This window comes from Sarcophilus harrisii, chromosome 3, assembly GCF_902635505.1.
Source record: "Sarcophilus harrisii chromosome 3, mSarHar1.11, whole genome shotgun sequence".
In the NCBI taxonomy this organism is placed as follows: Eukaryota; Metazoa; Chordata; class Mammalia; order Dasyuromorphia; family Dasyuridae; genus Sarcophilus; species Sarcophilus harrisii.
In genome coordinates, this window is record NC_045428.1 from 376,897,506 (window position 1) to 376,969,594 (window position 72,089).

A 72,089-nucleotide genomic window follows, 5' to 3' on the forward strand; every position below is an offset into this window, starting at 1 on the left:
CTCAAAACACAGTTAAAAACCTATCATTTATATCCCTTGCAGTATGCTCTTTCTGCTTACTAAATCTCAGTAAGAAATCTATAGCATTATGAAATAAAGGATTTTGAGAAAAGCATAAATGGGAATCTGAGGCATAAAGTGGGAAAAGAGCTAGAAGAAAATAAGATGAGTTTATAGCATAATTCTGCCATTGATTCTAGGTTGTTGAGCACTTAAAAAAATTTACTCTATGCCTCATTATCACTATCTGTACCATGAATAAGCTGGAATTGATATCTTTTAAGGTCCTTCCCCACTCTAAATCTATGATTTGAACATTGTCAGCATTTAATAAATGCTGTATCTATCCATTTAATCTTTTAGGAATCTATGGTTCATGCTTTGTGCTAGATGCTGGGAATACAAATAAGTATTCCCTGCTCTCAAGTAGCTTACATTCTAACAGGGGTGGTGAGAAAGACCTATGTAAGAATATGCAGAATAATTATAAAGAGATTAAACACATAAAAGTAAGGAAGTTCAAAAGGGATACAAGAAGACTTTATGCAGAAAAAATTAGTGTTTGAGCCGAAACCTGAAGAATATAATTTATATATTAGCATAAAAGTTTCTTTAAAACACCCATGCCTAAGAATAATAGGTTGAATTTTTTGATTAATTAATTAACATAAATTCATATTATAGTGGTTTTTAAAATTTGTCCAAGCTTAAGTCCATCCTAAGGAGGAAAAGTCTACAGGATAAAGGGAATGAAGACAAGCAGATAATAGCTTACTTGATATTAGTGTTCATGATATATTAGGCACAATAATTGCCATATTGCATGTGCCCTTTAAAGATATTTGTTGAGCTAAATTTTATAACTTTGTTTGAAAGGGGGAGGGAAAGGGCTGGAATAGGCAGATTTTTATTTTTATGACTTTGTTGAGCATAAATATCCTCCTTTACCCCCAGGGAAGAGAAGAGTGAAAAGATATCTTATAACATACACTTCATCTCTTCTCCAAGGTAAAGATTGGAACTTTAGAAGAAAAAAGAAGTGGGAAAAGATATAGGAAGGAAAAGCACAGCCTGCTATGCAAACAGTGTCAAAGCACAAGATTTGGTTTACTGGAGGATGGTTTGAGACAACAGAATGATGGGTTCTTGGATAAGCACAGAGCATATCTCACAAGAACTGTGGGAAGAATTTGTTTAGCTGGAGACCAGCCAATCTTCTCAAGAGAGCTTTCTGCTGAAAATTGAGGGGGAGCAAGAAAAATGCTCAGATAAAACTTTAAAACTAGATAATGTAGAGAACAAGAAGTATGGCACAGGAAAAAAAATAATAGGAGCAGAAGTGCCCAGTATTTCACAGGAGAAAATAACAAAGAAGAGAGTAAGAAACAATGTTTAGGCCCAAGATGTCTATATACCAATGTACAGGGTATAAGAAACAAAGTGAACTTGAAATGTCAATACAAGGAAGTAAATACAATCTCAAAGGTATCATTAAGACTTGATTGGATGAGACTCATGGCTGGAACATAGCAATGAAGACTATATCTTGTTTAAGAGAAATAGATCTGATGAAAGGAATAAGGCACATACCATTATAGGTCAAAAAGATATGAGCGCAAGAATTTCTAGATCTGAGAGTAGAAGTATAGTTGGGTGTTTCTGTGCACTAAGTTACACCTCATGTTGTTGCAGAAGGATCAAGGCCAACTAATCCATAAAATGTAGAATTCACAGCTGTTCTGAGGAGCAACTGAATCCATCCATATCAGACCAGGTCTCTGTTTTGAAATGGCTTGCTTAATTCTCCATAACTCACCCACCATATTTCTGTCTGTTGCCAGAAAAGCAACCTCCTATTCCCTCATCTGGCTTATTAGTATTATTCCTGCTCATCCTGATTACAGTTTGGAACAGGAAGTTTCTGCAACCCTGAGATTATGTATAAAGTTCAGCCTTCACTGCTAGAGGTATGATTAACCAGTCAACTATATTTGCCTTTGTTCTAGAATTTCCCAACCACCAGACACTACAGCTGGTCTCTAGAATAATTCAGGATCTCCAGCAAATTTACAGGTTACTGTGATCTAGGAGGATAATGTTTCTGTAGTAACCCCTGGTTACTACTGGAATGACAGAAATCATTTACAGCTAATGTCTCTAGGTTGACTTCATCACTTATAACTTTATTATTTCATGTTCTCATTCTTGTTTAGTGATTATTGGGATGCATTCTCTGATGCTGCATGATCCCATATCTTGGCAGTTGAAGTAGATAATATTTAATTCTATTGATTGTCTTCAATAGTAACTGAGAGTTCTTCATCCATTAATAAGCTATTAACACTGTTGTTTTGGACAAATACTGCAATCTTTGTCCTAATTGAGGTACTCAATTGCCCCCACTATATTCACAATCATGGGATTGATTTAGTCCCATGATCCTCATACTCAGAGACCACACTATATCCTCTTCAGGACTGAGACCCCAGACTCCATACAATGTAGAAGGATAGCACAGAAAGAATAATAGTAGCAGAAATAGCCAGTAATTCACAGGATAAAATAACAGGGAAGTGGGTTGGAATAATATATAGACTAAATATATTCTATATCTGTTATGTAATTATATTTTATAATAAATATAAATAATAATAATAATAATATAGACTAAAATGTCTATAGACCAAAGGGCAGAAAAACCAAATAAACTTGAAAGGGGAATCATGGGCAAAAACATCAAACAGAACTTCATCTGTTTCTCTCCCTTTGTACTGCTTCCTCTTTTTTTTTTTTTTTTTAAAGACACCAGTATTGTTGGGTAGAAAGAAAAATGACAGCTAAGTGGCTCAGTTGACAGAAGGTTAGGTCTAGAATCAGGAAGACTTAAGTTCAAATTTGGCCTCAAGAAGTTACTTGCTGTGTGACCCTGAGCAAATCATTTAATCTTTGCCTCAGTTTCTGTAAGTATAAAATAGGGATATACTCTTGTTATCCCTATTTTACACTTACAGAAACTGAGGCAAAGTAACAAGAGTACCTATTTCCCAAGGTTGCTATGAGGATTAAATGAGATAATATTTGTAAAATATCTCGCACAATACTTGGCACATAGTAGGCTTAATAAATGTCCTTTTCCTTCCTTTTTGTTGTTTCCTTTCTTTCCTACCTACTACAGCTTTGCCATGATTATCAGGCATTTGGCACTCACACCATCAGAGATTTTTACACTTTCTCTCATTCACAATCTCCTGGACCAAACAGGACTTTCACAGAACATACATCTAATATTCTTTCACAAGGATGATGAATAGAAAAAGGCATTCTAAGCCCATGTTGGACAGTGTGATCCATAATGCCTTTGCTGTGCTCTAGCATTTCATAAATTTTGTCTTCTAAGACTAGTAGGATCATGGTCAAATAATCTTTTAGCAAATAAAAAACAAACAACTTAATCTACTCTTAAGATCTTGCGCATCAAATACAATTAATCACCCAAGTCCTGACCTTATTTGACAAATATTTCTTCTAAATGTTGTTAGGAAAACATCAGTTTGACAGAGAAGGAATAGAAAATTCAGAGGCATCTGAGAGGCCAGTTGGAATTCAGGCTGGATCCCTAGAAAGCAGACTTGGTAATTTTTTTAGGGGAGGTAGTAGCAGGAGAGATTCCTAAGATCACAAAAAGCCAGCAGGGATTTCTGGATTTTATAGGGGATATTTTGAGAAGTTCATCACTAAATGTTCACTCCTAAAAGCCTTATTTGTAAATATTAAAGACCCCAAAGCAGAGGTCAGTGATCAATTACTAAGCAACCATTTTAGGAATTAGAGAGGAGCTTGACACTGCCCTACAAGAATACCTTAATATTTTTCTTTCCAGTGCCCATTTGTTGTGAAAACTCCTGTCTTCCGTGGCTATCTTCAACAATGAGAGGATCCAAATCAATTCCAATTGATCAGTAATGAACAGAACCAGCTACACCCAGAGAAAGAACACTGAGAAATGAGTACGGACCACAACATAACATTTCTACTCTTTCTATTATTGTTTGCTTGCATTTTTGTTTTTTCTTCTCAGGTTATTTTTATCTTCTTTCTAAATCCGATCTTCCTTGTACAACAAGATAACTATATAAATATGTATACACATATTGTGTTTAACATATACTTTAACATATTTAACATGAATGGGACTACCTACCATCTAGGGGAGGGGGTGGAGGGAAGGAGGGAAAAAGTTGAAACAGAAGTTTTTGCAAGGGTCAATGTTGAAAATGTATGAAGTAATAGAAGTAGAAACATTAGATATAGTGAATATGAAAGTTGGTAATTCTGTTTGCTGATACATATATATATATATATATATATATATATATATATTGCAGGAAAAAAAAGAACAAAGGACAAGCAACAATAAAGTTATATAAAGTGCAAAAAAAAATCCTGTCTTCTAGGTAGCAAAAGGGGCTATCATCAAAAGGTGGGCTGGCTAACCATTTATTAATAACTTTACTCAAGAAAAAACAACTGGACAAAGGTAAAACAATACCAGTTTGGGGAAAGGATTGTTAGAAGACATTCATTAACATCCAAAGAGGTTCCATCATCTTTCCAACCTTCAAGCTCCCTTCCCACAAAATCATAAAGTTTAGACCTGTTCCCATTAGAAGAAATACCCACGTAAATAATCTGCCATTAAAGGAGGGTTTCACTTGTCCTGTGGGCTACCATTAACATGTTCTGAGTTGGAGGATCCATGTTGCTATGTTTTTCCTCCCTACATAGCCATAAAGCCCATGGAACAGTGTTTCAGTTGAGTCTAATCCAGTCCCTGGGTCTTTACTCTCCAAGTACTTAGATTCTCACCAGTAAGAGATCTTGACATGAAGGTTAGTTTTTCTCCTTTTCCAAAGAGTTAAAGTATCTGGCTCAGTTTTCTTCTCTATCTCAATGCAATCCAAAATATTTAGAGACTTCAACATATCTATTAATATACCCTCAAAGGCCAATGCTCTCTGACCTCCATTTTGTCAAATTCCTATGGACATGAACATACCTTAAATCTTACCCTCTCTCAGCCACTTTTATCTGGCTGTTCCTTATGTCTGGAATGAACCAGAGTAAGCTAGCTTTCATCTCACATTCACCTTTTATGGTCCTTTGTTTTGCCTCAAAATCTGTAAAAAGTATCACCTTCTATGTAAGACCTTTCCTGCTCTCTCAAGCTCCTACTGCTTTACCTCAAAAATTACATTGTATTTATTTTGTATAAAAATATTGGTTATTGTTACTGTCATTTTTGTTGAGTCATTTCATTCTTGTTCAACTCTTCATGGCCCATTCGTGGTATTCTTGGCAAAGATACTAGAGTGGTTTACCATTGGCTTCTCCAACTCATTTTGTACTTGAAGAAACTGAGACAAATAGAATGAAGTGACTTGTCCAGAGTCACACAGCTAATAAATATCTGAGTCTTCTTGAATTCAGGTCTGACATTATATCCTTTGAGCCACCCAGCTGCCTCCACAAAAATAGTATATGACAGTGTATATACATATATATATATACATATATATATTCAGACATTCATAATGTACAAGTTGCCTATACATATATATATATATGCACACATGTATGCTGCCTCCCCTGTTAGAATATAAGTTCTTTGAGCAGAAAAATTTTTTATGTTGGTATTCCCACAAACTGGCATAGTACCTGGCACATTTTAATAAATGCTCATTGATGGGTTAATTTTCCTTTTTGGTGAAAATCTCCTAGCCTTCCATCTTTCCCACTGACTCACTCCTCCTATACCAATTCTTCACCTTCACTGAGACCTTCACTCATTTCATCCTTCTCTGTTCTCTAATCTACCGATCTGGGTCTTACTTCACTTTTCTTATTTCACAAGTTTAACTCAGTAGTTAGAGCAGCTACTCATTGCCCCCTGACCTTGAATGCCTGGAACCTAGTACCATTTATTCCTTCTAATTCTCATCCCTAGGTCACCCTCACCATCTTCCTTATTTGCTTTTATTCCTATGCTGCTAAACACTGACGGGAAGTTATGCCAAATGTGCCAACTGGGTAGACTACAAATTCATGTTATCTAATCTCATCTGGGCCTTCACAGCTACACAGCAATCCTTTTGTTCTTCCTGACTGACTCTATTATGCTTCCCCAACAGCTGTTCCAAGCCTCATCCTCTCTCTTCAAGTTCCATGTCACTCCCCATAGCCCTATCTCTCAGCAGATGACCTCACCTCCCATTAATGAGAAAATTGAAGCCATCTCTCATGAACTGCTTCCACTTCCTCACTCCACACCTCAAAATTTCATTGCATCTTCATCTCTCCTCTCTTATCTATAGTCACTAAAGACAAAGTGTTTTTTTTTTTCTCTTCAAAGCTAATGTTCTACTTGTACACTTGATCCTATCATTTCTAATCTTCTCTGAAAGTTTGTTTCATCAATCATTCATTCACTTTTCTGCTCTTAAATCATTATCTACCCCTAACATTGCCTTCTAACATGCCTGTGTCTCCACCACCTAATTTTTTTATTTGATCTTGTCTGTTCATTCTAGGAATATTTTTAAATCTTTTTTTCCTTTCACTGCCAAATTCCTAGAAAGAGTTATCTGTACTATCACTTCATTTTCTCACTGCCCATTCATTTCTCAATCCCTTGAAATTTGCTGGCTCCAACATGTTATTAAAGCTTCTTCTTCATAAGTTATCAATTTGGCATTTGCTTTTGATGGCTTTTCTACCTGGACCTTCTGGACAGTATTGACATTTCTTACCACTTCCTGAACTCCTTTTTGTCTAGCTGTTCTTTCCCACCTTGGTTTCCTAATATTCTTTTTTTCTTGGTTCTTTTCCTATTTGTATGGTCATCACTTCTTAATCTCATCTTTTAGCTCCTGCTGGGCGAGTTTAGGAAAGGAGCATGTTTTGGACATGCTGAGTTTGAGATCCTAACAGGACATTCAAGTGAGAATGCCTCATAGTTGGTGAAGTAAGACAGGAATTCTGGAGAGACATCAGATTTGGATATGTGGAGATTTGGTGATAATCTACACAGAGATGATATTTAAATCTAGATAAGGTCCCCAAATGTAGAGTGAGAACCAGTATAAGCAATTAGCTTAATGGCATTTGTCATGATGACATAGTAAGAGTAGTAGCTACAAATTATTCCTCCAAAAATATAGAGGAAATTCCACAAATGCATACAAAGTTAATGTGATAGTGGATAGAAATTTAGAGAATATTGTTCATAAGGCACACAAAACAATACATGTGGCCAATACAAATCACCTCTGGCACTGAAGAACCTTGCTTTCCCTTCTCCCAGTATCATCATGCTGTCCAATGATAGGTACAGTATTTCTATTGAATTAATTTACCTAGATTCCCTATACCTATCCCTCTTTACAACTTGACTCCACACTACCAAAGCTAATTCTTTCTTCAACTCATAATTGACTCTTTTCTCTACTACCAAGAGTCATACCATTTGGACTATACTTCCTGCTGGATGTAGTGTTTCTTATAAGGTGAGTAGTTCAGATATAAAGCTTCATGGCCAATGATGAAGGGACACACAGAGAGCTCTTTTCATTTCCTCCAAAAGAAAAATTATAAAAGGAAATAAAAATAAGTGCCCCTTTCAAGAGATAGATAGTTCCCCTATAATTAAAACGATACTGCTCTTTGCTAAACACTTCCTCTATATCACAAAAATGTCATTGGTCATTGGTCAAGGATCTTGGGACTGTTTTCTATTTTTATTGCTTTCATATCTGGAAAGCTAACTTTTAAAAAGTCATCAGGAGTATGATTGATCTTTGGCCTGTGTAACAAGCTGGCAAGCTATCTGACAAGCTAACCCTAATTCCAGTTCCATCAAGTGAAAATTCTACACAGATTGTAAAGGATAACATGGAGTAGTTATGAATTTATACTTTTCTTAACACATTATTTCTGTTGCTTGCCTCTTTTGAAATTTCATCTCCTGAGTTAGATTTGGGGAGGAGGGAGATGAGCAGATGGTCAGAGATATAGAAATCATTTTGTTATTGCACTCCTGACCAACTTCTACATTCATACACATACATATATGCATGCACATATATACTCACTCTAACATATGAGTATTTGTAAATTCTTCATTTAATTTACTAATAATTTAATTCTACACAAAATTGATATTTATTAGATATTTGTTAAAAATATCTAATATTATTTAGGCATTCTGCTAAGTGTGGGGACATAAATACAAGCAAATAAAATATTCCATATCCTCAAGAATCTACATTCTAATAGGGGAAGAGAATACATGAAGGGAAAATGAAACATTCTAGAGTAGCAGACATGTATGGACAGGTTAGAGGAAGAAAGCAAATGAATTGAATTGGGAGTTAGAAATGGTGGTAGAAAAAGTGAAAGGCAAAACTGTTTTTCTGAATTTAATTCTGGACAACAAAGAACTCTAGTAAATTTGAAGTGCTAGAGACTTAAAGAGAAAGGGATCATGTAATTTTTAAATTTATAGTATTGAAGAAACTAAATATTGGAGATAATCAGATAGACTTTAGTACAGCAAATTTCAAAAAGTTCGGAGAATTTCAAATGTAATCATACAGCCAGAAACATTAAGGAGAACCTGGCTCCAAAGGGAGGGAAGATTCTCAAAAACCATAAAGTTACAAATTATTTGGGTGAGAAGTTAAAGGAAGAGGTACATCAAGAAACTGGTGTGTTTACACATGGAATGTTGCAGTGAACCTAAAAGGGTCATGTATAAAAAAGGACTAAAAGGGTATATAGCCAATAAAAAATATAGAAGACTTGGAGAGAAAAAGACAAAAAGCTTTCTCATAATGGCTGGGAATAAGAAGGAAGACAAGGAAGGGAAAGTCTCTCAGCTTGGTACAAATGGTGTAATGTTGACAGATGACAGTGAAAAAGAAGTGTTATTCAAATTCTGTTTTGTTTCTATCTTCTATATGAGGAAGAACAATTTTCACAATAGAAAGAGTAACATAAATAGGATTAAGAGGCAATTGTTGCTCAAGATAATATGAAGAGAGAAAAGAGAATAGCAAGCTTTTTGAAATTAGTGCAGATCTCCAAATTATTGCATCTAGGAGTTTTGAAAGTTCTAGATGTTCTCACTAAACTATTTCTATCAGTCTCTTAGGAATATTGGGGAATGAGACAGGTACCTTGAAGACTGAAGCTAGATTTAAAAAAAGGGGAGGAAATGGATTTCAAAAACAATCAACTGAAAATCCGATGTTGATCCCTGACAAAATTCTAGACTAGATTATCAAACATATGAATTAAACATAGATAATCAAACATTTCATGCTTAAAACAAAAAGTTACAATCATTCATTAAGAGCAAGGCATGGCAAAATAACTTCTTTTCCTTTTGGGCAGTAAATCAGGAGAATATTGTAATCATAGAATCATAACAAAGCATTTTCATTCATTCAACAAACATTAGATAACTAGTATATACAAAGCATTATGGTACAGATTGAGTGAAATGCCAAAATAAATTATAATACAATACCTGCCCTCAAGGAGTTGGCAATCTAATGGGCTAAATCATATGTGTGCACACAAAAATAACAAGCAAAACTCTAAATCAAATGTAATTAGAGATTTTTACCAAGCCTATAATGATATTTTTGTACAAAGACTTCTTATCTATGTAGCTATGGAAATTTTCCCCTAGAAACTTAAAAATACAAAACTACCAAACTATTGAAGGGAGGTAAAGTATAGTTTTGCCTGATATTTTTAAAAAAGCTGGGATAGAATAATCTCTTGAAGTCAATTACATCTATATATGCTATGATGCTACATTAGGACAATATATTAGATATCAAATTCCAAAGCACACCACATTCTGCATAATGAAAGGTAAATCTCTTGACTAAGAGATTAAAGAAGTACTATTGTCTAGCTATGCCATGAACTCTGAAAAAAAAATCAGAGAGAAAAATTAGTGATGGTATGATGCTGGAATTTATTGTCAGGGATTTTGGTAAGGGAGAAGAAAAGAGATAAGGAATCTTGGTGTTCATGGAAAACACAAAATAGCAAAGTGATAAAAAGTATTTAAAAGGCTATACAATCTACTAGTATATAAAACAGTCCTAAAAGAAAGTCAGGGCTGCACAAAGGAAATGCATCACAACTATAAAATTACTCATTAAGGCACTAGAGACTGAGAAGAAAAAGAGGGTAAAGAGTCAAACAAGAGGTTTCCAAGAAGTTTGCATCCAGTGATTATTGATAGAATCTTAGAGCTAAGCCATGGTTCATATGGAAAGAATCTAGATTATAATATAAAAAGGAAAATAAAATGCAATTTGGTTCCTTTCAGAGGGTAATAAGAATCAAATGTGATTGCCTGGTCAGAAAAGACCTCTTCCTGGACAGGGAATAGTGTTTAAAGACTAGGCTTTCTTTGCTGTAAAGAGTGATCACCTTGGAGGCAGTAAGTCTTGGTACTGAATCTCTAACACTAATGAACTGTGTGACTATGGACCAGACACTTACAGTCTCTCTTTCAGTTTCCTTATGAGGATAATGATAGCCATGATGCTTATAGAACATGGTTCTTCTCATGAGACCTAGATTTTGCATATATATACACATACACACACATACACACACACACACACACACACACACACACACACACACACACTCTTTGCAAACCTTAAAATGTTATAAAAAATATGGGTTGTTAACTATGACAATACTAAACATTAGCATAGAATTGGGAAGGAGATTACAGAATCTTCTTGTTGTAGATCTTTAAGATTAGAATGAAAAGTCAGTTACTCTGTCTTAAATAATTAGGTATAATATCATTTTTAGATAAAATTTTTTACCTACTCTTTTTAGTAGATAAAAGAGAGAGAAAGAATTCTAAAAATAACTAGCATTTATAAAGTTTTTTAAGCTTTGCAAAGCACTTTACAAATATCTCCTTTTACCCTCACAACTTTGGGAGGTAGGTGTTGTTATCATCTCCATTTTGCAGATTAGAAAACTGAGACAAACAGAGATTAAGTGACTTGCCCAGGATCATACAGCTAGAAAATGTCTAAGATCATATTTGAATTTAGGTATTACTGATTCCAGTTCCAGTTCTCAATCCACTATGCCACTAGCTTGTCTAATTATCAAGTCAAGTTGACTGTAGGCTGATATAGGCAGAATCCATGGAACCTAGTCAAGAGAATAGTTTTTTGCTATAAATAGTATTTAAAGTTTTTTTTTCTTTTTTTAAAATTCCTTTCATCAAAGAGCATAATTCTTCTGTCTTCAAAGACTCTTTCTAGTTATGTGAACTCCCCATTTTCCTTTTCATTTTTGTATCCTCAGCATCTAATGCAGAGCCTAGCACACAATAGACATAAAATAATTGTTGAATTGAAATGAAATGAAATGAATTGAGTTTCCAAGCCTTTAGAAAAAAATCTTTTAGAAAAGAGGGGAACAATTACATTTTTCCACTATAAGGAGAAAATATATGAAGAAGGAATCAAAAATTGGAAACTATAGATTCAAAGTTAGCAGAGACCTTAGAATTCATTTAGTCCAATCCTCTCACTTCATATAGGAGGACACTGAAGCTTATAGAACTTGATATTTTTTCCTCAAAAATGTGACATCTGGGGAAAGGAGACATACATGAGAAGTGGAAAAATACAAGTAACTATGATACTTCAGGGAAATAGGGACTAGTTATCCTTTCTTAGTCCTTTCACCAGTGATATTTTATAAGACACTAATCTAAAGAAAGGGTCTGGAAATTGGACTTCAACGACTTCACCCCCATTTCTGTCCTAACAATCCATTTGATTTCCCAAGAGCTGGCTTTATGTGGAGGCTAAATAGGTAACTGCCTGTGTGGATTGATTTGAGGGAGTGTGAAAAGACACTAAAATCTTAAAAAAAAAAAAAAAATCTCCTGTTGGCTTACTCCCGCTTTAGTACTTTGATGTGAGATTGATTCCTTTGGGACTTCAAGGCTTCCAAATCTTTAAGAGTTCTCTACTAGATTGCAAATACCCTTGAGAGAAATAAAAGTCTAATTTGGGTTAAGAAACATTGATGTAGTCTAAACTGTTCTTTTCACAGATGAGGAAAGTGATATATAAATAATGTTTCTAGATTTGTCCTGCATAGCACATAATAGCAAATTTAAGTATTCAAAAGTAGTAGTATTTAAGAACAGTGAAAGTAGTTTGAGAAAAAATAAAATTCAAGGTATAGTTTCAAGAATTCTTATGTGACATAATGGCTAGAGGACTAGCTTTGGAGTCAAGAAGACCTGAGTTTGAATTTTGACTCAGATGTTTGTAAGCTGTGTGATCCTGAGCAAGTCATACAGCTTCAGTTTATTCTTGTAAAATGAGGATCATAATTTTTTGTTGCTGTTCTTCAGTCATTTCCAAATCTCCATGACTTTATTTGAGTTTTTCTTGGCAAACACACTGGGGGGTAGGTGTTGTTCATGATGAAACAGAGGTAAACAAGATTAAGTGACTTGCCCAGGGTCACAAGCTAGGAAATGTTTGAAGCCATATTTGAACTCTGGAAGATGAATCTTCCTAGGGCCAGCACTCTACCCACTGGGCCACCTAGAGCATAATAATAGGACTCATCTAACAAAATTGTTGTGAACATTGAGTGTAAAATGCTTTGTCAACTTCAAAGCACTACATAATTATTGACTATCATTACTATTTCAAAATGTGTATCACTTCACTTCATTGGCAGAATCTCAGATAATGTGATATCTTACAAATCTTTTTTTTAAATAAATGTTTTTTAGAGCTATAATGGTGCCCATAAGTTATTTTCAGTGTTTAGCATTTATAGAAATGTCACTAAATAGAAATGGATATTTAGCCAATAGAAGGCAGGGTTTGGAATTATCTGGGGCTTCTGGTAGACTGCAAACTCACTAAGAGTCATCAGTTCAGTATGACAACCAGAAGACTCATGGGAGCTAAGATTGTATTGCTTAGAGACCTAGCATGCAGGAATAAGGAAAGGGACCTACTATGCCCTTTGCCTTGATCAAACCACATCTAGAGAATTACATTCTTTTCTAGATGCCACATTTCTTAAAAAGCCATTAATAAGCTGGAGGAAGGCAACCAATATGACAAAGAATCTCAAAAATCAAGCAATATGAAGTTCATGCCATATGAAAATTTGTTGGAGAAATTGGACATATTAGTCTAGAGAAGAAAAGCCTTAGGGGAAAACATGATAGTTGTCTTCAAGTATGTGACAGGTTGTCACTCACATGGAAGAGAGAATAAACTTGTTCTGCTGAGCCCCAGAGGACAAAACTTGAAGCAATGGGTAGAAGGTGCAAAGTGGCAAATTTCTGCTGGAAATAAGGAAAAACTTCCAATTATAGCCTTCAATCAGTGCAACAAAATGTCTAGAAAGGCAAAATGTCTAGAAGTATACTGGTTTCTCCCCCTTCCTCACTGGAAATTTTCAAGCAAAGAATGAATGCATAAATGTTGTGAGGTTTTGTAGTGAGAGGGGATTTTAGTTCAGATGTGTGTTAGGCTCATTATCTTTAACATCCCTTCCCACTCTGAAATTTAGTTGTTCTCTGAATGGAAGGTGTCGATTAACATTTATATATAGCTTTAAAGTTTGCAAAATGACTTACATATTAATATAATTCTTCACATAATCCTATGGGTTCAATGTAATAAGTATAGTTAACCCATTGTATAGATGAGCAAACTGAAGCTGAGAGAAGGTAAATGATTTATGACTGGTCCAGAGTCAAGTCACTAGTAAGTTCCAAAAGCATGATTCAAATCTGTCTTTTTTACTCTGAGTGCTATGCTTTATTCTCTACTCCTTTTTCAAATATGCCTGTCTTCTCCACAAATAAATCTATACAAAGACACAATGATCCAAGAATCTACTGTTATTCTTCGCAGAATAATAACTGACAAATTTCCACAACAGCAGCCTTATTGATTTTAAGATCACTGAAGTCTGATCTCTCCCCAACTCGGTTTGCCTTCACAGCTGTAAGGAGAAGAAGAAGAAGAATGGTACCATTTGTCTTCTCATTCACAGGGTTACCACTGTCACTGGGGAGCTCCCAAAGAAAACATTCCTGAACCAAATGAACTTCAAGGTAGCCTGAAAACTCTTTCCTATCTCAGTAGGAAACATCCCTCCAGAATCTCATTAGACCATTCTAGGGCTAATGCAAACAATACTTTCCGTTACAATAATTTGTATCCAGGAAAAAAACACCGGCTCTGTGTTGCATCCGTAGCATAGCAGCCAGTGAAAAGTTTACTGTTTCAGCCAATTGCAGCCCATGGAACAGGGCCAAGTCAAAATGTTTTCTCCGCCTTTAGATGAAGTCACAATTGAAATATGGCATTCTGCTTATTAAAGGGAAGAGGGGGGGGAAGGAAATCAAAGCTAATCCTGCAGGCAAAGTTACTTGTGCAGAAGAGGAAGGGGATAGAAAGTGTTTGTGTGTATCTAAAAAACTGAGTAGATTTTGGAGTGTTCTAGCTTTCACCTCCCACTGGGTGGAGTAGGGGCTTTAAGAGCAGCTGGAATGTAGTTTCCATGATCAGAGTTTAGCCAATTGTTGCCTGCTTGTACCTCTGCCAGTCCAGAAAGGGTAGTGCTCTGAGCAGCAGCTCAGATCAACCAGAAGGCATTTACTTTGTGCCTACCTTTCAGGGTAGTGCTGACCAGCAGACCAAGGAGCTCCTGTTTGCAGGAAAGAAAGATTTCACTGTTCCTAACATGGGAGAGGATGCTGTGCAAGCTGAAAAGTTCCAGGCTAGAGATAACCCTGGCCCAGATGTGCTGCTACACCAGGAAAAGGCATCAAACGCCAGTCCAGTGCCATCGTCCACCCCAAGTCCCAGCCTGAATTGTATGACCACAGATGACTCGATCCGGGAGAGTTCCCAGGTGAATGCTGTCACAGTGCTTACCCTCCTGGACAAGCTGGTGAATATGCTAGACACGGTGCAGGAAAACCAGCACAAAATGGAGCAACGGCAGATCAACCTGGAGGGCTCTGTCAAGGGCATCCAGAATGACCTCACCAAGCTATCCAAGTACCAGACATCCACAAGCAATACAGTCAGCAAACTCTTGGAGAAATCCCGCAAAGTCAGTGCTCACACCAGAGAGGTTAAGGAGCGCATGGAGCGCCAGTGTGCCCAGGTGAAAAGACTGGAGAGCAACCATGCCCAACTCCTGAAGAGAAACCACTTTAAAGTGCTCATCTTTCAGGTTAGTGCCTCTTGTGTTCATTCACACCTATGCACAAACGTGTGTTCACACATGCACACATGCACACATGAGCGCTGTACTTGGATAAATTATTTAGAAGCTTTTCTATAGTACAACAGGTTTTCAGGTCTGGAAGTAATCTTAGGACTAATTAAATTCAACTCCTTCCCACCATTTTCTAGGTGGAAATTGAGTTTACAGGTAGAGAAATAAAGGTAGTATCTGACAGAAATAGCTAAAATCTGAGCCTACCTCTTTTAACTCCAAACTCCATGTTTCTTCCATTGCAATAACTATTTCCTCTGTAATACATTATTCTGATATGCATTCAGGTATAGATTATGTTTTTTTTACATCAGTCCTACCTATCAGAATTCTCCATCTCTGTCTCTGTCTGTCTCTGTATCTCTCTCTCTCTCTCTCTCTCTCTCTCTCTCTCTCTTTCACACACACACACACACACACACACACACACACACACACACTGTCCTTTGTTGCCCTTCAGTAACCTAATGTACAATCTGTCCACAGAAACTTGATTTTCCCAGGTCTGTACTTGTGCGCTTTACTGCCTAGCTCTGGGCCAATCCAGTCTGGCAAATACAAAGTTGGAGTCTGAAAGTAAAAACCAGAAAGTATTTGCCACATTTTGTGAGTGTATAAGTTAATCAAGAGAAATTCAGTTGTTTATTAGTATTTCCGGTTGCTGCTATGAAAAGTAAATGACACAGAAAGAGACCCTTGGATTCTTAGAGATATTCAGGGAATTTTTATCAAGAAGACAAATTCCTACAATTGTTCCAACTTCTCACTGAAAACATGACACTGATTTGAGGTTTGAGATAGAAGCCCAGATTATCAAGAACTGTGTTCCCATTAAAGTATCTGGTTTTGTTTTTTGTTTTTTTCAAAACTAACACACGAACTCAATTCCCTCTCCCTCCCCCAAACTCTTCATTTTCCTTTGAGTTTTGTTAATAGCCTGGACAATTGTACTGTTTCCTTTTTTAGTAAATGACCTTTTGACAATGAAGAGCACAACTCTTTGCAGACACTGGATGTCCAATTCATTTGGTCATATCTACCAAACAACAATTTAAAATAAAAGTCAAGTACACTCACACAACAGTCAATCTATTGACATATAGGCCCTTCAAAGCAAAGCCTTTGAGGGAAAAGTGTATGGGGGGAGGGGGGTCACAATACAAAACTCTGCACCTCCATAAATGACTCCATTATTGGAGGAAATGACTATTTGGGAAGGGAGAGTTTGGGCATATGATATTATCTGGAAGTGGGCATTTATGATCCAAGGGCTGCCCTGCCCAGTGCTGGAAGTTCTTCAGCCTCACTAAACACAGACAGCACACAGCCAACTAGAGTCAATGCCACCCGAGCCTCAGGGCTGTCTAGTTTTGACTGTGTTAATAAGGAGGGATTTCAAAACTGTCCTGGAGGGAGGCTATCACAGTCTGATTGTGAAATGCACACAGGGAGAGCCTTCATCACTGTAGAAAGACATTGAAAATTGGATTTAAACCAAGGGAGCCTTCCTCCTCTAAATGAGCGAGTTCTGCCAGTGAGGAACCCAATTCTTCTTCCCTTCATAAAAGGAAAGACTCCATCTCGGTGCTCATTGTCCTCCCCAAATTGCAGTTTAGGGTTGTAAAGCCCTGGGCAATAGAAATCTTCCTGTGCCTTAGCGGCTTTTTATCAGTCCAGAAACTTTTCAGCTTTTAATGCAAATGAAATAACTCTTCCTGTATCTGATGAATTAAAATAGATACAGTTAACTAGGCCTTTCTTAAGCCATGTGAAATCCTTTCTTTATTACCCCCCAAAGATATTAGAAATCTCAGCTCTTGTGGCATTTCTGAAATTAAATCTGGATCTCTAAACAAAGCCAAACATGCACAGACCCATTTATGTTTGAGTCATCCAAGGAAATTCCCTTTCCGTAGCATGAAGCTGAGATTACCATCCATCTATCCCATCTCTCAATTGGGAAAACACAATGCATTTACTTAGCAGAGAAAAGTCACATTTCCCTGGACTACATATACCATTCCCAGTCCATGAACACTTCTGAGGAAGCAAGATCATTTAATAGCACAGGAGAATCACAAAGATACCATGAAAAGGAAATTGCTGAGCTGCCTAAAACAGGTTTGGGGTGTTGCTCTGGTCCTGGCACAGTTTCCTGGCACTTGTCATATTAGAGTGACAGGTGTGAAATAGCAGTCTGAAGTGCTTAGAATATTTCACATTGTGAGTAGGAACTTCATTGGGGCCCATAGCCCAAGGCTAAATTTAAAGGGACCCAGTATAGGCTGGCCATTTCAAACCTGGATACTTGGTTACTTTGAAAAGAAAGGCCTCCCATTCTCTCCAAATCCCATGCCAAAGTCCAAGGCAAAGATACTTTGAAGGTGACAGAGTGATGGGATGTAGCCCCTTTACACAATCTTGACTTTCAACTAAACAAACCATTTCAGAGTCTGTGAACAAGAAAGACTCCCCCCAAAGACCCTCTGATAATCACAAATCAAACAATCTCTTTAGAAGAAAGGGACCCTTCCTTTCAGAGGCTTCAGAATTAGAGTTCTCCTTGAATAACATGCTTGTTTAAGAGCTAAGATTTTAAAAGAGCAAGTGACTTAGATCACATCAAGTTAATTGCTGAGATGAGATGAAAATCTTAAGTCCTATGACACACAAGCCCAGGTTACCTCTCAATATGTTCCCTCTTCAAACCAGGGATTCTGGGATAGGAACTGTGGCACAGAAGATTCAGTGGGTCTGAGTTTTTTACTCAGAAATCCCAGCTGCCCTTCACATTGTCAATAGTAAGGTCCTTAAGGGAAGGAGTGAACACACCCTGCCCAGGATCTCCAGACATTCATTTTAATGGGGTGTTTCTTATTTAGTTTGCACTTTTTTGTCTCCTCTTAAGACCATGCCATGCATTGTACTAATGTTATCTTCCTGGAATTAGCATCTGTCAAGATGATCTACATGTACTCATTTATTGCAAAATTCTGGAACCACCCCAGCTGATGAAGTATTCAAAATATGATATAGGGCAGTTGAATCTCTACTTGGTTCTGCCATAGAAACAACACACTCACATTGATTAATTCTAGCACTATGCCAGGTGCTAGAAATATAATGTTAAAAGTGAAAGTCTATACCTTTAGCAAGCATATATTCTACTGAGGAACAGCACCAATAAAGATAAAGACAAGATAATTAAAGATGAGAAAGAACAGGTTCTGGAGATAGGGAGAAGGGGACACTCAGGAAAGACTTTCGTGCAGCATGATTAGAGAAGATAATGAGTTCTAGTTTGAATATGTTGAGGTTCAGATGTCCAGAGGCTATCCAAATGAAGACATCTAATAGATAATCAATTAGCAGGTAATCAGTGATGCAGAACTGAAGCTTAGGAGAGAGATTATCACTTGATTTATGTATTAAGGAGTATTTTAAAGATTCACTTGATTTATGCATCAAGGCATATGTATAAAGAAGATAATCAAATCCAAAAAAACTAATGAAATCACTAAGAGGAAGAGTATGGAGAGAACAGAGAAGAAGGCTCTAGACAGAACATGGGGGTAAAGGGATATATTATAGCTACAAAAATGAAACCCCAAATGTATTTATTTTGTATTATTTTTCTTATTATTTGCTAAGGCAATTGGGTTAAGTGACTGGCCCAGGTCACACAGTTAGGAAGTGTTAAGTCAAATCTGAGGCAAGGTTTGAACTCAGGTCCTCCTGACTTCAGGGATGATGCTCTATCGACTGCACTACCTAGTTACCCCAAATGTATTTATTTTAAAAGGCTTAATCCGTCAAGTAAAATCTTGCATTTTCATTTGGTTTGTAATTTTTGTCATTTATAAAGCACTCAAATTTGATGGTATTATTTTTCCTAGTTCTACCTTCTCCCTCCCCAATTCCAAACTCCCAAATTTTCTGGTTTAAGAAAAGAACTAAATGTGCAAATGAAAGAAAAGAGTCAAAAAAGAAAAACCTATGTCTTTCAAATAAGTTCCAAATCACTAATATAACCATTAAATTGATCATTTGTGAAGTCCTACTGTAACTCTATAGACTCAGAAACTTCACTAAAAGCAAATTCCAAAATACACTCGTAAAAGGTTTTTTGTTTTTTTTTTTTAAATCATAGCTGTGTGTTTCTTAAATACCATATTTCATTCTTAAACAATGAAATCGCATTTTAAAATAGGTTAAATTAGGATAGTGTTCCTCTTTCTTGGGAATAGCCCACTATTTATCTGATTGACACATACATAGATGCATACACACTTATACATATATATGTATACACCATATATACATTCAACTTAAATAAAATACAAGTGAAGAGACAGTGTGGTGCAGTAGAAAGAACATTATATTTAGAATCAAAGGACCTGGTTTTGAATCTCGGCTCTGCCATTTATTATCTGCATGACTTAAACAAGTCACTTTACCTCTCAAGTCCTCTCTTTTTTCACTTGTAAAATAAAGTAGTTTCACTAGTATGAATTTAAATTATTACCATCTCTAAATTGATGACTAAGATTCAAATATGAAAGAGATAGCACTGTTATTTTTTCTATCTAGTTTGATAACTAGCAAATGCACACAAGATATATTTCTAGACAAGTTTATTCAAAATCTATAAAATGAAATTACTTCATTTTTAATTAGAAAAACTAAAGAAAAGCCTATAATAAACTGAATCACTAAAAGTTGTCAATTTAAGTTTATGGAAATAATTCTTTTTCTTTTTTTTTTTTTATTTTAATAGCCTTTTATTTACAAGTTATATGTATGGGTAACTTTACAGCATTGACAATTGCCAAACCTCTTGTTCCAATTTTTCCTCTCCTTCCCCCCACCCCCTCCCCCAGATGGCAGGATGATCAGTAGATGTTAAATATATGAAAATATAAATTAGATACACAATAAGTGTACATGACCAAACCATTATTTTGCTGTACAAAAAGAATCGGACTCTGAAATGTTGTACAATTAGCCTGTGAAGGAAATCAAAAATGCAGGTAGGCAAAAATATAGGAACTGGGAATTCAATGTAATGGTTCTTAGTCATCTCCCAGAGTTCTTTCGCTGGGCATAGCTGGTTCAGTTCATTACTGCTCCATTGGAACTGATTTGGTTCATCTCATTGCTGAGGATGGCCAGGTCTATCAGAATTGGTCATCATAAATAATTCTTTTTCTAAAAGAAAAGTACATTTTAAATGTTTTCAAGTACAGGAAAAAAAACTAGATAATTAACAGAAAATTCACATTTATATGTTCATGAAATTATGTCATTAAGAAAAAGAAGAGAATAATTTCTAGTTATTTGCAGTAGGAACATTGTGAAAAAAATTGAGAAACAAACAAATATCCTTTATCTTAAGTATACTGAAATATTTATTATTTTGTATTAGTATACAAGATCAAATTTTAGGCAAATCACCATAAACTTTGAAATTTTTGCCTATAGACCTTTCAAAAGTTGATTTTTAAAAAATTATGCCCTCTTCATCCAAGTGACATCCTCTAAAATTCCTACATTTATACAAGTAGTTGAAGGAGAAAAATTCAGTCATGTAAATACCTCTCTATGTCCCGCCCCTAGAAGATTGCATTTCATTGATCAACATCTGTGTAATAGGATTTAAGCCTGAGAATACTGGATACTCTTTTAATTTCTAAGCTTTACAAAACACTAGTTCTTGCTGTTATTATTTACATTTATTGAATGCCAACTCTTGCCCGCAGCTCTTTATGTGAGTAACTGATTATGGTTGATGCACCCCAGAAAGTGTTATTACATTCTCTCATATATAAGAAACTTGGATGCAATCTTTTAAAATTAATCTCAGTTCTTTGTTTTGTAGGCTATATAAGTTTAGACTATGCAAATGAAAAATGTTCTTTAATGTATCTCAAATTCTTTGATATTGGCTATTAATTCAGTTATTTTTCCAATCACGTTTAACTCTTTGTGATCTCATTTGGGGTTTTATTGGCAAAGACTCAGGAATGGTTTATAATTTCCTTCTCCAGCTCATTTTACAGATGAAGAAACTGAGACAGACAGGATGAAATGACTTGCTTAGAGTCTAGTAAGTGTCTGAGGCCAAACCTGAACTCAGGAAGATGATTCTTCCTGATTTCAGGCCTGGCACTCTATCTACTGTACCACCTAGTTGCCCTAATGTTAGTTATTGCATGAAAGATAAAATCAATTATTAGTTTACCCTAGGAGTTAATCTATTATATTTACTTAGTTGAAGTAAATATAATATTTATTATATCATAGAATCAGGATGTTGATGTGGAAAGTGACCCCAGAAATCTTCTAGGTCCACCCTATTATTCCTCCTGGCTCTGGATGGATATCATTAATTAGGTGAGGAAGTAGGGCCAGGAAAAGTGCTATGACTTGAAGAAAGTAAACTTATTAGTAATAAAAAGCATATTTGAATTGTCAAATAAAAACAAAGCAGAGTGCAGTGTTTCATTGTGATGGACTGAGGCAGCTATGTAGTGGGCCTGTGGATAAGATAGTTCAAATATGTTCTGAGATATTTACTAGTTTTGTGACCCTGGACAATTGTTTGCCTCATTTTCCTTAACTGTAAAATGCTAGTTATTACTACACTTTTCTATTTGGAATAGGTGAAACAATATAAAGAGGACTATATTTGTGTCAGAAATACTGCCTGAGTTCGAATAAAGCCCCAGACACATGCTAGATCAGTAATCATGAGCTGGTAATATATTTAATCTCTCTTTCCTCAGTTTCCTGATCTGTAAAATGGAGATAATAATAATATTGCCAAGAATTAAATGAAATAATATATATAAAAGATTTTTCCAGCCTTATTGTGCTATTATTAACTATTGTTTTTATTATTATTAAAATGATTCAATATGATTTGGATTTTACATAATCAACATGAATTATTTTTAATGTAGCAAAGTATTTAACAAATGACCTTAAAAAGTGAATGGCAAAACCAACATATCATGAAATTTCAATTCTCTAAAAGATGAAAGACAACTCAACAATAAACAATGAATGCTGTAGTAGAATGTTACTAATTTTAAATTTAGCTCTCTAAGGATGAGTAAGATCCTGACCAATAGCTTTTTCCTCTCTGCAATCCATACCTAGATTCAATTTAATTCATTTATTTATTTCAAGGCAATTGAGGTTAAGTGACTTGCCCAGGGAGTCACACAGGTAATAAGTGTCTGGTGCAGATTTCAACTCAGGTTCTCCTAACTTCAGGGTCAGGACTCTCTGCATTGTACCAGCTAGCTTCCCCTGATTCAATTTAATTTAATGAATATTTTACTTTGTGCATCTACTTTGTGCAAGGTTTTGTGATAACTAGTATTGGATACAAAGAAAAAAATAAAAACAAGCTAGAAAAAATCTATAAACATTTTAAAAGAAACCAAGCAAATAGCAGATAATAGATTCTTTGAGGATGAAATTGTGGGTCTTTTTTCATATTTACATGTCTGATATTTTGCACAAAGTAGATGCAAGGTTTTGCGACAGCTGCTATGGATCCAAAGAAAAAAATAAAAACAAGCTAAGAAAAAAAATCTATAAACATTTTAAAAGAAATCAAGCAAATAGCAGATAATAGATTCTTTCAGGATGAGATTATGGGTCTTTTTTCATATTTACATGTCTGATATTTTGCACATTTTAGGAGTTAGAATGAAGACATAACTTTTATTATTGGAGAACTCTAAATTGTAGTTCCTTCTACCAAAACAGATCACCAACTTTTCTACAGCCTATATAGTCCTAGAAAGCTGATTGCAGTATTGAGATATAAAGAGATTTGCTTATAGTCACTCAATCTAAATGTATGAAAAACAGGCATAGAATGCAAATCTTTCTTATTCTAAAGCCAGACTTTTTTCGACTACATCCGCTTTAAAAAAAAAAAAAAAACAGGGGTTAAATGATACAAGTTCATTAAATTGAATTCAATATAACAAATGAGCATCATTTTGTTACCATTTTTTGGAACAATATTTGCAGATCATTAAATACCAGTAGCAGGCTAAGCATAAAACTATGGTTCTCAAATCCCCCATGGGCAATATGACATCCATAGAAGGAATGTAGCAAATGGGAGAAAAATCTTAAATCATTCCCCAGGGACCACATGGCCCATTGCAGAAAGTAGGGCTCCTGGCTCCCAACAAACTATCTACATTTTTAGAATATCAAACTATAGATTCAGTTTTCCAATGTTAATCATAGAATGACTGTGATTACATAGATATGTATGCATATCTTTAATGATGGTTTAATCCCAATGGAATTGGGATTCAATCCAAGGAGAAGACCCAGAGTTTGAGCCAGTTCTAGATAGGTGAACACTCATTCACATGCATGGTTAAGATATTAGTTCAAGTAAATCAATGAAAAGAGCAAACAAGCTGAAGTGGAAGTTAAAATGCTACTTCTCAAGAGCACTTTCCATTCTTTCTAGCTTTCATACTTCAAGTACACCTTTCATATATGCTTGAAATGTAGTTTAATTCTCCCTTTGTTTGGAAAAAAAAAGAAAATAAGTCATAAAACAAGGATCCTCATGAAGGATGGAGGTCAGTAGCCACAGCAGCAGCAGCCTCAGCAGCAATTGAAAAACCAAAATCTCTTTGAAATTGACTGGCTGCTTCATGTACCTCTGAGATCCCTCTAAGCTGCTGCCTAGTGCTCTCTTAAGACAGTCACATACTCTGCTTATATTTGAGGAAATTTCCATAGTTAAAAAGTCTAGCGAGAGTTGATGAAGCAGAGTGGTTTAATTTATAGAGTGCTAAAATCCTAGGTTCAAATGGTTCAAATTCCACTTGCTAGCAATGGCAGTGGCATGACACTTAAATTTGCTGAGCCTCACTTTCCTGATCTGTACAATGAGGCTAATGATACCTATAGTACCTGTTTCACCAAGGTGATATGAGAGTCAAATGACATAGTGTAAAATCCTTGGCAAGGTTAAAAGCACTACTGAAATATCAGTAAAAAATGAATAATAATAGCTGACCTTACTATAGACATTTAAAATTTACAAAGCAGTATATATATATATATATATATATATATATATAAAATCTCATTGGATCTTTACAACCTCCCTTTAAGATGGTTATACAGGTATCATATCATCATTTCACAGATTAAGATGACTTATTCATGGTCACACAGCTAGGAAGTATCAGAGCCAAGATGTTCAATTATCTTCTGAATTAATCTAATTTTTTATAAACTAATGTGTGTGTATATATATATATATAATTTGTCTGTGACTGTGTGTATATGTATTTGCTTGTATACATATGTGTGTATGTATGTACGTATATATTTATAAATGTATATTTATATTATGTTTGCTAAAACCTGGGGAAATTGTGAAGCAACACAGAGAAGTAATTACACTGGAATGGCATTAATAGGTAATTAATGATGGAGAGCTCCAAAGAAGGGAGATTCTTGGGAAAATGCTCTAAAGACTGATATCCTGGGTAGCTAAACAGGAAGCCCTTTTTTTCCATTAGGCAGAAGAAAAAACAAAACAAAACAAAAGGACCAATCTAGAAGCAGCTAGGTGATGCTGTAAATAGGGAATGGTGAGCCTATAGTTAGAAAGACCTAAAACTCAGTCCATTCCTAGCTCTGTGATCCTAGACAAGTCACTTAACTTCTTTTTGCCTCAATTTCCTCAATTGTAAAATGAGGATGATAATGACACCTCCCTCCCAGGATTGTGTGAAATATTTATAAAGCTCTTATATCACAATATCTGATAAATAGTAAAACCATTTAATAAATGTTTTTTTCTATTTTACCTGCTGTTTGAATCCCAAAATATTATCTTCCACCCACCTGAGCAATCATTGCAAACTTAAAAACTATGCCTACTAGTTATTAAAACCTAGAGAAGAGCAATATGTATAATGGAGAGGAAAGAAAGCAAAAAGGCTATCCAAGATGACTCAGATCATTTGGAAAAGATATAAATATTTTCTCTGCTTTTAAATGAAATATTTTGAATTCTCTCTCTCTCTCTCTCTCTCTCTCTCTCTCTCTTTTTCCTTCCCTCCCTCCCTCCCTCTCTTCCTCTCTCTCCTCTCTCTCTGAGTAAAACAAATTTATCATCACAATAACTTCAAAAAGTGACCAAATCAACACTGATCTATATGAACAGAACACACATGGAGGCCACAGTCATAACAAAATACTTGCAGTGGCCAATGTTTGCCAAGTATACATATCTTCCTTTCAGTTGCTCAGAAACACATCCAATTCTCTCTGGATTATCTCTGTTCTCCTTCAATTTATTTTTATAGTTAGCATCAAAGAGCTGTGGCATAACTTGCCCTTTTCCCTTCCATAAAAGTTGAATTATTTTCCTCCTGCCTCTATCCCACAGTTAGTTGTATTACATGAATAATTCCAAAAGTGCCAAACCAATCAGTTTCCTTAAAGCTGAAGAAAGACAATGAAAAGGACAGAAAAATTGAAAGTTGAAAAATCTACCATAAACTCTTCTTGCATTTTATATCTAGTCTTGCAAAATGTACATTGAGAAGAGCAGAAAGCAAGACCAAGTGTTTTCCTTCTTTATAAAAGAAAAATTTGGATAGCAATCATTTTGTTGGAAGTGAAAGGAAAGAAAGTATTGACTTAATAAACTCAAGGATGCAGATACAGCTAAACTGGTTAGGGAAGATATTTATAACCCACTGCTTAGATTTCTGCTTACATCACAAAGAAATACTTACCCACAGCATCTTCCTTTATTGACATCCAGGCCCCTAACCATCATTTCCAGCTCTCTTACTAATTTATTCTTAGCCCTAAAAAAGCCAGAGCTTGCTGATTATTTACATTAATATCCTTCCAATGGGATCTCCAGTTGATGCCATAGTGTCTTCTGCCTTTGCTAGGTCACTTCTCAAAAACCACAATCCCCAGGAACTTTTATGACTCTGAAATCTTCTATCTTCCAAGACTTCCAGATCATCAGATCAGTTGGTCAAACTAACATAATAGCTTTTCTCTTCTGGTCTCTGTATCAGATATTTCAGAAGGCTAATCCATCCTCACCCCAAATAGCTAGCATTTTTACTTAGTGCTTTAAAGTTTGAAAAACATTTTACATATGTTCTTTCATTTGATCTTCCCAATAACCCTGTGATATAGTTGCTATTATTATCCCCATTTTACAAATAAGGAAATAAGGCCAAGAGACATTGCTCAAGGTCACATAGCTAGTAAAATATTTGAGGGAGGATTTGAACTCAGGTCTTTCTGACTGAGCTCCACACTCTATCCACTATACCAACTAACTGCTTTACATAAATGAAGTGTGGAATCCCATTCTCCTAATCCTAATCCTAAAAGAATCATAGATCTGATATCTCACCTTGCTATTCAAAAGTGAGATGTAATAGAAAAATCACAAGAGAATTGTCCTGTGCCTGCCTAGATATTTTAAAAGTTGTATCATGCATTTGAAGGAAAAAATTAAGTTATTTTAAAGAGAAGATTAATAGATTAATAAATGGCAGGTTTTATTTGTGATCCTAATTTATGACAAAAAGTTAAACATATTTACTAGTGAACCAGCCACTTTGTTAACTAGATATATTTTAAATTACAATAAAGTCAATTGACTTATTTTGTTAAGTTCCTCTGGAGACATAAATTAAGTTAAAATGAATTGTTTCCATGTCCATGGACCTAGAATATCGAAAGAAAAAAATAGTTTTAATAGTTTTACACTTGAAAAACACTGATATGCAATTTCTCCAAGTCATATATCAGTCAGTCAATAAACAATAAACATTACCATATGCCAGACATTGTGCTGAATGCCAAATTATATCTAATTAGTGATACTAACATATACAATTAATGACTAATCTAATTAATATATCTAATGGCAGAACCAGGTAGAACTTTGGGAACTCGGTCCAGGACTCCTTCTAGAACACTACTTTTTCCCCACATAGTAAACATATGTTCTCTACTTAAACATAAATGATGAAGCTATCATGGTCATCTCTTATTTCCAAATATTTTAAGAATAATATAAAAGGTGGGTTCAGCTTCATTAACCCAGTAGTGTGCTACAATGAAAATAACACTGGTTTGGAAGCTAGGTTCAAATTTCATTTGTTCTACTTATATTTGAAAGAGGGAATGACTGATGAAACAAAGGTTCAATTTTCTAAACATATTGATTTATTAAACAATGTACACCGATTGCCCAACAAACCAGGACCAGTCCCATTCCCAGCTTAGACCTGAACCTCTAATACAGAAAGAGCTAAACTTTTATACATTAAAATAATTAAATAAGGCCAATTAATTAAAAGGAAGACAATACAACTGTAGCTGATCTGATTTCTAATCAGATGAAAGATTAAGGGCTTTCCAAGTTGGGATGAGAGCGAGAACAGGTACAATTCCCTGAAACCATAGATGTCCCACTCCCCAAAGTGTCTATAACATGGAAACAACTGATTGATAAATATGAGGGCAGTTTTCAGATAATACACATATCAGTTATTTGAGAGCTGTGATAATGAAAAAACTCCTTGCATCAGTCTTTGGATCAGACAGGTTTCTAGTTAGCCTAACTTAGGTTCTTGGTTAAGGATTTCTAAGCAGCAGAAAGAGATAGTCCAGTTTCCCACCTCCACAGGGCTAGGTTCAAGCAGTGCCTTAAGTTTTTTTCTCAGTTCTCACAATTCAATGAAATTTTATCAAAAGACAAAAATTGGACTAGACTGACAATTGAATACAAAGGGAACTGAGATAGCTCCAGAATTAAATAACAAGATGGAGTTACTAACCATTTGCTGTTCTAATCCTCTCGATTCTGTCACACTCACTATCTTTCTAACTTCTTTGGGCCTCAGTTTCCTCTTCTATAAAAAGAGGGTGATAGTTCAGATAATTGGTTCCTCCAGCTCTGAATCCATAATCTCATCCTATGAATATGGCAGCATTTCCACTCACCAGGCAGAGGACAATAGTTCAGTGAGTTTAGAATGACCTTTTGAGGTCTATGTATATTGATGCAACAGAAAAAAAGACATGGCTTTCATCACTTGTCAAAAGATAATAACATGGTTCAGTAGTGAACACCATTTGCAAAGTGTGTATGGCATTGACTATGAAATGTTTATTATCAACTTCATTTTTTCCAGGAAGAAAATGAGATTCCTACCAGTGTGTTTGCAAAAGAGCCTGTTCCCAGCATAACTGAAGGAAAGGAAGAGTCTGTGGATGAAAACAAGTCCCTGGAAGAGACCTTGCATACAGTGAATCTGTCATCAGATGATGAAATGCCTAATGAAGAGGATGCCCTGGAAGATAGTACTGAAGAAAAGGTAGAAGAAAGTAGGGCAGAGAAAATAAAAAGATCAAGCCTCAAGAAAGTGGATAGTCTCAAGAAAGCCTTTTCTCGCCAAAATATTGAGAAGAAGATGAACAAGTTAGGCACAAAGATTGTATCTGCGGAGAGGAGAGAGAAGATTAAGAAATCTTTCACCACCAACCACCAGAAAACATCGTCAGGGAAAAGCTCTCCTTTCAAAGTATCTCCCCTGACTTTTGGTCGAAAGAAAGATCATGAAGGAGAAGGTCCCACTGAAGAAGAGACCAAGCCAGTAGACACAACCAGTGAGCAGGCCCTGACTGAGAATGAAGCAAGTTCTTTCACTGAGGCCCCTTCGGAAACATCTTTCCCTACAGCTCATCTGGAAGAGAATATACCCAAAGATGTTCAGGAGAAGTCTGTCACAAGAGACAGCAACCCTGCAACTAAGAACATTGAGCTGTCCATTGTGGAAGATGAAGAGTTTGAAATGGCCCAGGAATACTCTCAAAAGAACCATGATGAACACTACAGACTCACCATTGGAGAGGCAGAACAGTCTGATGAAGAGCAAGCCCAACCTGCAGTTCTCCAAATAGACCAAACAGCATAACTTCTCACCTTTCTTTCATGCCTTCACCTCCCATAAGGTTTAGTTACCTGAATAACCAAAGGCTATGAACAAACTGCTACCTATTTCCAGTGTTATTGATTCACTTTATCTGTTATTTCCTTTGCTGTAATAATTTATTTCATAGGAGCATCATCCAGAATGACCAAGACTTACTACTATCTGATGCTCTGATTCTTTAACTCTCTTAGTAGTTGACTCCATTCATATAGAATCTTTCTGAGCACTAATTAAAAAAAAAAGAAAGAAAGACAGCAATGCAGGGGAGGGGGAGTCAATCAGTTTGGTTTAGAGAAACCACTAGATGCTTGGGATACTAGTCATGAAATCTATGATTTAATGTTTTCTCCCTTACAATAATTTCATACTTAAGTGAATAATGTAGCATGAATCTAATGTTAACAGAATTTGATTTCCCATACTTAATGCTAACTGTGAATTACTGATTGTTTCAGTGGGTATATGTGTAGATATATGTGCATTTTACTTAGATTTCATTGAAACCTAAAGCATTTGCAGAGGATAGAAGTTAGAATATGATATTCACTTTAAAAAAAGCATTGTAGTATATTATAAATGGAGAAGTCATCAAAAAGAAAGAGAGACAGAGAAAGAAATAAGTAGACAGGCCTAATGAGCCAAGGCAAAAGAGGAAAAAAGGGGGACAGAGGAAAAGTGATAGCAATAGATAAATAGATAAGGATAGATATCCTTATAAATAGATAAATAGATAGTAGGAAATAGATAGTAGGATAAATAGAAGTAGGAAAGAGAACAGAGAATGAGAGAAAGAGGAAGGAAAAAATACAAAGTGATGGGGGAAATGCTTCTAGTGTTAACCTTACTAATTCATTCCTTAAATAGCACCAATTTAATACTTTCTTATATCCTAGAATAGTATTTTAGTAAATAGCATCCTTGAAATATTGTGTCAGCAGCTATTTTGAAAATAATATAGTAGATACATAATTTGTACAGTATTAAAGCAGAAAAAGTAACAAGAATGTAATGTTTTCTTAATGAAGATAATAAGCTTTAAGTGTTTCTCTGAGGAAACTCAAGAGAATATGCTCTAGTTAAAGATGAAATGACTTGGGGAACAGCAAATACCAATCAATAGATGCAGAGTTTTGCCAAGAAAATATCTTCCTTTGCCTTCATTTTATAATTTCCATGTTGAAGTCACCTATGTCTTACTATTATAGAATTTAAGTTTTCATATAGTTCAAGATCAGGCACTGGAAGTGTATAGAATGAGATTGGGTTAAATTAGCTATCTCTTTTCTGTTCAGAATATTAATTGCATTCCAGAATATAATTCACTTAGAGATTAATTTACAAAAAAAAAGTATAACCAATGTTTATAGTCTTGAAGCACAATGATGTTTATATGCTTTTTTAAATGCAAACATATTATAGATTTCAGTCCTAACTTATACTGTGCCAAAGGGTTGCTTTCTCTAGAAGTGTTTTGCAATGAGAAATGCTGATGTGATGAGGAAAATATTACATCATAAATAGCTTAATGACAACTATTTAAGGAAAGAAAATTCCATGCCACCAGTAAGTTATATGAGGAATTCTCTTTCCCCTTTCTTCCCTCCCTCCTCCCCTTCTCCCAAATAGAGGCTCCTAGATTACATACTTCAACATTTCAACATTTTGAGAATGCATGACTCAGTCAGCAGGGGAACTCTGCCCATGGATGCAATTTTCAACACTCTCCCAATTTGGTTCAGAAAAAAAAGTCTTCCAGGAGTTGTCATGGATGAAAATCAACAGCAGCTGGTAGTCAACCATGTGGTGAAGGACTTCTTCATCTAAGCTGGCCTGGATTGCAGAAGAGAGGCATACCATCAATTGCCAGGACTATTGACATGCACTGGAAGTTCTGCCATATTGATGGGACCTGTCAGGACCTCCACTTTACTGACATTATTTTTAAGAACTGTCACCCTGTTCCTTAATGACAAATCACAGTAAGACTTCAGTGGCAAGGGATATTAATATTAATGTACAAAACCCAAATATCTGCTAGTACAAGTAAATCTGAACACACAAATCTTGGCCATTGTAAAGATAAATCTGAAGAGATAAAAGGCTCCCATTCTTTCAAATGTGCAAATATTAACTGTTTTCTGGGACATGTTGTAGTGGAAAGAACACGGGGTGTGAAAACAGAAGAATCAGATTCAAATTCCAGCTCTCCCACTTTTTATTGATTATTGATTCTGGACAGCTCACTTCAACCTCCCAGGGTCTCAGTTTCTCATCTGTTCAGTATTGTGCTAGGTGACCTCTGATATCCTAATTCTAAAATTATGATACTACAATATGATTTTTGAATATTTCATATATACAATCACAACAAAAGAGAAAAGTCAATTCCAGGAAGACAATAAAGGTGGAAAGAGGAAAATATGAAAAGAAAACAATGGCTAAAAAGTGCCATTAATTTCCTTGGAAAAAATGCCAATAAAATCAGTAATCAACTCTCATTTTGGAGAGAGTAAAGAAATTCTTTATATACATATGCATTAAGGACTAGTTGTGAATTTTTAAACCAATTTTTTTTGCATTTTTCCCTGACTCCTCAAAACAGAGGTGGCATCCAGGATTCTCAGAAGTCATTATAACCATTCAATATGACAAGAAAAAAGAATTAGGATCTTCTTCTGAGAGCATCTTAGAAAGGCAATCTTTAATGGACATTTTGCTAGCAAGAAGCATAGAGGTAGATTCCTATTTTGTATTAGCAACAATATAATTTCAAATACTGAAAAGTTGTACTAACAGCAGATTTATTAAAGGATAAATAAAAAAATTTTAAGTGTCCAACAATGTGAATTTTTTGACAGCAATTTTAGATATGGCAGAAACATATGATTTTTGGTCTCTATGATAAACAGACCAGTAATGTTGATTGTTTCAGTCTTGATTTCCCCTATTAACTTTCCTTCCTTTTCCCCTGATCTCATTTAGAAACCAAGTCTCATTCTTCAAGTTTAACTTTCCTGACATCACCTAGCCAGCTCTGGAGAGTGTCTGAATATAAGCAAGCAGCTTGATAATTCTGATAGCTCCATCTGCATTTTTATTGTAATTCACCAGACTTTATAATGCCTTAAAGAGTTCTACAAACATAAATGTATTGAGCTGTACATTCAATTTATTCACATAGATAAACCTTTGTCTTCTACAGTGCCATGCACTTGGTGGAAGACTTAATTTTACTGACAGTCCAAAACACACATGTTTAACCTTTATGGAGTTGCTGTCAGCTCCCAGCAGCCATGAAATTGGGGCACCAAAATCTAATGTCATGTTTACATTTCCCTTTCAGAAATGCCTATTCCATTTGTTCCTGTAAACTAGATGTCAATAAGTACAACGTGGAAAATTGTGCCATGGCATTTTTTCCCCAGCTTTTTCAAGAAATAGAATCCATTATCTCTTGAGCCTCCTAAGTATTAAAATCCAGTGCAATAAAACATAGAATTAGACCAAATAATTGGTTGAAAACACATGTGTTCTCTAGGGATTAGAGGTGGCAACTGGTTGGATTGAAAATTATTCATTCTATGTTACTTCTGAATTATTTACCTATTGGGTGAAGCTACAAAGTCCCTAAAATTCCCAACACATTCCAAACTGTGTACCTATAGATTTGGCACTGAACTGAGCTATATTTCACCAAAATTTCTAATGCAATCCAACCCAAAAAGCTTGTATTAAGCACTTGCTATGCGAATGACACTTTTCTAAGTTCTAGGGAAACAGGCAAACCAAAAAATTGTCCCTTTTTGCAAAAACCTTATAACCGGCTTTGAAGAAGAAGGCTTGGAGGATGCAACGTGAAATGGGTAAATATATACATGAGCATTTGAGGAAGGAGAAAGAACAAACAAATTAATAAAATTCAGGAAAGGTTTCTTGGAAGGGGTGGTCCAAGGGAAGAGATTTGAATGGAATTAAGGCTAAGAGGTAGAGATAAATAGGTAAACACATTCTACAGCAGTCTTGCAGAATATAGAATGGATAGAAGAGAATAATCTGAAACAAACATGGAAAGCTAGACTAGAGTAAAATTGTAAAAGGCCAATTAACCAGACCTAGAGCCCATACTATAGAATAAGTTTGTGCTGTGCTGCAAGTTGCACCTAAATACAAAAGAGCTAACTAAAAGTTATTGATTCAAATAAAAAATAAAAATAAAAATGCACTCTAACAGGAAAATTTTCATTCCAAGCAAGCAAATAGCAAAAGCAGTTTTTTGCTTCAAACTAAAAGGTTTGAACTTCAGCTGAATCTACACAGAAGTCAGGTTTCTATGAATCCATGAAAATTAATTTGATTGGTATAGCCCTAGTCTCTCAGTATGCATATATGTTAAGGTTCATCTGACCCAGAAACCAAACATTGTTTCCCCCCCACACCCCAAAGTACTTGCTTATTCTTGCATAAAATGAACTTTTTAAGGTTTCTGTCCTTCATTCATTATTTTTAACAGGCATCTCAGAAAATATTCTGATTTCAATGTGCTAAGCAAATAACCCCACTGTTTAGTCCCATAGGTAACGGAACAGTCTCCTATTGGTGCCATATCAGTTCTTTGCCTAAACTTTATATAAATTACTGCCCTGAGTGTTTTGAAGCCTTGGATCAGAGTGCACAGCTTGTTGCATGTTTGAATCACTAGCATGCTGGTAGAGTTGAAAATAGTGTTGGGATTTAGGGGGGAGAATTTGCTCTTCCCCATTGGTATCTGTGTTTGGCATCTCTCCATCTCCCAAAGCTACCATTCCATGTGGCTTTGTCACTCTTTAGAAACAATTCCCCCCCCCTTTCTGCCCTGCAGTTTTTATGGCATTAAATAAATCAACCTTCAACTTTCCCACCCCCTTTAGTGCTATTTCTCTGCTTGATATTAGAAGGAGTGTTAATCATAGACAAGATTTTAACCATCATTAAGTATATCCCACTATCAGGAAAAAGGAAATTCCTTAAATGTGGCACATACACATCTAAACCTTTTTGTTTGAAATAAATATTGTAACATAAATAAGTTCCTATTTTAAACACTGAATGCCTGAGTATAGCTAATTCATCTTTAAATGTTTGTTTACAAAAATGCTGAACCAAAGTAAGTGATTTTACACTGCAAAATTAAAGCTAGTAATGATTATTAACTATTCCATGGCAACCACAAGTTTTCATCATCCATCTTGCTCTATAACTTAAGGTTCTAAAACTATAATCCAAGGTTTCAACGACATGTATGTCAACTTTGCCTTCTGGCAAATTTGGAGATATGGATAAAGACATTAAAGTTTAGGGACTTGGATATAAAAGGATGTGGGTAATCTCCTATATTTTTACTCTATTAAAGATAAATTTGCCTTAAGTTTGTGTGACATTGTGTTACTATATACAATCTTTTTAATGCATTATATAAATTCTTCAAATTATATTCTATTCCTATCACAAATTCCCTTGGTGATCATATAATAATTCTATAAATGGCCTTCAAACTTCAGCTAACATTGCCATCCTCCTGCCCAAAAAATTACCCCCATAGAAACAACTTCTTAAAGTTCAGAAGAAGGGATTGTTTCATGGCATTAATGTATGCTTTCTTGAATTCACAGCAGTATTCTGACATAAGAAAATACAACCCAACAGTGTTTAACTATCAGTAATTGTGTAGTTTATTAAATTCTTAGCAGGCAGGCACCTTGCTGCACCTTAACTTCCTTTCAATAGCACTTCCAACAGTGCCACATAACAGTGTATACTTTACAAATGCTATTTGATGAGACAGAAATAATAATTCATGGCTGTTGCCTATTTCTACAAAATAAGAATAGGAAAGATTACTGGAGAATAGCTATGTATATCAAAGGCCATCTGAATCTTCAAGAGACAGCTGATACAACTTTTACTCTAGAATAAGTATAATTATGACTAATTGTCAAAGTTCCTATGTTGTTTTTTGAGCACCCAAGTTTAAGAAGGATATCAATAAGCTGGAGAAGAGAATAATGAAGATGGTGAAGGACTTTGAGTCTCTATCATATGAAGAACGGTAAAGGAACAAAGCATGTTTAGTATCTATTCCTGTTTTTATATCTAGTTATTTATATTTATATGTACATTTATATGTACATCTTTTCCAAAGCTGTATCTATATATGTATACATATATGTTTAATATATAGCAGATATGTATAACAAATAGCATTTGGACTATATAAATATATAATAATATATATAATATAATGTGGACATATGACTTACAAAACACATATTTTATACATAATATGCAACATATAGCATAAATAGTACAAGTATAATCATTTCCATTGTTCCTGTGTAATAAGTGCTATATCACATATGTAATATAGACTGGATTGGACCAGTACCAGATTGGACTTAATTGAATCAGATTGAGCCAGCCTTCCATAGATTGATCTAGACTGGATGGGACTGAACTAGATTTGACCACATTGGATTATCCTGAATTGGACTAATTCAAGTGGAATCAGACTGGACTGATACCGTATCACACATGTGTAACATGTTATTTATTGTATGGAGTAATACACTAAGGATAGCACATGGTATTTAGATAGATAATAAAAAGATAGACACATATATATTATATATAGATAATGGAGAGGGGAGAGGGAGAAAGAGGGAGGGAGGAAGGGATGGAAAGAAGAAGAGAAAAAAAAGAAGGAGATTGAGGAGAGGGAGAGGAAGAGGGAGAGGGAAAGAGAGAAAGAAAGGGAGATTTGTCTGGGAACATTTCAAACAGAGACAAAAGACTTTGGAAATTATTTTCTACTCACTTCAGCACTCTAGCTTTCCAGTTAAAGGACACTGTATACTGAATGAGGCATAATACTAACTCTGTCATATCTATGACTATACCATCTATATCTAAATACCTCTCTATATTTGTATGTTCAGAAAAAAGGAGATAGAAGGAAAAGGATAGATATTTTCTATCATCTGAAGGGATGGCCCATGGAGTGATTATGCTTGTTTTGTTTGGTCCTTGAGGAAGGAACTAAGAGCAACGTGTGAAAGTGACAAAAAGGCAAATAAAATCTTGAGCTGCTTTGAGAAGTGAAGCCTTGGAAATCTTCACACAGAAAAGGGATGATCACTATTTAGTAGGTTAGGCTAGGGATTCTTTAGGAGTCTCTGCCATGATTCCTTCCAGTTTTTAAGTTCTGGAATTCTGTGACCTTAGAGGCATGTCACATCCCCATTTGAGGTTTAGTTTCCTCATCTGGAAGAAGAAGATATTGGGCTAGATGATCTCTAAGGTTCTTTCCTTCTCTAGATACTATCATAGATTTTTCTTGTTCAGTAGCTTCTGGCCCCAGTTGATCCAGAGCTCAGTTTAAATTCAGCAAGTAATCCTAAAGAAAAAAAAAAAAAAGCCTTCTGCAAAGAAGGCAATACCAAATAGTCACTGCTATACTATTTCACTAATTACTAAAAATTAATTGCATAGATATCACTTTAGAACTCAGTATTGAGGTCCATCCCATTTAATTGTGAAGATAGATACTGTTAGTATAATCATGGCCTAAAACTTTCATAAATTAAGGGTTTATAATTTTGCAGAATGATAATTCCCTTCCCATATGGAGATCACAACGTGTCCCAAACTTAGTGTCTTGGAGAGATACCTGAGATTCAAAGAGATGAAGTGATTGTTCAGCATCAGAGAGTTAAAAGATATCAGAAATAAGCTTTGGACTCAGATCATTCTGCCTCCAAGTCCAAGATTCAATCTACTAAGTTTTGCTTCCTTCCCTACAACCTTCATTCTTTGAAACAATGATGCCCAAATTAACCTGATGCTGCTTTCTCTGAGCAAGAAATGAAAAAATATTCTTTGTCCTCATGAGTCAGGAAATTTATTACAACAATAACAATAAGTAATATTTATGGAATGCTTCAAGGTTTGCAAAGTGCTTTGCATATGCTAATTCATTGTGAAATAAATTCTACATAGTTTGGCAGCCTCTACCTTTTCAAAGTAAACCTCTACTTAAAAAGTGTATGATGATAAAACCTCCTATATGTAATACAAAAATAACCACAAGACAAAAAAATTGAACTATGATAAACTAAACAAATCCCAAGCATAAAGAACTTGGAATTGATATATAATTATGGGCCACTCATTTCATTTCCCAGGTCTTAATTTCTTCACGTGTAACATAGAAATAATCATTCCTCTACTATTGTAGCCAGGGATAACTTTAGCATAGAATTCTGAAAGCTATATTCAGTTTCAAAGTATTCTTTTTATTTAAAATCTTCCCCTTTTAGTTCCCACCTAATGCATTCTCTCACAGACCAAACCAAGTTTGACTCCAAAAATCACCAATACAATGTATCTGTAAAGCTTCAAGCATTACATAAGCATGTTATTAAGAAGCAAAAACAGAAAGGGTAGCTATTGAAAAGAAATCCATTCTTGATTATCTTGAATTAGTGAAAAGATTACTATTAATGCTATATAGTTAATTCACTGATTAGATGTGTCCAATAAGGTCAATGGGTAGTTCTACTCAAAAATTAACGTGAATATCACTTTATTTTAGTATTCCAAGCTTATTCTGAGTCACATGTATAGTACCCATGAATGTCAAAGGGAGATACATTTGCTTGAGCTGGGGATAGGGTATGCCTGTCTTTGCCATATTAGGCCTCTGGGTCTCTATGACTTTTCTGCTGAACAATATCTATTCTGGTCAATAATACAGTGTTGGTAGAGCTAACAAAAGCAAGTCTGTATTCAGTTCTGTCATACATCATTAGCAAAATTGCCAGCTAAAGTTCCAATTCCCAACTCTTTATTGTTGGTAATAAGGTACAAAGGAAAAAGAACACAGCTCAATTTTTAGATGCTATATTGAGCTTTCAGTACAGAGAGCTGGGAGAAAAAACGATGGAGATTTAGCATGAAGGGTCAAGATGTCCTCTGTTATGGAATAACTTATATGACCCAAACTACTCTTTGAAACTTTATTATGTAGCTGCTGCCATGAGTAATACGGGCTAAATTTGCATAGCTCTTTCAGCTCTTTGCAAAGGACTTTATATATATTCTTTCATCCTCTCATCAGTCCGTGGGATAGGTGCTATTTTATTATTTCCACTTTATATATAATCACACTTTTGGTAAAGTATCTGAGGTAGGATTTGAAATTGAGTCTTCCTGATTCTAAGACTGGCACTCTAGGTGACTATATTACCTAAAGTTTCTAAAGCAAATTTATCACCTAGTATATATGCTAAGACCATAAGACACTATGGTCTAATGGTAGTAGGGTTCCCTTTGCTTTCCCTACTAGTTTGTAGCATATACATATATATATCTCCAATTGGCCAAGATGGGGTCTCATATAAAAAAAGTCTGTAGAAGTAAAGTTCATTGATATAGAAGGACTATTGGCCCCTGGGTTGTTATTTATTCCTGAAATTTCACTCATCCTGGAGATAAAGATGGAAATTCTCTAAGACAGACAAAAGAGAGTGAAACTTCGGGATTGCTCATTGGAAAAGAATTCGCTATGGCTTCTCCTTAAAGCCTTGTCACACCTGTACAAAAAAAAAAAAAAAAAAAAAAATGGCTGCTCTAGGGAATATTGAAGAGCATGTCATCAGTCATCTTGTATCCTGGGATTTGTATGCTGGCTAACTTGCATTCTCTCTTTTCTTTTTGGTTCCAGAATTAAGATCTTATCAATATAGGACACTCTGAAGAGAAGAATCTCACTCTACCAGTATAGATTGGAATTTGTTCTGCAAATTATACTTTAGTTGCTGACTATACTAAGAGGCTTTAAGTGGTACAGTGGTTAGAGTGCTGGATTTGGAATCAGGTCAAATCTGAGTTCAAATTCTTAAATAGTAGTCATTTAACCTCTCAGCCTCAGTTTCATTATCTGTAAAAGAGGAACAATAATAGCATACAAAGCATTATTGTTTCAAATAAGATAATACATGGAAAGCACTTTGAAAACCTTAAAATGCTCCATAAATGCTAGGGGTTTTTTGTTATCTAGGTAGCCAGTGTATAGTCAAAAGCAGCATTTGAACCCATGTTTTCTTGATTCCAGGACTGGCTCTTTGTTCAATCTCCTAGGCCTTTCTCTTATTCCTTCTTGAAATAAAAATAAAAAATAAAGGGCCCTAAACAATAGTTTATTGTATTCCTCTAACTATATAAAGCCAAAATAATGCAATAACGAGATTTCTCACAACCCTTGCTTCACATATGACTAAGACATCTGATGAACTTGTGGGGTTATTGAAAGGATAATTCTCACCATGACCATTAGCCATTCTCTGGAGACTATCAGAATCAACAGCCTGGTGAGAACATCATTGCTTAAGTTGCAGAGCTGAGCCATCTGCCTCCATACTGCAATGTGTGGGGAGAGAGGTGGGGAAGTTTCTAGGCAGCATGTTATATAATTCTTCTTGAATGTCTAGAGATTGAAGAAACCAACTAACAATGATTCTTCTGTGAATGAACTGTATGTAATATATAATAGTAATTCAAATCAAGACCTCAGTTATAAAGGCTATGTGAATCAAAGAACAATATATATTTACACACACACATACACACACACAAATGAGCACATAATATCAATTACTATTCATGCCACAAAGATGAAATTTCTTGTCAACTATCAGCAAGACTCTGGAAACTCAGATTTTCCAGCATCACCTTATTGGTTCTGACAAATTCACTCTTGTTCCAAATCTAAAAGATGACCCTGGTATTCCTTTGCAGAATCAAAGATGTAGGGGGGCTAATTATTCTGAAATTCTCTTAGAAAAGAACAGGTTCACCCTACAAGGGTGCCCCAAATTATTCATGTTCTTAGAACAGCTCAACTTTAGGAACATGCCAGCAAGTATCACAGGATCTTCTCCAAAGAACTGGTTGTTTACAATCTGTCACTAGCATTTATTAAGTGTTTAATATATTCCAGGCACTGTACAAAGTTCTAGAGATATAAAGAAAGGCAAAAACATAGTCTCAATCCTCAACAAACTTATATTCTAATAATAATATGTAAAAAAACTGTACATACAGAGTATGAATAGTGAAAAGGTCATATCAGAAGAAGACACTAGCAATGAATTGGCCAGGGGAGGGAGGCGAATATGAAGACAGAGGATCATTTGCCATGTTGGTGCTAGATTTAACAAAATATAAGATGGCATTAGTATTGATTACTACCAAAGAAACTTGTTATCTGCAGAATGGAATTATGCACAAATAGACTTTCATTACTCACAAAAAAGTCACTAAGTCCTGCCTATATAAACCATTATGGTCATGTTATTGCCATTTAAACTGCAAACTTCTCATCTGAGTCATCAAGATAAAAACCTAAATCTAAATTGTCTTAGCTTTTTTACTTTTGATTCTTTGGCTCACTCCTTATGATTGTTTACTTTGTTACAAATTCTCATAGGGAAAAAAATCTATTGTCAGGATTCTGAGCATCTCCTGCTGCAGATTCCAAGTTTTTCTGTACCCCTGAAAGTTTTCGTCTTAGATAATTCTGCCCTAGTTTTTCCTTCACTTTAATCATCACATGATTAACTATGAGAGATCTTAAATCCTTCTGCGTCTAGAAGTAAATGGGTATGAAAGCAGTGACCTAAAGAGGAAATACCTAAGAAATTCAAATTGTTCACAAGCCAATAGCAAAAATGATCTATTTTTTTTAAACAGGGAATTGTCTTTAATTCCAAAAGAGAGTTGTTACATTTTCTTGACCAAAGCAGCATGTAATATCTAAGAATTATGCTTATGAAGGTATTGATTGGAAACTACATCTTGTAATAAATAAAATAAACTAGCATTTAAATATAATTTTCAGGTTTTCAATGAATTTTACAAATATTGTTTCATCTTATTCTCATAATAAACCTGAGAGGTAGGTGTTGCTATTATTCCCAATTCACTAATAAGGTGAAAGTGAGGCAAAAAAAGGTTAAAGGCCTAAGATCACAAAGCTAGTAGCTATTTGAGGCTGGATTTAAATTCAAATTTTCTTGACTCCAAGTCCAGTACTTTATCCATTGCACCAACTTCTTGCCAAACCAAGATAGTGACCTGGAATTGACTCTGATGTTGAATAGATTATAACATTCCAGATTATATACCATAACTCAACAACAACCACAAAAACCCCTACTTTTCAATGAGAAGTGTTAGCATAGTGGAAAGACAATCTGTGAAACTGAAGGGAAAAAATGCCTCGATTTGTACTGAAAAGAGAATTAACTATCATTTTTGCTAACATAAAAGACATATGTAGTTGGTATATAAGCAATACAAGCTTACAATTATATTGAAATCAATTCTTCACTATTCTGGAGATAGAGAACATTAAACTGAAAGGAGAAAAGAGAGAAGGAATCAGCTACATCTGTCATTGTGGTGAGGCAACAGTGCTTATCCCCTCTTCTGTTTCAATGTCTGTTTGTGTTTCTTCATGTATTACACAGATTGGCTATTTCTCACAAGGTATTCCATGCACCTATCACCATGTGGCTGACCTGCTCCCAATGTCTAAAAATAGTGCTATTGAGAAGTTGGTTTGTGTGCTTCATTCCCAAATGGAGCTACATAATGGGTAAGTATCTCTGGAGACCAGTTCTCTCCTTTGACATATGACCAAAGTAACTAAGAACATTATACCAGGAAGCTTTATGTAAATCATGTAAGGAGAGAAATTGTGGTAGCTACATTGCCAAAATGGTCCAAAGTGTTCCTAGCTCTTTCCCAAGCTATGTTGCAATGAATTCATCCTTGAGCCAGTCATAAGGACTGCCAAACATTGTTGTTTCAGTCTCATCTGAATTGGACATTTTTAGAAAGAATATTAATTGAGCTGTTACTATCAAGTCTCCTCATCTTCAAGCAATTGGTCAAAGAGACCGGTTGGAAATTACAGAAAATGACTTATCAGACTGCTCATCATTCAATTTGTCCTTCTATGTTCAAGAGGAATCAACACTCTTGAATGATTACTAGAGTAAAGGATCCTGAATAGTGTTTCTCAATTTTTTCCCCAATGGTAGAGGCCTTCAGTTTAAACAAACCTTTGTGTTAAAATCTTCAAAATTTATTATTTTAATGCTTTCTTTAAAAACAACAACAACAACAACAACATATGGTTCATTTAAAAAAAAATCAACAACAAACATGGAGTTCAGGTTTCCTTGCAATGTAGTTTGAGAAATATTACTTTATACTCACCTTGAACAATGTTCCCATAGAGACTTAGGTATGGATGACAAAAAACCAACCAAAAACACACTCTGGATTTTTACTATGCCCTCTGCTTGTTTTTTATCCATGATAGTTTTTCTTTGCTAGAAATTGGGAAGCTGGATCAAGGTGAGTTTCTGCACAATCCCTAAAGTCACAAAACTCAAGTGATACAAGAAGCTCCAGAGTATAGATGAGCCAGCATTGCATTGATCAATGGCAAAAGTCCTTCCAAAGGTGACTATATAATGGCAGAACCATTATATCTATCTCCTCTAGAGACATCTTTAGCATTGATCTTTCAATTATATCTCCTAGGGAGTCACTGGAATCACCAAGCAAAGGAACAGTATTTCTTTTCTGGGAACCACCATAGCCATGAACATAATAAAGAAGCAGCTTTAAAGAATGTTGCCCTCTTGTTAGGTGAGAATATGTCAGTTGTTGAGGAATATGTCCTCCTATGGAAGAAATTCAGTTACAAATGTAGAGTACCAACTGAATTTAATAGCACGTTAAGATTTGCTTCATTGCCTCCCCAAAAGTCTGAGAAATAAGTGCTCCAGTGTTATTAATTCCTAAGATTCAAGTAGGCTAAGTGATTTTTCTATGGTCACAAAGCTGAAGTAGCATCAGATGTAGGATTCCAACTTTGGGTTCCTATTTATTATGCCACATAGCTTGAGGGGAAAGTACTATCAAAGGTGGGTAATGTTGTTCTCTTTCAGTGCCTTGTTTTCTTTTTGTCTTTTTGTTGGGTTTTTTGTTTGGTTTTTGTTTTTTGGGGCCAGGTTAGTGGATGAAAGGAAGGGAAGTTTGCTTTTAAGAAGTATATATAGATCCATGGGGTCAGTGTTCCTAAAATAGTTATGCAGATCAGAAGATAAGTTGCCCTTCCCAGGCATACCCTTATATCCTGGTGGCTAGATGAATGGAACAGGAAGCATGGAACCTGCTAACTTAGTAGCATATTTTGGGGGAATGTTTATACTTCATAAAATGAGGGCTAGCTTTCTGTCTCTTCATTATGAATATGAAAAGTAATAAATCAAATCAGGGAAGCAAGTTAATTTATTAATCTCTATTTCCTTTGCACAAACACTGGGAATTTTCTAAGGTGTGTGTGTGTGTGTGTGTGTGTGTGTGTGTGTGTGTGTTTGATCTATTTGATCTCTAGCAGACCTATATTTTTCTATCTGGAAATTCATTCTTCTCTTTCATTATGTACTTGTTAGGTTTTCCAAAAGGTCCTATTTTAGAAAAGAATCAGCCAATTCTTAAAAGTTACCAAAAAATCAACTTGAATAACTAAGTTCCTGAAGGAATCTATATAGGTAAAATATGAAAGTCTCTAGACTATGTTTTCCTACTCATAGGATGTGCAAAGTATGAAAGGAAAAGTCATCAGATTGGAATGAAATTGGACTATGGGACTTATCTACATTTGAGAACAGAAATCAACTACTACCCTCTAACTATTTTTTTAAATTATAACTTTTTATTGACAGAACATATGCATGGGTAATTTGTCACAACATTATCCCTTGCACTCACTTCTGTTCTGACTTTTCCCTTCCCTCCCTCCACCCCCTCCCCTAGATGGCAGGCAGTCTCATACATGTTAAACATGTTTAAGTATATCTTAGATATAATATATGTGTGCAGATCCATACAGTTCTCTTGTTGCACAAGAAGAATTGGATTCAGAAGGTAAAAATAATCTGGGAAGAAAAACAAAAATACAAGTAGTTCACATTGATTTCCTAGTGTTCCTTCTCTGGGTGTAGCTGCTTCTGTCCATCATGGATCAATTGGAACTAAATTAGATTTTCTCTTTGTCAAAGATATTCATTTCCATCAGAATACATCCTCACACAGTATTGTTGTTGAAGTGTATAATAATCTCCTGATTCTGCTCATTTCACTCAGCATCAATTCATGTAAGTCTCTCCAATCCTCTCTGTATTCATCCTGCTGGTCATTTCTTACACAACAATAATATTCCATAACATTCATATACCACAATTTACCCAACCATTCTCCAATTGATGGGCATCCATTCATTTTCCAGTTTCTAGCCACCATAAAAAAGGCTGCCACAAACATTTTGGCACATACTGGTCCCTTTCCCTTCTTTAGTATCTCTTTGGGATATAGTAACACTGATAGATCAAAGGGTATACACAGTTTGATAACTTTTTTGCCCTCTGACTATTAACACAAACTCTCCTCCCTTCCCCCCTGCAAAACCACAGGATTATCAAATGTTCTCTTCCTTCATGGAAGATACATTTTCCACTCCTAATTATTGTAACTCTAAAGTTCTTAAACTAAAATGTTTCATCAATGGCTTTAGAATATCAGTTTCTTCTGGTCTGTTTCATTTGGAGAAAGAGACAAAAAAGATTGTCATTACTTTTCCCTGCCTTGTGAATGTGATTAGACATTAAACAATAGACTTACATTGCTAGTCATAACTTATGAGCCCTAAAGCGCCCATAAAATTCATATATTCATGGTTTCCACTACTAAAGTGACATATCAACCTACTTTCATTAATTTAAATGAAAACAGAGTAAGCAATAATAAAGACACTGATTTCCATGAGTATTTCCCTTTTTTTTTTTTTTTTTTTTTTTTTTTTTTTTTTTTTTTTTTTTTTGAAGAGACTGTGGTTTGAAAGGTGCTCTTCATGAGCTAGGTTCAATGGTTTAGAAGGGAAGTAGCTATAAAATAAAATGCTGATACTTAGGAATTTTTATAAAATCATGAGGAATCTAAAGTGTTCCTTTTTAATCTTCTTCCTTACCTCAATCAGGCAGCACACATAGACAATCTGAAACATACCACTGAAAGTTGTTTACTGTTTCACCAATCCTACCTTAGATCAGTACTATAAGGTTAAGGAGGAAGGGAAAATATCTTCAAAGACTGGGACTCAATGGATATTAAAATGAGTTTCAATAAATGAAATTGACAAGAAAATTCTCAAAGACAGACTGCAATTTATTTTTAAATTTACAACTTTACCAGATACCGTGAAAATTTGAACAGATTTTTTATTTTACAAGTAGAACTTGGAAATCTGTATTTGTTCTAATTCAGCAAATATCTAAGAAAGTATTCAATAGGTGGCACAACTGATGGAGTGCTATGCCAGAAGTCAGGAAGACTTATCTTCCTGAGTTCAAATCCAGCCTCAGACACTTAACAACCTATGTAACTCTGAGCAAGTCACTTAATCCTATTTGAGTCAGTTTCCTCATCTGAAAATGAATTAGAAAAGGAAGTAGCAGATCATTTTAGCATCTTTGCCAAGGAAACCATTAGTGGAATCTTGTAGAGGTGGACACAACTGAAAAAATGAACAACATAATATTGATACCATACAACATTCTTCTACTTGAGACTCATCTATGTAGATATATGTATATTCCATATTTTAAAATAAACATTTCCATGATTCAATTTCATTTTTGTTTTCCTTTCTATAGATTAAGCACTTGCAGAATAGGGAAAGATGATATTTGAAGGGGATAAATGTGACATTGTATACTTGGGACCAAAAAAAAATCAAATTCACAAATGTAGAATGGAGAAGGCAAGGCTAACCTGGGGAAAATCTGTCGAGATCTGAGTGGATTGAAAGGTCAATAAAAGTCAGCTGTGTGACATCATAGCCTAAACTGCTAACACCATCCTGAGTTGCTGGAAGAGAGTGTTTAGAATAAATGAAGCTTTTTTTGACACCATCTCCAGTTTTACTGTGGCCCTGATAGATTTCTGGAGCACAATGTTCATTTCTGGATGCTCTATTTTAAGAAGGCCATTCATGAGTGACCTGGAAATTGTCCAGGATTATGAGAATAATGGAGAATCAACAAGAATAGATTGGAGGGATTGGAGTTGCTTAGTCTAGAAAAGGCTTCAAGCGAACTTGATAATAGCCTTTAAATATTACCAACAGAAGAGAAATTGGATTTGTGGTGGAGCTAGTAATGATGGGGACAAGCTGCAATGAGACAAATATGGACTTTTATTATATGGGGGAAAAAAAACTTCTTAACAATTAGAATTGCTCATGAGTAGAATATGTTGCCTTGGGGGGAAGATGTTTCCAGACCACTGAAGATTTTTAAGTAGAGGCCAAATACCCTTTATTATATTATAAATTGTTATTCAAGAGTATTTTGGATGAATTAAATTCTAGGATTCTTCGAACTCTTAGTTTCTGTGATTGTCTATGGCAAATTTTCATATTCAGATTGGCCTCTCCCAGCAAAGCACACTTTTGAACTTTCTCGTCTTATCACTAGCCACAATTCACTTATACTCCAGAAAGTCTCCAGTGATTGTTAGTGGGAATTAAGAGAATACCTTTTTCCCATTAAAAAACTATTTTAAAATATCTATTAAAACAAATTACATTATTTCTTAAAATATTATCATTTTTAAATTACATTGTTTCTTATTGACTGTCCATTGCCTCTAGGATAAAATAGAAATGTCTTTGTTGGACAAGTCCTTCACATTCTGACTCTAACCTATCTTTCTAGGCTGACTATATATTACTCCCTCTCCCACATTGCACACTTAAACTTAACTGCCCTTCTGGCCATTCTTTACATATGACAGACATTCCATTTTCTATCTTCATATTTTGCCCCAGTCTGTGCCCATGCCTGAAACACTCTTTCATCTCACCTCTGATAATTGGAACTCTAATATCCCTAAAGGTGTAGCTTATATGTCACCTTCTTTAATAGGTTTTTCTGATCCCCTCCATTGTTAGTGGTTCTCCAATACCAAATCACTGTGTATTTATTTCATACATTTAAGTTCAAGTTGCTTTCTTGGCCATTATCTCCTAAAGTTGGGAAAGTATATAAAGCTTCCACTTATAAGTTTTTTTATTCACTCCTGTCAATTGCTACATACACAAAAAGACCATCACAAGTAAGTAATAACAAGTAAATTCATTCATCCAAGTAGATAATGAGCAATGTAGTGGAAAATATGTGAGGAAATGAGTACTTTATATGAGAATGAGAAAAGATCTTTCTCAAGCAACAGATAAAGTCCAGATCTCACCCAAGGAAAAATTCTCACAAGTCTTTAGGGAGGTGCAGGAACATTGTGAAGCATCATATCCCCCTACATGCTTACCTTCCAAAATCTATCTCATTCTCTTTATGTGCCTGGAATTGGTCAACAAAAGAATCTGTAAGTGCACATGTTCTCTCTTAAAACAGGCCTAATGTCACACTTCTGCTCTTCAGGCAAATATACAATATCCAGTCATTGCCTCCATATGAAGAATCATATGAAAAATGCTTTTGGCTTGGCTGAAAAATCTGGGTTACATATATATTCTGTATATACTTCTCTTTAAATCTCCCTTTAACATAATATAAACTCCTTTGCTTCAATTTTGTGTTTGTATCCTTAGTGCCTAAAATAGCGCCTTACATATAATTATCACTTTGTCCATGCTTGTTAAGTGATTGCAAAATAACTTACATAGAAATAGAGGAAATCTTAGAACTGATAGTAAATCCAACTCTTTTAAGATAATGAAACTGAATCATAGCAAATAAGTGACTCTCAAAGTTACATAACTATTAACTAGCAAAGTTAGTATTCAAACTCAGGTTTTCTTTGTCTCCAAATTCATCACTCCTTAGCCTTAATAAAAACATAATTCAAAAAGAAAAACTGTTGTCAAAAATTTATTGACTATATTTTGGATCAAACTAAATACAAATTATATTTGAAGTGTCCATTACTTTGGATAACCTATATTTTTATTCTGTGTTAGCCTAATTAATTGAAATTGACTATATTTTAAGGCTCCCATGATAAGTTTGATGTCTCTCTGTATGTTGACCATTTTTAAACATATAAATAAAATCGATTAATGAATTTTTTAAATCATTTTCTATCTTTGTCTCCAACAAGAGGAACTGATGAAAAAAAAAAAAGAGACTGGTAATATATATATGGATATATATATATATATATATATATATATATATATATAGTTTGTTTCAATGTATCTCCTTTATCTCTCCTTTCCTAAAAATATGTAAGATGGTTTAGTACAAGTAGTAATTAAGAAAGAATTAAAAAGAAAAATTACTTAAGCAATTTATTTTCTAATGTTTTAATAATAAAAAAAATAAAAATTTTTGAACACCCAGTGCAAGGAATTAACTAGCTACAATGTTTCTGGGATTTGTAGTTCTTTCCACTTGGGGAAGACAGGACACTGATAAGAGATCAATCTTCAGATAGGAGAAGGAGAGCAGAGTTTGATTTGTTTGTTTTAAACCAACTGTTGCTGTGACTGTAAATTTGAAATAGAGAGGAGAGATAGATGGATGGATGACAGCAACATGACTACGGAAAATGAAAGTTGGTGTCCAGACCACCTACAATTCCTTTCTTTTTTTTTCCCTGCAAAAGCCTTGAGAGGTGACCTTTGTATGAATAAGAGGAAAACTGTAACTATGGGAAGTTTTTTCCGATGCTCCTGCCAATGGCAGAAGTGCTGAGGAAAAATTTGACCGGAAGAAAAGATAGTTCCTATTCCCACCTCGGCGTACTTTTACTTAATTATTTAAGTGCTTTAATTGACCAACTATATTCACCAGATTTTTAATATTAATTTTGCAAACACTGGTAACTGATCTTATCTTAAGCTTGCCTGATGATCTTGTTCATAACAGAAGGGTGTGGGAGAGTAATGGGAGCCCCTCAAGAAAGGGGGCGGGGGGGAAGGAGGTCTTTCTCAGTACAAGAATGGCAGCTAAAACTCCAGCCAACTGTTGGAGAGTTCTGTTCTCTCTACCTGGGGCATAAGCATGTGCCATTTTATAAATAGATCTCTCAAATCCAGACCCTATTGCATAAAGTTGCCTCATAGATATACACAAGGATTACCTTTATTTGATAAGTTTTAATAATAATAACTTACATTTACATAGCACTTTATGGTTTGCAAAATGCTTTACAAGCAACTATTCATTTGATATTCATAAATACACAGGGAGATAGGTGCAATTATTTATTCTGATTTTGCATATGAGAAAATTTTGGCACAGAATAGCATATCTGAGGCAGAATTTGAATTCAATTCTTTCTGATTCAAAATAAACTTTTTAATATTGATGTCTCTACATTACAATTATTCTTAGACATTTCCCACTAATGCCCAAAAATAAACTGTCCCTTGTAACAAAGAAAAACAATTAAACAGAAGCAAACAATACTAACATTTGACTATATATATAACATCCTATCTTCTTAGACCCTCATATCTGCCAGGAAAGAGGCATGTTTCATTGACTATTCTCCAGGAGGAAGATTGGTCATGACAATTTTTAGAGGTCAGCTGCTTTGGGGTATTTTTTTGTTTTTTTAATCATTTTGTATTATTATAGTATTTATATGTATATTATTCTTCTGGTTCTATTTATTTCTTTCTGCATCAGGTCATACATACCTCCTTGTTTCTCTGAATTCCATATATGTCTCATTGCTTTTTTGCATAATAATATTTCTTTATATTCACACACCAAAATTTGCTCAACTATTCCACAGTTGATGATTATTAATTTTGTTCCTAGGTCTTTGATTACCACAAAAAAGCTGCTATTAATATGTGGTCTCTATAGGACTTTCCTTTCTGTCATTGACTTTCTGAAAATACATGACACAATGGAAATGCTGATTCAGAAGGTAATAAACAATTGAATGTCATAATTCAAAGATGTTTTCTGGAATTGTTTGACAGTTCCCCCAAAATTATATCCATTGTCTATCTTCCCACATCCCTTTTAACATGAATTGTTTCCATTTTTGTCTAGATAATTTTATCTTCTAAATAAAAATTAAAATTATTTCATTAACAAATAGTGCTTATTGAATTATAATAGCACAAAAATATTACAATGTGAATATTTTTACTTTCCAGCTCATTTTAATATATTTTTCCTATACAAATAATAGCTGGTTAAAATTTCTAGGAACAAGCTTGGAAAACTAAAATACTATCACTTTCTTTTTCATTTAAAATTTTTTCAATAGTATTTTGTTTTTTCAAATACATGTAAAGATCGTTTTCAACAATGATTTTTGTAAGACTTTGTGTTCCAAATTTTTTCCCCTCCCTCCTTTACTTCCCTTCCCAAAACAACAAATAATCTGATTTAGGTTAAATATGTGCATTTTTAAAAAACATATTTCTATATTTGTCGAGGACAAAATCAGGCCAAAAAGGAAAAACCCATGAGGAAGAAAAAAAAACAAGCAAACAAACAAACAAACAAAAGGTGAAAAATACTGTGCTTCTATCAACATTCAGTCTTTATAGTTCTCTCTTGGGATGCAGCTGGCATTTTCCATCCCAAATCTATTGCAATTGCCTCGAATCACTGCATTGTCGAGAAGAGACAAGTCTATCACCACTGATCATCATCTTATCTTGTTGTTACTTGCTTCACTCACCTCAGTTCATGTAAGTTTTTCCAGGCTTTTCTGAAATCAGTCTGCTCATCATTTCTTATAGAACAAAATATTCCATTACATTTATATACCATAACTTATTCAGTTATTACCCAATTGATGATCATCCACTCAGTTTTCAGTTCCTGCCATTACAAAAAGGGCTGCTAAAAACATTTTTGCACATGTATAAATCACTTTCAAAATATAACATTGAGCTGCTGATTTCACTATAAAAATTCCCATTAGCTGTAGAGTGGGAAATTGCCTTTATTTCCTGTACAAAGCTATTCTTACTCTAGCTCACAGAATTTTGCTTACCTCATATCAAAGAGATAGTTTAAATGCCTAAACTTTCAGAGATGCCTTTTGAATTATCAAAACATTTCAAGTGATGTACTAATCATATAGCAGAGAACAAGGATTTAACAAGGATTTTAACTGCCTTAATAATTACCTCTGTCTGTTCAGTAATAAAAAGCAACTTCCAAGCTTTTATGTTTCTAGATATTAAAGAAATTTTTAAACCAAAAAAATTTATTTGAATAAAGAATGGTGGTTTTATTCACACCAAATCTCTAGTTCATGCTCAGAACTATGAGGTTCTGTGCTTTTCACAAAAAAAAAAAAAATTGAATCAAATAGAATTAAAAGAAATTATCTGAAGTGTCCATAGTGACGTTGGAATGAACACTGAGAATTTCACATCCAGAACAATGGAAAAAACTCTGTAGCCTCCAAATCTATCACTACATGTCACTTTGGATCATAAAAAAAGTCAGAAAACAAAATGGGCAAAAAAATGGTCATTTCAGAATTAATTGGAAATTATTAATTATGAATCCTCAATACCAATGGACAAATTATATTCATGACATATCGAGAATCAGTAATCTTCACTTTTGTAAGTCATCAACAAATTATCATTTTATATAGCATCGTCTACTGAAAAACTATTGCCATGAGGTAGAAGACCCTCATTCCCCAGTAACCTAACTTTGTACCACTCCATATACCAAAGAGGAATCATAATCCTACCCAAAGCTCAAAGCCATATATTTCTGCTCCCAGAATTTTTTTTCTTCTTATCAAATGATCTTCTGTATCCATTAGTAAAGTGAGAAAAGTAAAATGGACATTTCTTAAAGGATTGCTTCTTTCAGCTAGAATCACCATCTTTCCAAGTGCTGAATCACCTTAGAGTGATTCAGATTTCCAGGCAAGTTAATAAAAGATTTTCAAAATTTTCCATAAAGATGGCTACCAGGTCAATTTCTTTAAAATCAGGCCTGATTCTTTAGGAATTCCTGTGGCCGTTTTCACAATGACGTGAAATCTAGAAAATTTACCATCTTAGGCTTGGACAGATGGTCAATAAGGAAAATAAACTCTTTTGCTGTTATCTCCCCAGGTGATTACTAAGTATTAAAGGCTGTGATGATTATTCCCATTCCAACAGGGCAACTTTTCTAACTTAAAATGCCAAGCTTTTAGAAGAAACACTATAAATAGAGTTTGGGATAGACAAACTGCCAGCAATGGAAAGATGGATAAGGAGTCACAATTAAGAGTTCAGATTCTCAGTATCTGTGGCTTTGTCCTGGTGCCAATTGTACATCTTGGGATCGTGCTGATACATACAATGCTGTTCACAGAACAACTTGAAAATAAAGCAAAGGCTATCTATCAGCTTATAAAATGTCAACAGAAAATTCTTCCACAATTGAAGGTATAAAGGTATTTTTCCCATTAGAATTGTGATGAGCAAAGATATTATTTTTTTGAAATAAATGCTAAAATCTAGAGGAAAAGATTTACCAACATTTATTCATTAAAGAATTAAAAAAAAAATAATGGCTATGTCAAATGTTAGATGGACTTTGAAGGCAAGAGTGGCCTCCTTCCTATCGCAAGTGAAGTCACTGGAGATGAAAAGACTGGCAATTCCATTCAGTTCCACTTAATTAGATTATAGTCTACCCCCCTGCACTTGCTTTGCTTGTTAACAATCTGCAGCCTCTGACATAACGTATCCTTAACTTATTTTGGTGCTCTCAAATCAGAATCATTCCTTCTTCCCGCATAAGGAAAAGCTGCCAGCTTGGAGAATATCCATTAAGTTAAGGGCATTGAGCAGAACACTAACATACTACTTGAAGTATGGTAAATAGACCTTATACATCAAAGAGGGGGAAAAATGTTTTGCTGAGAAAAGAAGCTTCAGTTTAGGGGGAATGTTGTTTAAATAGGCATTATCTTCTAAGGGGAAAATGGAATATAAAGAAAATCTTATTTGCATTTGAAAGTGCTATTACATGTAATGCGAGAAACTGGCCCCTATGCTATACTCTGAATCTATTCCCGGTTCTCAACTACTAGCAGAGAATTTTCTAATATGCTACTAGTCACTTACCTTCCTTCCCTGCTGTTACTCTAGTTGAGAAATGATTCACATTTTCACTGTTGCTTTGTGATATATTGATACAATCTAAAACAAATCTAAATCATTATTATCCAGGAGATAAAGAGTAAATAAGAAACCAAAGGCTAGATGGGGATGTTGTCAGTACTTTTGGGAGGGGGATCCCATCAAGCTCAGATAATGACAGTGAATTTCCAACTTTTCTCCTTTCTGTAGCTTCACTTGAAATGAAGAACAGCAAAATATCCAGCTCTATAATTAGGATGAGGCTATGAGGGCTTTGCCTTAAGATGATGAAGTTTAGAAGGTACTGAAAACATTTTCACATTTTAGCAGCATAGAGACAATTGAGTTTAGCAGTAAGTTTGCAAGAATAATTAATTAAAATAGAAGCTATACTGTTGTGCCCTTCTCAGCAGCCTCACTTTACTTATCTGACCATGAGGGACAGTGTCTTCACCTTGCAGAACTTGCACTGAGATATTTTGTCCTATTTGCTTTGGGCTTTGCCCAGGGTGGAAAAAAATGTCCAATTAAAGCTTTGAGAATATAGCATTCAAGTTTTTATGAAAATGCCAGAACCCTAAAGTAGCAGGGCAGGGAAAGAAGAAACAGATTTGACTCTCAACGTGGCAAAGTGGATCTTTTCCTTTTTAAACCTTTGACCTGAAGAAGAATGGCATCCAAATCTTAAATAGAAATAACAGTTTGACTACAAAATGCTTTATCAGACAAAAAGATAGAATCCCAATGGTGAAGGTCATCATTATAATAATCCAACTAGGATGATACGATTTCAGTAACTCTAAGTCCAAAGAGATATATTTCCTAGATTTCACATGCAGCCTCAGCAGTGGGAGACTCTTTTTGAGGCAAACAAATCACTCTCCTTTATCTTGATTCAGCCTAATTCTACCCTAGCCACCCAACCTACACATTAAATATTTCCGATTTTGAGGTTCCATTCCTGGAACAAGGAGTGGGCAGTGGACTGGATTCTATTTTCCACTAAATTGAGGAACCTTACTGATAAGAAAAGCTACATTTTTCTGTGACTGTGCTGAGACAGAATGCTTGCTGCAGAGAAAAATCCCATGCTGGGAGCCAGAGGACAAGAAGGAAAATGACTGATTGACTGTGATTAAAGGACAGCTGTAAACCGTTACAAGGCTCTGTCTGGCACCACCCCACCCCCATCCTGTCAGAACCACATCCACAAAGAAATGGATTTCCAAAAGTAGATGTGGGCATGGTAGCAAAATCTTTGCTTTGCAAGTGTTTCAAGTGTTGCCCTGGGCAATTGTATCCTGGGTAATAGGGGCAAGACCCCCATGTTATAATTAGCTTTAATTTATCACAATAATACGATTTTTTAGCCTGGAAAAAAATCATCTTTTATTTGTGCTCAAGCACAACCACAATCCTCTGATGCTTCCAGCAGCCCTAGAGCATTGATTATGTTCTGACCTTCTCTGTAGCTAACTTGTACAGGTTTACTTCACCTCACACATTTATTCCCAGGAAAACATAGCATTTAGGGGAGAGCATCATAAAAACAATATCATATTGTTTATAACTATGCAAGGCAAATTGTGAGACCAAATTATCTTACCATAGAGTCAATACTCTTTGTACCACATTGATACCTTTAGTTTTCATTTTATTCTGACTTTCCCTTTCCCTTCTTGTCCTCTTCATCCCCCCCTCCTCATATCCAAGGTCAGGAAGAATATCTATTTACAATGGAAGAACAATATCTTCCTTGCTCCCTCTCTATGCCACTATTTGCTACTTCATTACCCTGAGTCATGCAACAACTGTAGCCAAACATATTCCCTCCATGATATGTGTATAGAGAACTGAAGATTAGTGATACTGACACATGCACAGATGTTGAATACATCTAGATAACAAGCTAAAAATAGGGAACAAGTGCCTAACTTGTGATTCGAAAACTTCCCAATCTGGCAAATAGAAAGCCTGTGTTTGTATGCCCAGGTAAAGTGTTGTCCAATTTTAAAATCTATTTAGGACCACTCAGGTTGAAGTAACAAATGCACTTAACAATTGGGTCATTATTGATGCAAATACAAAGTTTTCTCTCACTTGAGAAGAGCACAATAAACAAAACAACCAACCATTAGGACACATTTGTGAGACATTTGCCTTGAGAACTTTAATGACTTTGAAAGATACAAGCAACTAAACAATGGTTCCTGCTTGAGCAGGAAAGCATTTATTCTCTTCAACTCAAAACAAAGTTGATAGCTTTAATAGCCTTAAATAATTCTCCACACTTAAAGGATTTCTGTGAATTTGTTATCACTTACATATTTTTAAAAATGAATAAATTTGGGAATTGGAAAGCAAACATATTTATAGGAATCAAAACCATAATGAAGAACATTTTCATTTGGGGGAAAATAATATAGGAAAGAGTGGGATTGTGATGCCAAAGGAAATACAAATAAAGGCATAGTCCTGATGAAAGTGGGGAAGTCTGATCCTTGACCCCATAGGAGTGAGGAGGCCAATCTTATAAGAGGAGCAATATAGAAATAGAATGAACAGAAGTGATTGCAGTGTTTGGTGATGTGAGTCAGCAGAGGACTACAAGGTGAAGACCAGGGAGAAGGGTCCTGTAACAAAACCCCATTTACCTGTACTAGTTACAGCTCCAGAAGGAGTTCCTAAATATTGTAATTATTTATAATGGCTTCCTGTAAGTTTTCACTCTCCCTTTCTCACCATTTCTCTAACATCTAAATTCAGCATGCTTCAGTATATAAACATTATCTATCCTTTTGTTTGAAACAATTATTTTAAGAAACTTCTGTTCCTGCAAAGGAAACCTATCCACACCCCCATTAAAATGCACTAAAAAGGAATCTGGAAAAAGAAATGAGTTTGTAAATGTAGTCTGGAATGGTCAGACTAAACATTTTGCTAAGGGTGGTCTCAAGAGAAATATTTGCTCATGGAGCAGACTAGCATTTCAGCTAAGAATCAATAGTGAAACCATTTGCACTGAACTTAGTGTCCAAAACATTTTAGAGTGTTAGTACCATCTCTCTTGCTCTTTCCATAAATAGACATCTATGATTGTTCATATCTGAAGAGAATAATACTGATAATTGTGTTATCCTTATGTGAGAATGTATCTGAACAGTCCACTGAATTACCCACAGTCTTTTCCATACTGCATAACCAAACATTTCTCAGCTGGAAATGCTACTAGCTGCTATTTACCAAACCTCTTTATGGATCTGCCTCTTTGCTCCACGGTCTGTCTGTTGTTGTGATATTTTTGCCTAAAATGAGCCATCCAGTTTTAGATTACTAAAAATCAGTTTTAAATATTACTTTTACTTCCCAGCATTCCATAGCTATGACACTAATGGATGTTATGTCTCAGTGTACTTCAATGGAGTTGTGATCTCATCAATGTAAGAACTCCTTCCAGCAATGCAAATCATAACCAATTAAGCCTTCTCATTCTATGTTGTGATATAGGAACCACCTGCCAGTGGCTGCTGGAGGTCTAATTCAGACCTGTAGAATAGATTTCTTCATATGACAGGATGTCAATGATACAAGGAGACTGAGAGGCAGTTGTGTTCTCTGACCTCTCTCCTCTTCCTTCTTGCCTCCAATTTATTTCATTCCCAATCCACAAGGAACATCTGCATTAGTAAAGGCTGCTTTGCAACTCTTTCAAATGTTTTGATTCACAGCTGTGGAGGCTCTTGGAGAATTGACCTGCTTCTTCACTTAGGCATAGTCCTTAACAATTATGTGAGATTCTTGCCCATGTCTGCTTGCAAATCAAATGAGTTAATATTGGTAAAGTGCTGTGCAAACCTTAAAATTCTATATAAATGTTAATTATTATTGTTGTTGTTGCTATTATTATTAATTATATTCCATGAAGAGTTTATCCTTCTTCCAGTTCTTTTGACATTGCATAGTTCCCAGTAGAACAAAAGGACTGTTTATCCATTATTCCCCACTGTCACCTTTTCTAATATCTTTTAAGCCAGCTCTCTTGCATAATTCGTAGTTTGTAATAGGCTGGAAAGGATTCATATACTTTATTATAAGAATGACCCACAAATTTCAATTATTCAAGAAAAATGTAACAGAAATAAATCTGTTTGATAACCCTGTGATTATTAATATCAAGTGAAGCATAAAACAGGGAGATACATGCTTGTCAAAACCGATTGCCATTATCATGCAGTATGTCAGCTAGATGGGAGAATGGATAAAGTGTTGGATATTTAATCAAGAAGTCCTGAGTTTGAATTCTATCTCAGACACTTAGTAACTATATGAACTTGGGCAAGTCACTTAAACTCTCTTATCCTTGCTTTCTTTATCTGTAAGTAATAATAGTATTTACCTCATTTCTTGTGAGGATCAAATGATATTTCACATAAGTAAAGCACTTTGCAAACCTGAAAACACTATGTGAATGCTAGGAGAACATAATTTTCTATAGATGATGGGGACATCCAGGTGGTTTTGCTTACACACAACAATGTGCTAATTGTATTATAGAGTAGTCTCTACAATATAAGTAGCATATAGTAGAGCCTCCAAAAATGAGGTTCATAATCATTCCAAAGACCTTGGCCTAATTATTCACACACACACACACACACACACACAAAAATCCCAATTATTATATACAATTGGCTATGAAACATTTTGAATGCCTATGTTAGATAGATATCACACATGGATAGTGAGGGGGGTTCCCAATTGAACATGAAGAGGAGAGATGGGCTGCCTTTGAGAAACTGTAAAATATTTTTAATGATCCCACCATTCTGTTTCCTCCAGTGATCTAGTAATGCTATGTGGCTATAAGCCAACATCTTAATATCTATGTATTGTTTCTTCTGCCTACCTTGCTCACAACTGGACCACTTCTGCCAAGTACCTAACCTGGGAGGCCTCTTGTTTCCCATTGTCCAAACTTATTTCACCCAGATCCAGTGGAACTTTGTTGTAGCAAGTATGCCCCAATATTTTTTTTTACCAGGATTAACTCTAATTTGAGGTTTTACCTCCATTTAAGAATTTAGAACAATAGTCATTCTGTGGTCTATAAGATTCCTTTAGAACTCTGTGCCACATTGCTGTCTACCAGACAACTAGGGAACATACTGACCTTTTTCAATGGGTTTTGGATTTGTTTTTCTTATCAATCTATCAGCACATCCTTGGACAGTGTTCTGGCTAGGTAGCAAAATTCAATGACAGCTTTCCGGCTTTGTACTAATGATGGGAATCTTTGACTGGTACAAGCTGGAACATAACCTCTGTCTTCTGCAAGTTTATCATCAGTTTACAGGGCTGTGCTGACTCTGCAAAAAGAAGTAACATCTCTATTTTTTTACACTTAGTTTTTAATAATAAAGTCAGAAGCATACAAAATCTCCTTGTTGGTGACTTATTCAAGGATTTATGGTGGTGCTTGTGTCCCAGCGAGTTTGAAGAGTTTCCAGCACATCTGGGGGCATAGTCTAAGACCTGCTTTCAGGTCTCTTGTTATATTATTGAATTCTTGAGCAGAACTCTAAAAAAGAGTGAATTAAAGTAGAAATATTATATCCCTGTTTCAATCCATTTCATGATACTATCAATCCTGATGTGACTGCCTGTACCTGAGTAAATGTCAAGCCAGCCAAAATTCAAACAATTTTTGTAAAATTGATGAATAACATTTTGAGGCCTTGATGGCTTTGCCCTGTTCAGGCAACCGATTTAGAGGTGTGCTTCTCTTAAAACTAGAACTGCCAGATATCATAGGCACTCTCCCTTCTTTCTCATTGAATTTTTCTTGGTACATTGTAGGTAAAATGTTCATTGATTTGTCATGATTTAAGAGGCAATACAATTACAAAGAAAAACTTGAATGTAGATAGTCTCTGTTCTATCATTTACTGTGACTCAAGGCAAATGATCCTCTGAATCTCAGTTTTCTTATTTGTAAAATGAGGCCAGGCTAGATGATCTCTAAGGATCCCTACCACTTTGATTCTATGTTCCCAATTAAAATACTATAAGTGTGACCTTAGACAAGTCATAATCAGTTTTGGCCTTAATTTCCTAACCTGTAAAGTGAGATCAGACTAGATGGTCTTTAAGGTCTTTAACTCTATGACTTTAGCTAAATTAATAGTTAGCTGTATCACCTCAGGCAAGTGACTTAACTATGTAGATTTACTAATCAAGAGTAAATTAAAAGGTTAGATCAGATAGTTTCTAAGATCCTTTCCAGCTCTAAATAATGTTGGGATTCCTTATCTCAATAACGCATTCTAGCTCAGATCCTATATCTTTTCAACCCTATTGCCCATTTTTGTTTTCTTCTCACTTTTTACTGAGCAGTCCAGAACAGGATCCATAGTTTATATTCTTCTGACTATATCAGTCCTAGAACTGCCATTTTAGCATCATTCTCAGACACTGTCCTATTTTCTTATCTCTCTACTAATAGAGAAATCAGTTCTCTACCTCAGAGCCCCCAACCCCAACCTTATTTCCTATAACAAAATAGCTTAAGTTTAGATTTCTTCTGAAAAAAAAAAAGAAAGAAAAAAGATCTAGCTTATTTTAATCTCATGTCCAAAGCCCTGTCACTATCACATATATAAGACTTGACCCCCCCAAAATTGGGAAACTTTAGTAATGGGTGTATATAAATTGCCATTCTCCCTGGGAAAAGTTCTTTCCAATGTGAAAAAAGCCACAGAAGCTATTTCTAGTAGCTCTAAACTATGAGAATCCCTTCTCCCTCTGCCTGGCTGATCAGTGAGATAAGGAGAAGTAGAATCCACTACTACATCCTACCATTGTCTGGGGAGATGGTCTGTTAGTATCCAAGCTGAAACTTTGAAATTTCCTAAACTGCCCACATATGATGGTTGAGGTCTAAGTTACATGAGCACAATCCAAGGACTCCCCTAATAGCCAAGTCACCATTTAGGATGCCAAACTTATTAATGAATTTTTGAAACATGGCCTCCTCATAATTTCTGGACATGCTAGCTACCTTCCCACAAAGATCCCTGCTTGTCTACATTGCAGCCTACAGCCACATAGTATTTTCACAGCACATTTAAGGAATAATCTTGATCTCAGTCACAAAATGAATAACACATAAATGACAAGATGATTCTGAAGGCAGCAAAGATATAGGACAGATTCAAATCAACAGTTAATTTGTAGCAGTTTAAAAAAGGAATAGGGATATCACTATAAAAATACCTGTAAGATCAGATTGGGCTCAGACATTTTACATCTACAGGATGCTATCCAGCTTCAATAAGAAAACAAAGCAAAGAAAACCCACCCCCCTTCTCCATAAACAGGTCCATTGATCTTCTATAGTGCACCAGCACCATCTGCTGGTGAGAGCCCATGAAAAGTCCGGCACTTTCAGAAGCCAGAACCTCAATTTGCCTGCAGCTCCTATGGGTGGGCTGCTATTAAATACACTGAACACCAAAATCTGTTTCTAACCTTACAATATTGTTGAATAGTACAAATAAAGTGCATATTCCCAGAACCCAATAATGAGGTGGCAGCACACTAACCAGAGTGCAATCCACATGTCTGCCCAGGAAAGATTTCATTGGAGCAGATTGCCAAAAAATGCACTCCAGTTTTGCCCATGTGTTAGACACATTTGGGGGAACACAATCTGTTTTAATTTCATAGTTTTTCCTTTTGTACATATTTCCTTTTTGCCCACTTCCTCCATTCCAGTTGTCTCTACAATGCATCCTATATTGAGGTAATAGGCTCAGTATCTCAAATGTTAAAAAACAATTCTCTTCAAAGAGATTTTAAAGGAAGAGAGAAAGAATTCTAAGATGACTCTCTTTCCCAGAGCAATTAGAACAGAAATGACATGCCATTAGACCCTTTGATGGTATTGGTTTGTTATTTGATTTTTTTACGTAATAGAATTTTATTTTTTTCTAATTACATGTAAAGATAGTTTTCAACATTCATCTTAGTAAGCTATTCAGGTCCAATTTTTTTCATCTCTCTCCTCCATCTTCCCTTCTAAGACAGCAAGCAATCTGATATGCTTAATATATATATACATACATATAATAATGTTAAACATATTTCCACATTAGTCATGTTAAAGAAGAAGCAGAACAAAAAGGGAAAGACAAAAGAAAGGGGGAAAAAAGTATGTTTGTTCTCCATTCCAACTCCATAGTTCTTTCTCTGGATGTGGTCAACATTTTCCATTGTATGTCTTAGAATTGTCTTGGATCATTGCATTGCTGAGAATTAACTCTAGCATAATTGATCATCTAACAAAGTTGATGTTATGGTTTACTGTATACAGTTGTCCTGGTTCTGTCCACTTCACTCAGCATCAGTTCAAGTAAGTTTTCCAGGTTTTTCTGAAGTCATCTTGCTCATCATTCTTATAGCACAATGATATTATATTACATTCATAGACTGGAATTTGTTCAGCCATTCTCCAATTAATGTGCATCCCCTCAGTTTAGAAATGAGGCCTTTATCAAAAGTACTGACTATAAAAATAGTTTCCCAGATTCTCCTTTCCTTCTGATTTTGGTTGCATTGGTTCTGTTAGTCCAAAAACTTTTAAATTTAGTGCAATGAAACTTATCCATTTTGAATTTCACAATGTTCTCTATCTCTGATTTCCTCATAAATTCTTACCTTCTGCAGAGATCTGACATGTAAGATATTGCTTGCTCTCTTAATTTGCTTACACTATTACGCCTTATGTGTAAATCATGTACCCATTTCAAACTTAATATGTGGTATAAGATAAATTATGTCTAGTTTCTGTGGGTTTCCAATTTTCTCAGAAGTTTTTATAAAATACTGAGTTCTTATCCCAGAAGCTGTAATCCTTGGGTTTATCAAACAGTATATTACTATAGTTTTTAACTACTGTCTTGTGTACATACTCTATTCCACTAATCCACTACTCTATTTCTTGGTCAATGTCAAATGCTGTTTTATAATACAGTTTTAAGTATGGTATAGCTAAGCCACTTTCCATTGCATTTTTTTTTATCAATTCCCTTGGTATTCTTGACCTTTTGTTTTTTTAGCCCTACAAAGTGATTTTTTTTTTTTGGCAATTAGATTAGTATGGCACTAAGCAGATAAACTGAGATAGAATTATAATTTTTATTCTATCTTCACTGACTACCCATTGGCAATTGATATTTTTCTAGTTGTTTACAGCTGACTTTATTTGGGCAAAAATTGTTTAGTAATTGTGTTCATATTATATATTCATGGATTTGTTTTGGCAGGCAGATTCCTAAATAGTTCATATTTTCTATAGTTATTTTAAAAGAAAATTTTCTGTCTCTTGCTGCTGGACTTTGTTGATAATATATAGAAATACTTATGATTTATGTGGATTTGTTTTACATCTTGCAACTTTGCTAAAGTTATTAAATGTTTCAAATAGCCTTTTTATTGATTCTCTAAGTAAATCATCATATTATCTGCAAAGAGTGATAGTTTCGTTTCCTCATTGCCTAGTCTAATTCCTTTAATTTCTTTTTCTCCTCTTATTGCTAAAGCTAACATTTCTTCAATCTCTACTAATTAATATTTTATTACTTTTGCATCAGTATTCATTAAGGAAATTGAGAAATTTTATTTCTCTGCTTGGGTTCCTCCTAATTTAACTATCAGTAACATATTTCTGTCATAAAAGGAATTTGGTAGGACTCCTTCTTTGTCTAACTTTCCAAATAGTTTATATAATATTGGAATTAATTGCTCTTTAAAAGTTGGTAGCATTCAATTCATTACTGCTCTTTTGGAACTGATTTGGTTCATCTCATTGTTGAAGAGGGCCTGGTCCATCAGAATTGATCATCATATAGTATTGTTGTTGAAGTGTATAATGATCTCCTGGTCCTGCTCATTTCACTCAGCATCAGTTCATGTAAGTTTCCAGGCCTTTCTGAAATCATCCTGTTGATCATTTCTTACAGAAAAATAATATTCCATAATATTCATATACCACAATTTATTCAGCCATTCTTCAATTGATGGGCATCCACTCAGTTTCCAGTTTCTGGCCACTACAAAGAGGGCTGCCACAAACATTCTTGCACATACAGGTCTCTTCCCCTTCTTTAAATCTCTTTGAGATATATGCCCAGTAGTAACACTGTTGGATCAAAGGGTATGCATAGTTTGATAACTTTTTGAGCATAGTTCCAAATTGCTCTCCAGAATGGTTGGATATATTCACAATTCCACCATCAATGTATCAATGTCCCTGTTTCCCCACATCTCCTCCAACATTGCACATTATCTTTCCCTGTCACTCTAGCCAACCTGACAGGTGTGTAGTGGTATCTCAGAGTTGTCTTAATTTGCACTTCTCTGATTAATAATGACTTGGAGCATCTTTTCATATGGCTAGAAATAGTTTCAATTTCTTCATCTGAGAATTGTCTGTTCATATCCTTTGACCATTTTTCAATTGGAGAATGGCTTGATTTCTTATAGAGTCAATTCTCTATATATTTTGGAAATGAGGCCTTTATCAGAACCTTTGATTGTAAAAATGTTTTCCCAGTTTATTGCTTCCCTTCTAATCTTGTCTGTATTAGTTTTGTTTGTACAAAAACTTTTCAATTTGATGTAATCAAAATTTTCTATTTTGTGATCAATAATAATATATAGTTCTTCTTTAGTCATAAATTCCTTCCTCTTCCAGAGATCTGAGAGGTAAACTATCCTATCTTCCTTACCCATTCATTCTTTAAGGTTAGATTATTTGTTTTCAATTAGTTTCCAATCTATCTTTCCATGACCCTTTATTGATGTAATTTTTATTGCATCATGATCTGGAAAGCATGCACTTAATATTTCTGCCTTTCTTCATTTGATTGTCAAGTTTTTATTTTCTGATATCTAGTCAATTTTTATGTAGGTGTCATGTACTACTGAGAAAAAGTTATATTCCTTTCTATTCCCATTCAATTTTCTCCAGAGAACTGACACATCTAACTTTTCTAAAATTGTATTCACCTCTTTACCTTATTTGTTTGGTGATTACACTTATCTGCTTTTGAGAAGAGATTAAGGTCCTCTACTAGTACAGTTTTTTTGATGAGGTATTTTACACTTTCTTCTATTTTTCATTCTCTTGATTGTCACTTGGTTAATCTTATTTTTTAAGGAATTATTTTCTTCAGTTAGATCTTTTACTCATTTTGCATTTGGTCGATTCTACTTTTAAAATAATTTTCTTCAGTGGATTTATTTTTTCCATCTGGCCAATTCTGGTTTTTAAGGAGCTGTTTTCTTCAATCAGTTTTTGTGGTTCCTTTTCCAAATTGTTGACTCACATTTTTTTCATAATTCTTCTACATAATTCTCCTTTCTAAATTTCTTTCTCTCTCTCACCAATTTTTAAGACTTCATATGTAGGCATTTTGATAGTGTTGTCCTCTTCTGAGTTTGTGTTTTATGGGCTTTTTCTTTTTCTTATGTTTTATTCTATCTTGTTTTTTTTTTTTTAATTGAGCTCTGCTCCTAGAGCTCAGGGGTCACTGTTCCAAGATTCTTATGTTGGAGGTCACAGGTCTATTCACTGGTTTTCCATGGGCTTCCAGTGTTTGTGGCTTGTCCACTGCACTGGGGTATCCTAGTCTAGTCACACTTATTGTGTCAGGGTTCTCAAGCTTGCAATTTGTCTTCTGTGTTTGGGCTAGAGGCCTCTCATCCAATCTGCTGAGCCAGGGTCTAGGAAACTAAGTTGCTGATATACACGGTGGATAAGGACCTCTTGTTGGCTAGCCCTGATACTGTCTGTGCAGGACTGTGCTCCCTCTTTCCCAAGTGAGAGGTAGTTTTTCTAAATTATCTTAAGCTGAAAAATTATTTCACTCCATCTTTTTGTGAGTTGTCTCTCTAGAATCCATTCAGAGGCTTGATTTAATGTTGTTTCTGAGGAAAACTGGGGATAATTCAGGCAACTTCCTGGCTTTTCTCCATCACTTTTAGTTTTTGTTTATTTTAATGACTTTCATATGATTAAGTAACTTGGATTATGAGGAAGCTATGAGCTTCTGGGTCCTTGCTTCCATTCACAGCCTTTGAACTCTACTAATACCACCTCCCCCCGCCCCCCCCCAAGATACTTAGAAGTAAAGCAAAACTAGAAAATAGTTCCTGGTCACAATATCAAAGAATCACACAATGTCAGGGTCAGAAGGCTCAGTGACTATCTTGTCCAAGAATTCCTCCTAAAAGATAAGCATCCTTTCTTTGCTTGAAGACCTCTAGTGAGGATTGATCCACTACCTCCTGAAGCAACTGTTTTTTCTCTGAGGTTGGTCTAGTTGTTAGGGTTTTTCTTTTGTTTTCATATCTCAAGCTTATAAATGTTTCTCTTTACAACACTTACCCATTACTTCCAATTCTGCCCTCTAGAGCAAAGAACAAATTGAATTCCTCCTCTACATTCAAATGAAATAAAAGATGGATTCAAGCATGGTATCACAGCATAATATCCAAAGCAATCTAAAGGTTTTGTATGTTGTTGAATATATATTCTAGAATGTTAGAACTGGAAGCGACCTTAGAGATTTGAGAATGGAATCTCTTCATGGGCAGAGAAGGAACCCAAGATCATGGGAGCATTTCTAGGATTGTAGATTTAGGGATTATCAAATAGAATCCAACCTCCTCATTTTGTAAATGAAGAAGCTAAAAACCAACCGAGATTAAATGGTTTGTGAAGGGTCACACAGCTGCTAAGAAGACCTCGTGTCTTCTGGGCTCTAAGCACAGTGAACTATCCACTGTCACCAAAGAAACTGTTAATCATGGAAATTGCAGAATGTGCCCCAAATAAGGACACATCTTTGTGACTGGCGTTAATATAGATAAAGCCCAAATAAGTTTAAACTCCCAATAAATATGAGTTCATTTGAGTTCATATTTGATTTATATTCTCATATTTGTTAGAAATAGGGGAACAGGGTTCTATATTTGACTTATATTCCCATATTTGGTAGAAATAGAGGAACAGGGTTCCACCTTTTTTCAGTTGCTTATTAGAATTGGACATCTTAGCTTTAAAAAAAAAAAAAAGTAGATTCAAAACTGTTGAGAAAGTCATGATTTGCTGGTTGTTTGGTTTCCAAATTTTTTAAATTTGAATACCAAATAAATCTATCCAAATGCTTTATGGAAGAGTAGAATTATTTTCTCCCTTCATCATGAGTCAAGATGCCATCAACTCCAAATAAATGCCAACTAGTTATCTGGTACTTTTCTGGCATTTCAGGAAAAGATCAGAGTTATCTCTACAATTGGACATAAATGTAATGTTCACTACATTTAGCACCAGTCTCTTGCTCTCGCTGACTGAAATATATTTAGGCAAAGTAGCCAAACATAATTTCCTATAGAACTCCAATCAGATTGAACTGGCCCAAGATCAGATTGAAGCCATTTAATCCTACATGCTCCAGTTTGATTCGAGGGCCACATTGTTATCTCAAAACAATGATACTTTCCATTCCATTCTTATGAGAACATGAAATGTTTCCAATTTTACTAAATCAAATATTCCAAAGAAGTAATAAAGGAGGTTTTACTAGTAAAAAACAATTATATTCAGCTTTGTCTTTAATGTAAGTTAAGCCCCCCAAACTAAATTCAACTATCTCAGCTTTCATGGTTTAAATGGCTTTTATGGAAATTGGTGGATTTCCTTATATCCTACTGAAATTAATCAATCAACAAGTGCATATTGGTTGTTCAGAACAAACAATATGCTCTGGGAAATGTTTTTCAATTTTTCTTCCTCTTACTCCCTTTGATCCATCCCCCATAACACAGAGAAAAAAAAAAACTAAACATAAGTTCAAACTTAAAGTGGTAATATATGTGTTGTTTATGTTATTATTAGTTTAGCAGTGATGCTCAACACGGGGCATATGTATTCTCCAAAGTATGAGAATCTTGTTAAAAGAGGACAGGAAATATTTGGTAAATCATTATATTATTCTACTGAAATATTCTAAAACATCAAATATTTTTGGGGGGAAGTTTTGATTTGGAGAGAGAAAAACTTAATGATAATTTTAAAAAAGTTATCGTGTATTAAATAAAGTTTCCTTTATGAAAAACTAATTAATCGTTTTTTTCATTTTTTATAATAATTGAAAGGCAGATAATGATACTTTTACTAGAGCACTGGATCAAGAGCCAGGAAGACCTAATTTCAAATCTAGCCACACACTACTAGTTGTGTGACCCTGTATAAGTCACTTAACCTGTTTGCCTCAGTTTCCTTAACTGTAACATGGAGAGAATTGTATTACCTATCTTCCAGAGTTACTGTGAAGATCAAATGAGATACTTATAAAAAGCACTTACCACAGTTCCTGGTACATAGCATACACTATATAAATGTTTATTCCTCTCTTCCTCTATGCCCCTTGTGTATATATACTCAAGTAACTATAAAACTTACTCTTTTTCAGATATAATAGGGGAACTGAACCCAATTCCTTAAAATTCAGAAGCCTCTTTTATATCTACTAAGCCAGGGTGCCAGGCAGCATCATCAATATCATTATCATCAACAACATCCTAGTAAGTGATAATAATAATGACAGAAATTGATGTAATAATTTACAATCTGAAGAACAATTTACATATGTTATATCTTTTGATAAAACAGACATGGTAATACCTAAATTATGTCTGTTTTAGAGAAGTGAAAATTGAGGATCAGAGAGGTTAAATAATTTGCACAAAGTCACACAGTGAATGATATTAACTACAAATTCAGTGATCTTTGTCCTATATTTCCCACCCATATTTTAAGCTCATGGGAGGAAGAGACTAAGTCTTATATATTTTTGAAGCTCTCTAGACAAGGGATCTCACAAAGTGCCTTACATATGGTAGAAGTTCAGTAAGCATTTTTTAATTTCCAGAAAAGTCAACTGGAGCCTTGCTCTCTTTATTCTCTCAAGAATGCCAATGATTTCTGAGGTTAATCAGATCCACTTGTATCTTTATGTTTGCTTTTCTCTGGTTCTTCCAGTCACATAAATTGTTAATTTCCCAGTTGTTAATTTCTAATAATATTTATTAAGTACCTACTATGTGCTGAGTATTGTGCGAAGCACTTTCACTTTACAAATATTCTCTCATTTGATCCTCAAAATAACTCCGGGAGGTAAATGCTAATATTGTCTTCATTTTACATTTCAGAAAACTGAGGCAAAAAGAAATTTAGCCACTTACCCAGGAACACCCAGTAAGTGTATAATGCTGAATTTGAATTCAGGTAATCCTGACTCCTGGCATAGAACTCTAACTACAATAGCACCTAATTGCCTACAATTATCATACTGGCAAATGGAAGGTAGACTTCCAGGTCTCTGCTGGATTTTCCTTTAAGTGTTAGAATGTCAGGCAAAAGCATATCTTTTTCACAACTTAGAAGTTTGGTGATTTTTTTGTTTCACTAGAAGGAATATTTTCAAGACAGAATTAGCTACAATAAAACTGTACGGGTTGGGGTGTCTCAAGGAAGAGAAATAGAAGAATATCAGGAAAGAACATTGTCTACCTATGAGGTGCAGTCATTGGATCATTTTCACTGCAAGAGAAGATTCCATCTGGGGATGAAAAGACAAAAGACATCAGAATATGAGGAGTTATTATTGCCAAAAAGAATGCATAAATCTTCACTCTACAGCCAAGGAACTATCCTGAAGAAGACAGTGTAAAAAGATGGTGGATAAGTCAAACCAGAATTCCAGGCCAAGAGACCAGCCATGGGCTATAATAGCATTGAGCAATACCCAATGTGGACCATCCTTCCCAGTGTTTTCCTCATAAACATTGTTTCAAGGAAGAACAATCAAGTGAATTAACCATCTGACTGTAATTAGGAAAAACTGAAAAGGGATTGCCCCAGATGGCTAGACACTAAGGCCAGTTACTCCAGACTAGATAAGGTGCCTTGTATGCATCTTGCAAATCAAAGCTCGAACAATTTCACTAGCAAGATCATCTCTCCTTATTAAGGGGAGAGAATAAAAGAAACAACACAACACCCACAACTCCAGTCGTTTATAATTGCCCCTCAATCAAGGCAATTTTGTGATTTAAAAGAATATTTAATTTGGGGAGAAAAAAGGCCTGGCACTGTACCAACAATCAGCAAACGTCTTGGCATCCATTCAGATAGCATCCACCAGCACTGGCAGTAATTCCTCTTGTTATAGTGTTTACATGCACATAAATCAGAATCAGGTGAATTTACAATATACAGTACACTGTCACACTGACAGAAGGTAATAGATTGTCAAAAGGGTTTGGTGGACCATGAGATTTTTTTTGTTTTGTTTTGTTTTGTTTTAAATACATATCTCAGAGCTTCTGGGTAACATTCCACAATATTTTTTTTCCATCTTCAGAATTCATTGCCAAGTTCATCAATGACCTGTTACTCTTGCCTGCTTTTGTCTGCAGCGTAAATTTGACTTTCGTGAAAATACCATTCTTATTTTTTAAAGCCATGTTTCCAGCAAATGGCACTTTTAAAAATGAGTTAAGGGTTTTCAAAGGCTGAAGCTCTCCATGTTGAAGTAAGGAGATAGAATGTTACAGAGTTCTTACACAAGGCTGCACATTTCATACTTCAGGCTAGCACATCAGCATTCAAATTCTTTTTCTTCTTACAAAGCCTACAATTTCCAGCTGCACTTCAAACAGACTCAGAAAAAGATATCCCACTTGACTACCTAAATTCCAATCCTATCCTTCACATAGGATCTAAGCAGCTATCATATTAAGTACAAAACCCAAGGGTCCAAGGCAGACCTGAAAGAAAATAGGTAACAAGCAGACCTAGGCCGAAGGTAATTTCTGATTAAGTTAATTCAATTATAATTAGAGCTAGAGTACCCTGAAGCATCTCTTCCAATGATTTTTCTCAAAGCTTTTTATTCAGAAGTCTTATGATATTGGATCTGGGTCACAAAATTTCATAAATCATTTCATAAATTAGTGTTTACCTTCTCCCTTTTTTTGTAGGCAAGGTTCTGACAGTAGTAAAGAGAATTGGAAGCCATTGTGGGGAGAGAGGAAAGGTAGTTAAATACCATCCCTGCTCTGACAGTGATGAGGATTGTCCAATTTGACCAAATTTACAAAGCAAATTTGTTTCCAAGTCAAATTTCTAAACAAGTCACTGAGAAACATTGTGGTGAAAAGCAGGGGAAAGGAATTGACAAAATCCTTTTTAGAGTAGAATTGTCATTAGATATAAGGACACCTAAGAATTAAAAATAGAATGGGATCAAAATTAAGGACATCTATTTAATTAAGCACACCTACTTCATGTATTAAGTACCACACTCTTCAGAGTCAGGGATTAGAGAGCCTCCACTTATTGAGTATCATTGTAGTCTGTGTGATTTTGAGAGGATGATCCAGAAAGTCATGAGTGCACAGAGCAGGCACGTGTCTGAAATAGGGAGAACTGCTGTGTTAATGGAGGTAGCCTAACCAATCTATTCTGAAGTGTTCCAGCTGAAAAAAAAAAAAATATATCTCCAGAGAGCAATGGAAAGTAGCATGTTTATAGAAAAGTGTAAGTCAAAAGGTTGTCAGTGTACAGACTGACTTTGGAGAGTTAATGATCTTATTGAAGTACAAAGAAAATAGTACTGAGAATGCAAGCGTTTAAACAAGTTTTTGTGGCTTGCCACCACAATTATATTCCTGTCCCTCCCCTTCCCCTCTTCTTCTGTCCCTTGAGCTCACATCCTTGAGTCCACAGGATGCCAAGAAACAGTGACTTCTTCAAGTCATCCAAACCAATCTTCCCTATCTCCATCCAATTTTATAGATAAAGAAAATGAAGCTAAGGGAAGTTAAGTGATTTGTCAAAGTTTATGCAGGTAATTAATGGTAGACATAAAAAAAAAAAAAAAAAAGGATAAAAGGAAACAAGAATTAAGCAAGCATCTACTATGTGCCATATACTATGCAAAATCCTTTACAAATATTATTCCATTTGACCATCAGAACAACCTGGGGAGGTAATTGCTACCATGGATCCTCATTTTACAGTTGAGGAAACTGAGGCAGGCAAAAGTTAAGGTCACAGCATTAGTCAGTATGTAAGGCTGGATGTGAATTCAAATCTTTCTGAGTCCAGATTCAGAGTTCTATATATTGTACTACCCATTGGACTTAAACGCTAGACTGAAAGGGACTTCAGAAGCCATCTAGTCCAACCTTTTCATTTTCCAAATGAAGCCCAATGACTTGTTCACAGTTACAAAGATAGTTAGTAGCATAGTGGAACTCAAAATTAT

General features: G+C 35.0%; 1 protein-coding gene across 1 annotated transcript; it reads left to right on the plus strand.

Annotated features, from left to right (window-relative positions):
• The first annotated feature begins 14,485 nt into the window (after positions 1-14,485).
• CAVIN2 (caveolae associated protein 2) lies at positions 14,486-32,261 on the plus strand. The gene is made up of 2 exons (XM_003764054.4): positions 14,486-15,345; positions 28,629-32,261. The coding sequence occupies exons 1-2, from the start codon at positions 14,848-14,850 to the stop codon at positions 29,409-29,411; spliced, it is 1,281 nt and encodes a 426-aa protein (XP_003764102.1). The 5' UTR covers positions 14,486-14,847; the 3' UTR covers positions 29,412-32,261.
• Positions 32,262-72,089: the final 39,828 nt, after the last annotated feature.

Coding starts and splice junctions, on each gene's coding strand:
- CAVIN2 (XM_003764054.4), top strand. CDS start 14,848: ATGGGAGAGGATGCTGTGCAAGCTGAAAAGTTCCAGGCTAGAGATAAC. Junction 15,346..28,628: donor TTAAAGTGCTCATCTTTCAG/GTTAGTGCCTCT, acceptor CATTTTTTCCAG/GAAGAAAATGAGATTCCTAC.